The sequence below is a fragment of the Salmo salar genome, unplaced genomic scaffold (genome assembly GCF_905237065.1).
Source record: "Salmo salar unplaced genomic scaffold, Ssal_v3.1, whole genome shotgun sequence".
NCBI classification, from domain to species: Eukaryota; Metazoa; Chordata; class Actinopteri; order Salmoniformes; family Salmonidae; genus Salmo; species Salmo salar.
Window position 1 is genome coordinate 146288 of NW_025549797.1, and position 72089 is coordinate 218376.

Genomic DNA, 72089 nt, shown 5'->3' on the forward strand with positions numbered 1-72089 from the left:
ATAGAACTAAAAATGCATGCATTGTCTAACATAATGTCCTAGGAGTGTCATCTGATGGAGATTGTAAAAGGTTAGTGCATCATTTTAGCTGGTTTTATGGTTTTGGTGACCCTGTCTTTGACTTGACAAAACATTACACACAACTCTTGTAAATGTACTGTCCTAACATACTCTAAATTTATGCTTTCGCCGTAAAACCTTTTTGAAATCGTAAAACGTGGTTAGATTAAGGAGATGTTTATCTTTCAAAGGGTGTAAAATAGTTGTATGTTTGAAAAATTTGAATTTTGACATTTATTTGGATTCAAATTTGCCGCTCTTGAAATGCACCTGCTGTTGATGGAGTGCACCACGGGTGGCACGCTAGCGTCCCACCTAGCCCATAGAGGTTAACAACCCTCCAGACGAGCTTCAATGCCATACAACTCTCCTTCCGTGGTCTCCAACTGCTCCTAAATACAAGTAAAATTAAATGCATGCTCTTCAACCGATCGCTGCCTGCCCGCCTGTCCAGCATCACTTCTCTGGACGGTTCTGACTTAGAATTTGTGGACAACTACAAATACCTAGGTGTCTGGTTAGACTGTAAACTCTCCTTCCAGACTCACATCAATCATCTCCAATCCAAAGTTAAATCTAGAATTGGCTTCCTATTTCGCAACAAAGCATCCTTCACTCATGCTGCCAAACATACCCTACTAAAACTGACGATCCTACCAATCCTCGACTTCGGCGATGTCATTTACAAAATTGCCTCCAATACCCTACTCAACAAGCTGGATGCAGTCTATCACAATGCCATCCGTTTTGTCACCAAAGCCCCATATACTACCCACTACTGCGACCTGTACGCTCTCATTGGCTGGCCTTCGCTTCATAATCGTCACCAAACCCACTGACTCCAGGTGATCTACAAGACCCTGCTAGGTAAAGTCCCCCCTTATCTCCGCTCACTGGTCACCATAGCAGCACCCACCTGTAGCACATGCTCCAGCAGGTACAGTGGGGGGAAAAAAGTATTTAGTCAGCCACCAATTGTGCAAGTTCTCCCACTTAAAAAGATGAGAGAGGCCAGTAATTTTCATCATAGGTACACGTCAACTATGACAGACAAAATGAGAGAAAAAGAATCAAGAAAATCACATTGTAGGATTTTTAATGAATTTATTTGCAAAATATGGTGGAAAATAATTATTTGGTCTATAACAAAAGTTTATCTCAATACTTTGTTATATACCCTTTGTTGGCAATGACACAGGTCAAACGTTTTCTGTAAGTCTTCACAAATAAGTATTTGGTCACCTACAAACAAGCAAGATTTCTGGCTCTCACAGACCTGTAACTTCTTCTTTAAGAGGCTCCTCTGTCCTCCACTCGTTACCTGTATTAATGGCACCTGTTTGAACTTGTTATCAGTATAAAAGACACCTGTCCACAACCTCAAAGAGTCACACTCCAAACTCCACTATGGCCAAGACCAAAGAGCTGTCAAAGGACACCAGAAACAAAATTGTAGACCTGCACCAGGCTGGGAAGACTGAATCTGCAATAGGTAAGCAGCTTGGTTTGAAGAAATAAACTGTGGGAGCAATTATTAGGAAATGGAAGACATACAAGACCACTGATATTCTCCCTCGATCTGGGGCTCCACGCAAGATCTCACCCCGTGGGGTCAAAATGATCACAAGAACAGTGAGCAAAAATCCCAGAACCACACGGGGGGACCTAGTGAATGACCTGCAGAGAGCTGGGACCAAAGTAACAAAGCCTACCATCAGTAACACACTACGCCGCCAGGGACTCAAATCCTGCAGTGCCAGACGTGTCCCCCTGCTTAACCTGTTTAGGATAGGGGGCAGTATTGACACGGCTGGATAAAAAACATACCCGATTTAATCTGGTTACCACTCCTACCCAGTAACTAGAATATGCATATACTTATTACATATGGATAGAAAACACCCTAAATCTTCTAAAACTGTTTGAATGGTGTCTGTGAGTATAACAGAACTCAAATGGCAGGTCAAAACCTGAGAGATTCCTTTACAGGAAGTGGCCTGTCTGACCATTTGTTGAACTTCTTTTCCATCTCTATCATTTACTAAGGATCTCTGCTCTAACGTGACACTTCCCACGTCGTCCATAGGCGCTCAGAGCCCGGGAAAAAACAGAATGTCGTCATTCCAGCCCCAGGCTGAAACACATTATCGCCTTTCTCAAGTGGCCGATCAAGGGACACTGGGCTTATGCGCGTGACCCCGACCGCCCCGCCTTTGGGATTTTTTCCTCTGTTTGCCGAAAAGGAGATTCCCTGTCGGAATATTATCGCTTTTCTACGAGAAAAATGTCGTAAAAATTGATTTTAAACAGCGGTTGACATGCTTCGAAGTACGGTAATGGAATACTTAGAATTTTATTGTCACGAATTGCGCCATGCGCGCGACACTTCTTTACTATTTCGTATAGTGTCTGGAACGCATCGAACAAAACGCCGCTATTCGGATATAACGATGGATTATTTTGGACCAAACCAACATTTGTTATTGAAGTAGCAGTCCTGGGTGTGCATTCTGACGAAGACAACAAAAGGTAATCAAACTTTTATAATAGTAAATATGATTATGGTGAGTGCTAAACTTGCCGGGTGTCTAAATAGCGAGCCCGTGATGCCTGGGCTATGTACTTAGAATATTGCAAAATGTGCTTTCACCAAAAGCTATTTTAAAATCGGACATATCGAGTGCATAGAGGAGGTCTGTATCTATAATTCTTAAAATAATTGTTATGCTTTTTGTGAACGTTTATCGTGAGTAATTTAGTAAAATTTTAGCGAATTCCCCGGAAGTTTGCGGGGGTATGCTAGTTCTGAACGTCACATGCTAATGTAAAAAGCTGGTTTTTGATATAAATATGAACTTGATTGAACAAAACATGCATGTATTGTATAACATAATGTCCTAGGGTTGTCATCTGATGAAGATCATCAAAGGTGAGTGCTGCATTTAGCTGTCTTCTGGGTTTTGGTGACATTATATGCTGGCTTGAAAAATGGGTGTCTGATTATTTCTGGCTTGGTACTCTGCTGACATAATCTAATGTTTTGCTTTCGTTGTAAAGCCTTTTTGAAATCGGACAGTGTGGTTAGATTAACGAGAGTCTTATCTTTAAATGGCTGTAAAATAGTCATATGTTTGAGAAATTGAAGTAATAGGATTTTGAAGGTTTTGAAAATCGCGCCACAGGCTGGCAGTGGCTGTTACGTAGATGGGACGAATTCGTCCCGCCTAGCCTAGAGAGGTTAAGCCAGTACAAGTCCAGGCCCGTCTGAAGTTTGCTAGAGAGCATTTGGATGATCCAGAAGAGGATTGGGAGAATGTCATATGGTCAGATGAAACCAAAATATAACTTTTTGGTAAAAACTCAACTCGTCGTGTTTGGAGGACAAAGAATGCTGAGTTGCATCCAAAGAACACCATACCTACTATGAAGCATGGGGGTGGAAACATCATGCTTTGGGGCTGTTTTTCTGCAAAGGGACCAGGACGACTGATCCGTGTAAAGGAAAGAATGAATGGGGCCATGTATCATGAGATTTTGAGAGAAAACCTCCTTCCATCAGCAAGGGCATTGAAGATGAAACGTGGCTGGGTCTTTCAGCATGACAATGATCCCAAACACACCGCCCGGGCAACGAAGGAGTGGCTTCGTAAGAAGCATTTCAAGGTCCTGGAGTGGCCTAGCCAGTCTCCAGATCTCAACCCCATAGAAAATCTTTGGAGGGAGTTGAAAGTCCGTGTTGCCCAGCGACAGCCCCAAAACATCACTGCTCTAGAGGAGATCTGCATGGAGGAATGGGCCAAAATACCAGCAACAGTGTGTGAAAACCTTGTGAAGACTTACAGAAAACGTTTGACCTGTATCATTGCCAACAAAGGGTATATAACAAAGTATTGAGATAAACTTTTGTTATTGACCAAATACTTATTTTCCACCATAATTTGCAAATAAATTCATTAAAAATCCTACAATGTGATTTTCTGGATTCTTTTTCTCTCATTTTGTCTGTCATAGTTGACGTGTACCTATGATGAAAATTACAGGCCTCTCTCATCTTTTTAAGTGGGAGAACTTGCACAATTGGTGGCTGACTAAATACTTTTTTCCCCCACTGTATATCTCTCTGGTCACCCCTAAAGCCAACTCCTCCTTTGGTCGTCTCTCCTTCCAGTTCTCTGCTGCCAATGACTGGAACGAACTACAAAAATCTCTGAAACTGGAAACACTTATCTCCCTCACTAGCTTTAAGCACCAGCTATCAGAGCAGCTCCCAGATCACTGCACCTGTACATAGCCCATCTATAATTTAGCCCAAACTACTACCTCTTCCCCTACTGTATTTATTTATTTTGCTCCTTTGCACCATATTATTTATATTTTAACTTTGAACTTTCTTCAAATTACAAATCTACCATTCCAGTGTTTTACTTGCTATACTTTATTTACTTTGCCATCATGGCCTTTTTTGCCTTTACCTCCCTTATCTCACATCATTTGCTCACATTGTATATAGTCTTATTTTTTTCTACTGTATCATTGATTGTATGTTGTTTTACTCCATGTGTAACTCTGTGTTTTTGTATGTTGTCGAACTGCTTTGCTTTATCTTGGCCAGGTCGCAATTGTAAATGAGAACTTGTTCTCAACTTCCCTACCTGGTTAAATAAAAGTGAAATAAATAAAATAAAATAAATAAAAATAAATAAAAATGTATGTTGAGCTGAACTAAAGGTTTCACCAGGTATCTCTCCAAGTTTAATGTTCCAAATCTCTGTCGTGAATGACACATCGAGCTAACTAACTATCTGTCTCTATATCCTCAATGATCACTGTAGAACAGCATTGTTGAGTTGGTCATGTATGTATGCATGGGAATCTGACCAGCTTATGCATATTTTCCGGATCCTAGATTGATGTCTCACTGTTGACTCCTGTTTACTCTGTCAATAAAAGACGGACAATATGCAGATAATCCCCTCTGCTATAAACTGTACAAACAGCTCTGAGGGGTAGCCACACACACAGACACACACAGACACAATCTTCATCACTGCAACCAACCTGTCTGCCATTCAACAGAGAAACGTCTTTATTATTTCTCTCCTCCTCCTGGCCTTCCTGCCATGTACGTGGGGTGATTTTTCTCTCTTCAAATACAGGGTACAAAACAAGATTGCACAGTAAATCCAGTAAATCCATGTTTTTCCCATGTGTTCATTTTTGTATAAAGACGTAGATGGTTGGAAAAAGTAATTTATTATCTTTTGTCAGGTTAAGTTCCCTGTCTCTCTCTCTTCTCCCTGCTCTCATTCAGGTATACACAGCATTAGTTTGAACTCCTCCCCTGCTCAACTCAAACCTCCTGGACAGTCCAGTGAAACTATCTTGCCAAGTCTCTGGTTATGCCCTGACAGACTATGGTACAGGTTGGATATGACATCAGCCAGCGAAAACACTGGAGTGGATTGGGATCATCTGGGCTGGTGGATCCATCATTTCTGGAGCCTCTTTTAAGAGCAGATTCACCATCTCCAGAGACAGTAGTAATGTACTGTACTTAGACATCACCAGTCTGCAGGCTGAGGACACAGCTGTGTATTATTGTGCTCGGGGGTCACGGTGATACAAACTAGCAACAGAGCTGTACAAAAACTCACCCACCCCATAAACGGTTGGCGTTATATGTACCCACCAGGAGTGGACAATCTTAGCCTTTACATGAAATACATCCTACTATGATCTGATGACTGTATGAACTAGATGTAGTATCAGTCACTAGTCATAACATAGGACTACTGTAGGATATGAAAAGATATAGGTATAACTCAATACCCTCACTATTGAACATGTGTTAATATCAGTGGTGTACAAGTAAAGATATAGAAAATGACTCAAGTAAAAGCAAAAGGCACCCAGTAAAATACTACTTGAGTAAAAGTCAAAAAGTATTTGGTTTTAAATATACTTAAGTATTAAAAGTAAAAGTAAATGTATAAATCATTTCAAAATCCTTATTAAGCAAACCAGATGGCACAATTTTCCGTTTTTTTTTAATTGACAGATAGCCAGCGGCACACTCCAACACTACAAATGAAGCATGTGTGTTTAGTGAGTCCGTCAGATCAGAGGCAGTAGGGATGACCAGGGATGTTCTCTTGATAAAGGCGTGAATTGGACCATTTTCCTGTCCTACTAAGCATTCAAAATGTAATGAAAACTTTTGGATGTCAGGGAAAATGTATGGAGTAAAAAGTACATTATTTTCTTTAGTGAAGTAAAAGTAAAAGTACTCAAAAATATAAATAGTAAAGTGAAGTACAGATACCCCAAAAAATTACTTAAGTAGTACTTTAAATAATTTTTACTTAAGTACTTTGCACCATTGATTAACATGTTATTCAACAAATACGTATTTTGGGATTGATTCAGTGGTTGTTTCAGAAGTATGCTTCTTTATCATGCTATGACAACATGATGGCAGCTTGTACCAATATTACTTTACTGTCATGAGTAATAATTTGTACATTAATTCTGAAACTGTCCTTACAACACCTGATGTGATGGAAATGTATTCTCCATCAATTTACCTGATAAAATAGATACATGGAAACACAAACAGCAGGATTTCTTCTTTATGATAGAGCATCTCAAGATGCTCTGTCATAAAGCCTCTTGTGATTGGTCCTCCCAGTAAGGAGGAGCTCATGCAAAACATTCTAGTCCTTCATCTTTATTAATGTCTCTGTTGAAGATTGTATCTGCTGAGGACTGTCTCAACTACCTTTAGAGAACTACACAAATCACCATGTTTCCTACCACAGGAATGTTCTTACTGACAGTCTATCTAACAGGTGAGGATACAGTATGTTTAATTATGCTGTCTATCAAATAAACAAGTTGACATCAGATTTTAGTTTCAACTTCAACAACATCTCTGCTTTCTATTTCCACAGGTGTTTATGGTCAGACATTGACTAATTCTGGACCAGTGGTTAAAAAGCCTGGAGAATCCCACCAACTGACCTGTACAGTCTCTGGGTTCACATTCAGTAGCTACTACATGGCTTGGATCAGACAGGGTCCTGGGAAAGGACTGGAGTAGATTGCAGCTATTACTGGAAGTGATGGTGACAGCACTTACTACCCCCACTCAGTTCAGGGTCGGTTGACCATCTCCAGAAAAAATAAGATGAAACAGGTGTTTCTCCAGATGAACAGCTTGAAGACTGAAGACTCAGTATAGAATAACTATCTTCAAAGTAATGACTTGGGACGTCAGGTTTGAGATGAAAGCTTCTTTTAGTAATAATACTTGTTCACGTTACATTTAACAACTTTAGATTCTATAAAACAATAAAAGTAAGTTGCTAGCGAAAGTCAGGATAATTACTTGTCACTTGACATAACTGGCGCGTTCTCTCTCTACCTCCTGTCGCAAGGCATTCTGGAAATTGCAGTCAAAAGCGTAATTCAATACTAACCAATACAACAAAGTATGTACGTAGTTCTCTCAATCTCCAACACACAAATTCTAATACAATTGCATATGTAAATAACTGTAAAGAAAATATCTGTAGATACAGCTCAATGAATTAACTTAAACATTAACTCTGTAACCCATTAACGTTACAACATCCTCCCCCCGATGAACAACTGTGTTCATCTAAATCTCTAGGCAGTATATCAGCTGAATAGGTCTCCTCAACAAAGTCCATGAAGCAGTACGAACTGAACATGACCTAACTAGGCCATCTCGGCCTGGAAACAGTTCCTCAATCTTTCCTAGTTTCCAGGTTTGTCTGGGTGTGTTATCTTCTCCAATGAGTACAACGTCACCCGCTTTCAGTGGGGTGGGCTGTGGCGTGTCACATCGGTGTGCTGACTTTAGATCCAGCAAGTAGTTCCAGAAGCTGGTCACAATTCTCTGCCTGTACTTCCATCTGCATGTAATTTCCTCCTTGTTTAGCATTGGGTGCTGAGTGTCAGCTGGAAATGGCTTTGGAGGCAAAGAGGTTAGTCTTTTACCCACCAGGAAGTGTGTTGGGTTCAGGGGTTGTGGTTCATCCACTTCATTGTGCACGATGGTCAGAGGCCTAGAATTTAGGATAGCTTCAACCTCTGTCAGGACTGTGCACATCTCTTCAAAGTTGAGTGAAGCTCTCCCAAGAACCTTTCGCAGGCATGTTTTCACTGACCTGACGAGTCTTTCCCAGAATCCGCCCCACCAGGCTGCTCGCTCGGCAATGAACCTCCAGGTGATGCCCCCTTCTGAAAAGAATGCCAAGAGTTGGGGCTCTTCGATTGCCTTCCACAGCCCTTTCAAGTCCTGATCAGCTCTCTTGAACGTTTTTGCATTGTCTGAGTAGATTACCTTGCATAATCCTCTCTTTGAGATTAATCTTTTTAGAGCTAACAGGAATGTCTCTGTTGACTGATCTGAGACCAGTTCCAAATGCACTGCTCTGGTTACAGCACAAGTGAACAGTGCAATGTATGACTTCTTCACAGAACCATTTTCTTTCACATAGAGCGGTCCTGCAAAATCCACACCTGTGACTTCGAATGGTGGGGATTCAGTTATTCTGGCTATTGGTAAAGGCGCAGTGACCTGCTGTCCGGCCTTTGCCTTGAATCTCTTGCACACTATACATCTTGCCACTGTGCTCTTGACTAGCTGCCTAGCACGCAAGATCCAGTATCGCTCTCTGATTTGTACTAGAGTGTCTCTTGCTCCAGAATGCATCACCTTCTCATGGTTGCACTGTATCAGCATTTCTGAGTATCTGTACTTGTTGGGCAGATCCCATGGGTGCTGCTCTCTGAATGTGAAGTTGGACTGTTGCAGTCTTCCTCCTACTCTGAGTAGTTCGTGTTCGTCCAAGAACGGTTTCAGTTCTCTGATTTTACAGTCATTGTTTAGCCTTTTTCCTGCCTTCAGTAGTTTGATCTCCTGTCCGAAACTCTGTTGTTGTGTGTCAGTGGAATTTTCTATACCAATGATAATAATTAACAATAAATAAGCCTTGACTAATTCCCAAGGTTTGTAAGACACTGGGTAAAGAATAATTAGGCAAGGACTCAGCTTTCTGCAAAAGGTTCGTACAGTTTATTCAGAGAACGTTCTGAAGTACATTACACAAAGATGTTCATTTTATGCTCACTACCCGCTTACGCACATACCTTCACACAAACAATAGATATCCTACGCACATACATACACACGAACAGTAGGTGAATTGTATCTCTCCCCAGACTTTTCACCATGGTTATTCACTACCCAGTGCTGTCTGTTCCTTTCCCCCAGGATTAGAGAAACCATGAGGGTCACTCCCTTTCTTCTCTAAGTTACTCAAAGTTCCTCAGCTGCCGGGTCAATCACAGTCTACTTGTTGTTATCTTAGGCCCACTAAAACACACACACACACATTTTGTCCCGGGCCTCTACTAGACCTTATGGGCCTTTCGATTAGTACTTTAATTATTCATTATACATGCTACATAACTATGAATTACTAGTCAGTTATGTTTCAGGGATGGATTCTTTATTCATTTACCTTTATTATATAATTCCCTTATCATTGTGTTACCTTAATCCAGTACTTTTCTGCATCGAACAGTTCGTCAGCAGTCAGTTCACCTTGCATCTTTATGTTTGTACAAGCATTGGCTATGAATCTCTTTATCCAGGCGGTGACTCTGAACAATCTTTTCAGTTTGCTGTACCTTTCAAGCTCCAACACAGGTTCAGTGATGTCTGTGCTGTTTGCTGCGAGTTGTACAGTAACCTGGCAACTGAATTTGAGTTCTGTATTTACCTCTTCTGGAACCTTGTTATCATCAGGCTCCTCAGACTGATTGGGTGATGTCAGAATTCTGAGTCCATTCCACCATAGCTCGCTATGTGTCAAGTTTTGAACAGTTTGTCCTCTTGTAGGGAGGTCAGCTGGATTAGTTTCCCCTTCAATATGCGACCATGACTCTGGATTGGTCATGGACTGGATTTCCGTCACTCTGTTCGCGACAAACTGTTTCCATTTCTGAGCTGAGCTGCAAATCCAATGCAGCATGATCATCGAGTCTGTCCACATTTTGATCTGTTTTTCTTACATTTTCAGTGTGGTCATCAGGTTGTTTGCTAGTCTCGCTCCAATCACAGCTCCCATGAGCTCCAGGCGTGGCAGCGTCATTTTCTTGAGTGGGGCTACTCTGGACTTGGATGCGACTAGACTTGTTGTTTCCTGGTCTTGTGATTAACCTTGCAAGTAAGCTACTGCACAGTAAGCCCTTTCACCTGCATCACAGAAGACGTGTAGTTTCAGGTGGCTATTGTGGCTATTCTGTGGACGCATGTCTGTTCTGTACCACCTTGGTATGGTGAGCTGGTGTAACTGGGGTAGTTCTGAACACCACTGTTGCCATTCTCGTGTCAGATCAGGTGGTAATTCTTCGTCCCAGGTGAGTCCCCTCTCCCACATTTCCTGGAACTTGCACTTGATCCCGATGGTGAAGAGGGTCAGGAAACCAAGAGGGTCGAAGATACTTGCAGACAACTGCAGAACACTTCTCTTTGTGTTTTCCCTTTGCTTTAGAATGCTCAGTAGCGGCCTGAGGTCAAACACAAAGTCATCTGTTTCTGGTCACCATACTAAACCTAAAACCTTAAGCACTGCTCCTTGTGTTTCTAGCGTCAACCGGTGGTCAGTTGTCGTACTCTCCTCCCATTTTGTTTTCAATTCAGGAGAGTTGGTCATCCACTTGCAGAGGTCCATGCCTGCAATCGACAGCATTCGCTTTACAGTTGTTGTCACAAAGTAAGCCTCTTCAACATTGCGTGGACATGCAATGAAGTCATCTACATAGAGTGACTCTCTCAGTATCTCTACAACTTCTGGTTGTTCTGTTTCATATTGTTTCAGGTGCTTCCTGATTGTAGCTGCCAGCAAGAATGGACTTGGGGAAGCTCCAAATACCACTCTTTTCATCCTCAGAACACGCAGCTTCTCTTCATTTTCTCCCCTTGGTGGGCCTGTCACGGTGTCTCTGTCTCTCTCTGCTAGGGATATCTGCAGGAAAGCCTTCTTGATGTCTGCCATGAATGCGATCTCATGTAGCCTGAACTTTATCAGAACGCTGAGCAGATCCGGATTCAGGTTCGGTCCTGTGAGTAGACAGTCATTGAGGGATGGACAGCCATCTTCATGGGACGAGGCATCAAACACCACTCTCAGTTTTGTCGTCACCTTATCGTCTCGGTTTTGTCGTCACCTTATCTGCATGGTGAGGTAAGTAGTATTTTACGTTGTCTGCGCTTGAAGCGTTGTCCTTGGGCACGTCCTCTGCCATATCCTGTTGTAAGTAGTCCTCTACTACTTCATTGTATCTGCTGTACAATGTCACATCCTTCTTCAGTCTTTTCTTCAGACCTTCAAACAGTTTCTTGGCGATTCTATAGTTGTCTTGGAGTTCTGGCATTTCTCGTTTCCATGGTGTCATGACGTTGGCCTCTCCCTTTTGCACACAATCCACCCTGTGTGTAAAGGGTAGAAAAAACTCTAAAATTCCAGGAAAGTCTCTGGCCACATGGCCCATAGAGAGACAAAGGAAATTCTTCCAACTCATAGAATTGAAGAATCCAGCTACGAACTGATCCGCTGGTACCATTTTGTGATACTCAGAAGAGACAATATAGCCATATTACCATAAAACTGTTTATATAATAGACTCAGTTTAAGACTTGCCTCATATGGGTGTATGGAATGTATTGATAAGGATAAAGCTTTTGTAAGACATTGAGATGCTATGTACTGATGTAATGTGATAGAATTGTATTTCTGTAACCAAATCTAACTCAGTCATAGGCACGCCCCAGGGACATATACAGGACCAGGCGTCATTTGACCAGCCTGTTCGATGGGCACTATAAAACACTCCCTGATTTACATTTCTCCAGACCAGGCCTACACTCTATGGCCAGAGGTTTGACCATCCAAGTACTCTACTGAAAGTGAACCATACCACGTGCTTAACTTTTAGACTATTGATACCGACAGAATAAGAACAAGTCTTTGATATTAATTATTAGTCTGCAGCTAAGTAAATTATATCATCGAACGCGAAGACCAACGAAACAACCATTCGATGACGACATCAATGAATGTCGCTCTGAAAGATCCATTCTAACCGAGAGAGAGAGAGAGAGAGAACGCGGACAAAACTCCCCAACAGAACTACTCTCCAACAAGAATCAGAACGACACACTGAGCGTAAATATATATATTGATTGCAATTGTTCCCGAATGAGTGAGCCTTCAATTGTCAATTGTTAATGAACTCTGTGTAAACTTCTCAGCTGACCATTTATGACCCATTGTTCAACAGGCCGACCAGCCTGTTTAGCCCACAAGGGCACATTCCGATACCAATCCTTTGTTGACGATAATTACTGTTTGTATGTTTTTCTGTTAATTACTTAGTGTAGTAAATAAATGATTTTAAGACAATTGATGTATGGATGATTTTAGTAAAGACTGGGTTCGTGCAGATACAACAATTTCCGACGTTTTGGAATGAGACTGGACTAGAGGTAAATCCACCATTTAAATTTAGAAGATAATCGACCTATACTATAATAGAATATAATATTATAGTACAGGAAAGTTATATTAGGAAAATTATAGCTTTGTAATCTGAATATTCTCCTTGGTGCCCCGACCTCCTAGTTAATTACAATTAAACGATTAATCAGTTTAATCGCGTGATAATAATTACAGGGAGCTAATTGATAAACATATCTTTCGTTTAATGGTACCCCCAAAGACGCGACATATTGGAGCCCCCGTGCGAGGAATCTAAGATAGAATTGGACTTTGCTGTGAAATTCTATATATCAATTGTGCAAACAGAAGTGTACAAACAGCCTGCTATGTAAACAAAGTGATTGTGCATTTTCCATTGAGAGAAGCTATTTAGAATAGCTCCGGTCTTATGTTGATAGCAGTGAGGATTAAATTCCAGATTTAGTCCGTTAGGCCAAACGGTACTATTTCTGTCGGTAAATATTAACTTCTAGAGTAAGGTTAGAAATTAGAGGTTAGCTGTCAGGGAACCGAGCCGAGTGGTTTGCCTACCGCACTAGGACTGTGGGCAGACCGTATGCGTATTTGTAGTTAAGTACCGTGTCGCTCTGGTCAACATAAACGCTAGCAGAGTATGCTGAATGGGGTTAAGGTGAGACGTCACTAGAAAACCCACCCTTTCCATAAGGGAAAGGATCCTATTTTGGTGCTTGGAAGGATACTCCTGAACCAAGTAGCAATAGCTTAGCATTACGGGTAAGCTAACAGAGAGGGAACATTTTACCCCCACCGTAACACGTTTAAAATTTCTCCACTAGCGCGACGGAAGTCCGACCTTTGTACTTCCGTTTAAATTTCAGCATTCTGCACCCTGGTGGTGAAGAATTGCCAGTACATCTCTAGGGGAAATTCAAACGTGGAGCACGTCTCATTCAATTTAATTTAATTGCCAGATTTACCTTTTCAAGTGGATCTTTCAAATAATATCCAAAATTGATTGGGCGTCTACAATGAGACATGATTAACTTTTTCCAAACTTAACTTAGATGAAGCAATGCTCTCAGGTTAATTCAAAGTTAATTCCCAGATAGCCTATACAGGTTTGATATATCATAAATAGATTAATCAGTAAAATCTGCTTTAGCAAGGCACAGTCAGTAAAACCCCATACGGACGTTCAGCCCCAGGGAGGTGCGTACCCTAGTGGTGAAGGGTCCCAACATTTGAACTACGGTTTACACTTATGATATCCAATCAATGGAGATTGTATGGATTATCGTCTCATTCAATTTATTTAGTTAAATTGTCGAACATAACTTTCTAGGTTCTTCCAATTAAATGAGACAACTTAAACTTTGCATATTAACCTGGATGAAGCAACCTCTCAGGTAATTCAAGTTTAATACCCAGATAGCCTACCCAGGTAGGACTAATCATTGGCATTGATTAATTCAATTTGCTTTTGCAAATTCATTCACGTCCAACTTCCACAGTACTGTACAGTACTGATGGTTCATTAACGTCTATAAATAGATTAAAATCGTCTTTGCAGTTTTCCACATTCCAAAACCAAATTTTGGAAAATTAGGAAAAACAATTTTTCCTTTCAAATGTTCTAATAATGTGCAAGCTATCAGAGGGGGTGGTTCCCACTCGTCCGCTAATTAGTGAACCTCCACCCGTAAATGGATTGATCTCTGACCTCAGCAGCGATAACAACCCTAATTATGCCATTAGTGGAAAAGCAGACAACAATGTTTTCCAAAATCAACCATCGGGCGCAGGCCTCGTAAAGGTTCTCTCCAGTCTAGCTCTGATGTCTTGCCATCCGAGATTGCCATCTGTCCAATACCGCAGTGCACAGCTGAAGCACGAGCAGGTAACGGTAGACATAAAGGGACAGGTGGAGAGAACCGGGAAACCAATCACAAATGCAGAAAAGGGAAAAATTCTGCTAGCTATGGAACTGCGTTCGAAAACTGAACAATTAAATGTAATTGCAAAAACGTACGACGATGAACAAGCACAAGCTCTTCAACAAAATCGTTTTCTACAGGAACAAAATCATATGCTACAGGAACAACTCGATTTAGCCAAAACTAAATACGATGATGTCCACGCCAAACTAGATAAATCTGAAGAGTTATCTACAAACAGGGGCGCTCAACTTGACAACATGCATGCTGTTTTGTTGAATGTTACTCAAAATAACACGGTGCTCCTCAAAGCGCTGCAGACCAAAGACGATCAGTTAATGAACACAATGACAAAGTTGGATGATAAATCAGCAGAACTTATTGAAGTCGCTGACCAAATGAATGATGAGAGAACTCAGGTGATGAGGTTGGAAATATTGATTTCTAAGCAAGCAGAGGAAATCTCATCACTGAATCTCTCGCTCCGTACTCAAGACCTCTATCTGCAAACCATGACAGATAAGTTTGAGAACGAAAGGAGCAGGTGTGACACTCACGTGTCCAAAATCAGTACTCTAAGCGCTCAAGTGGACTCTGCAATGCAGCAGAATTCCACCCTTAGGTACCATCTGGAGGAAATCCAGAATGGTCACGCTCTACAGCGCGACTTCCCATCCAAGCAACCGGAGCCCTGTACTCACAGGAGTGAAGACAATAGGTTTCAGACCTTGCCTCCCTCATGTGTCCCTCAGTCTTCTCCTCTTGGCCCTTCGGCACTTAGTAATATGGCGCCTCTTGGCCAACAACAACAAGGCTTGGCTTCTTCTCTTGGCCTTTCGGCCCCAATCTCTCCACAGGATGAAGACAACCCTCTCCGCCCGCTTGGTGCAGAATACCTTGACAAACTCGTCAAGAATTTCCCCACCTTTGACCCCGTTCCAGGTCAGCCAAACGATGCTGAGACGTTCCTAGCTGACATAGAGGACGCGCTGGGTGGCTACCCGAACGCTACGGGTTCTGACAGGGTTTACCTGTTGAAGCGAACGTCGAATAGACACGTGACAAGGTTCATTCGTCTACAACAGCAACACGTGCTAAATGACTATGCTAAACTTGCCACAGCTTTGAAATTAGAATTCAGTGGTTCTGCGACTCGCAAACACGATAGCTCACTGGCTAACACCGTCAAACAAGCTCGGAACGAACACCCACAAGCTTTCTATCATAGGCTTCGTTCAGCTTACTTTGGCCTACTCACAGAAACAGGAATGGAAGAGCTGTTACCATTCAAACAAATGTTTCTGTCGAACATGTATCCCACCTTCATTACCTACTTGGGCCCTGCAGCCCACGTTGGCTTGCCTATCTTACAACTCAGAGAGCTTGCAAGCACAGCTTTTGAGGCATCAAAAGTTCACAACGCTAAGAGCCCTGACCATTCAGTTTTGAAGTTTAACCTGTTAGGGCTAGGGGGCAGTATTGACACGGCTGGATAAAAAACATACCCGATTTAATCTGGTTACCACTCCTACCCAGTAACTAGAATATGCATATACTTATTACATATGGATAGAAAACACCCTACATTTTCTAAAACTGTTTGAATGGTGTCTGTGAGTATAACAGAACTCAAATGGCAGGTCAAAACCTGAGAGATTCCTTTACAGGAAGGGGCCTGTCTGACCATTTCTGGAACTTCTTTGCCATCTCTATCTTTTACTAAGGATCTCTGCTCTAACGTGACACTTCCTACGTCGTCCATAGGCGCTCAGAGCCCGGGAAAAACCTGAATGTCGTCATCCCAGCCCCAGGCTGAAACACATTATCGCCTTTCTCAAGTGGCCGATCAAGGGACTCTGGGCTTAGGCGCGTGACCTGACAGCCCCCGTCTTTGTGATTTTTTTCCTCTGTTTGCCGAAAAGGAGATTCCCGGTCGGAATATTATCGCTTTTCTACGAGAAAAATGACATAAAAATTGATTTTAAACAGCGGTTGACATGCTTCGAAGTACGGTAATGGAATATTTAGATTTTTTTTGTCACGAATTGCGCCATGCGCGCGACCCTTCTTTACCATTTCGGATAGTGTCTGGAACGCACGAACAAAACGCCGCTATTCGGATATAACGATGGATTATTTTGGACCAAACCAACATTTGTTATTGAAGCAGCAGTAATGGGAGTGCATTCTGACGAAGACAACAAAAGGTAATCAAACTTTTATAATAGTAAATATGATTATGGTGAGTGCTAAACTTGCCGGGTGTCTAAATAGCTAGCCCGTGATGCCTGGGCTATGTACTTAGAATATTGCAAAATGTGCTTTCACCAAAAAGCTATTTTAAAATCGGACATATCGAGTGCATAGAGGAGGTCTGTATCTATAATTCTTAAAATAATTGTTATGCTTTTTGTGAACGTTTCTCGTTAGTAATTTATTAAAATATTAGCGAATTCCCCGGCAGTATGCTAGTTCTGAACGTCACATGCTAATGTAAAAAGCTGGTTTTTGATATAAATATGAACTTGATTGAACAAAACATGCATGTATTGTATAACATAATGTCCTAGGGTTGTCATCTGATGAAGATCATCAAAGGTTAGTGTTGCATTTAGCTGTCTTCTGGGTTTTTGTGACATTATATGCTAGCTTGAAAAATGGGTGTCTGATTATTTCTGGCTTGGTACTCTGCTGACATAATCTAATGTTTTGCTTTCGTTGTAAAGCCTTTTTGAAATCGGACAGTGTGGTTAGATTAACGAGAGTCTTGTCTTTAAATAGCTGTAAAATAGTCATATGTTTGAGAAATTGAAGTAATAGGATTTTTAAGGTTTTGAAAATCGCGCCACAGGCTTCAAGTGGCTGTTACGTAGGTGGGACGAATTCATCCCGCCTAGCCCATAGAGGTTAAAGACAAGACTCTCGTTAATCTAACCACACTGTCCGATTTCAAAAAGGCTTTACAACGAAAGCAAAACATTAGATTATGTCAGCAGAGTACCCAGCCAGAAATAATCAGACACCCATTTTTCAAGCTAGCATATAATGTCACAAAAACCCAGAAGATAGCTAAATGCAGCACTAACCTTTGATGATCTTCATCAGATGACACACCTAGGACATTATGTTATACAATACATGCCTGTTTTGTTCAATGAAGTTCATATTTATATCAAAAAACAGCTTTTTACATAAGCATGTGATGTTCAGAACTAGCATACTCCCCGCAAACTTCCGGCGAATTTACTAACAATTTACTAAATTACTCACGATAAACGTTCACAAAAAGCACAACAATTATTTTAAGAATTATAGATACAGAACTCCTCTATGCACTCGATATGTCCGATTTTAAAATAGCTTTTCGGTGAAAGCACATTTTACATTATTCTCAGTAGATAGCCCGGCATCACAGGGCTAGCTATTTAGACACCCAGCAAGTTTAGCCTTCACCAAACTCCGATTTACTATTAGAAAAGTTTGATTACCTTTCCTGTTCTTCGTCAGAATGCACTCCCAGGACTTCTACTTCAATAACAAATGTTGGTTTGGTCCAAAATAATCCATAGTTATGTTCCAACAGCGGCGTTTTGTTCGTGCGTTCAAGACACTATCCGAAAGGTAAATAAGGGTCACGCGCACGGCGCATTTTGTGACAAAAGATTTCTAAATATTTCATTACCGTACTTCGAAGCATGTCAACCGCTGTTTAAAATCAATTTTTATGCCATTTTTCTCGTAAAAAGCGATAATATTCCGACCGGGAATCTACAATTAGGTAAACAGACGAAAGAAAAACAGCATGGGGTCGACTCGGCACGCGCCTAAGCCCTTTGTCCTCTGATCGGCCACTTGGCAAAGGCGATAATGTGTTTCAGCCAGAGGCTACCTCGATATCGTTCAGCTTTTTCCCGGGCTCTGAGAGCCTATGGGAGCTGTAGGAAGTGTCACGTTACAGCAAAGATCCTCAGTCTTCAATAAACAGAGACAAGAAGAACAAGATCTTGTCAGTGAGGGCACTTCCTGTTCAGAATCTTCTCAGGTTTTTGCCTGCCATATGAGTTCTGTTATACTCACAGACACCATTCAAACAGTTTTAGAAACTTTAGGGTGTTTTCTATCCAAAGCCAATAATTATATGCATATTCTAGTTACTGGGCAGGAGTAGTAACCAGATTAAATTGGGTACGTTTTTTATCCGGCCGTGTAAATACTGCCCCCTAGCCCTAACAGGTTAACTTCTCAACAGCAAGTGAAATAGCATGACGCAAAATATAAAAACAGCAAAAATATCATAATTTCATTTTCTCAAACAATCAACTATTTTACACCATTTTAAAGATAAGACTCTCATTAATCTAACCACATTGTCTGATTTCAAAAAGGGTTTACGGCTAAAGCATAACATTTTATTATGTTAGGACATAAACTTCACAAGAAAATCCACACAGCCATTTTCCAAGCAAGGACATGCATCACAAAAACCAAAAGTACAGCTAAAATATTCACTAACCTTTGATGATCTTCATCAGATGGCACTCATAGGACTTCATGTTATACAATACATGTATGTTTTGCTCGATAAAGTTCATATTTATATCCAAAAACAGCATTTTACGTTGGCGCGTGATGTTCAGATAATGTATACCCACCAAACCCCCCGGTGAATGTGCACATCAATTGACAAAAATAATCATCATAAACGTTGATAAAATTTACAACAGTTATTGAAAGAATTATAGATACACTACCCCTTGACGCAACCGCTTTGTCAGATTTCAAAATAACTTTACGGAGAAAGCACATTGTTCAATATTCTGAGTACATAGCTCAGCCATCGAAGCAAGCTATACGGCTGTTGTTGATGCCAAGTTCTGGCATCAACAAAACTCTGAATTTGTATTACAAATATTATCTTACCTTTGCTAATCTTCGTCAGAATGCACTCCGAGGACTCCTACTTCCACAAGAAATGTTCAGTTTTGTTTGAAATACTCCATATTTATGTCCAAATACCTCCGTTTTGTTGTGCGTTCAGATCACTATCCAAAGGCATAATGCGCGAGCGCAGCACCAGAGACGAAAAGTCAAATAGTTCCATTACCGTTCATAGAAACATGTAAAACGTTGTTTACAATCAATCCTTAGGGTATTTTTAAGATAAAACATCGATAATATTCCAACCGAACAATAGTGTATTCATTCAAGAAGAAAAAGAAGGATGGGCGCACTGTCGGGCTCGCGCATCACCAAGTCCTTTGTCCTCAGGCAGTCCACTCATTGACTGAGCTCCTATTTTCTGCCCAGTAACAGGAGAATGATGGAAAAACTTTCTGAAGGCTGTTGACAGCCAATGGAAGCCTTAGGAAGTGCAACGTGACCCCACAGATACTGTAGTTTTGATAGAACTACAATTCTCAGATTTCCACAATTCCTGGTTGAATTTTTCTCAGGTTTTTGCCTGCCATATGAGTTCTGTTATACTCACAGACATCATTCAAACAGTTTTAGAAACTTCAGAGTGTTTTCTATCCAAATCTACTAATAATACGCAAATATTTGACTCTGAGCCCGAGTATTAGGCAGTTTACTCTGGGCACGCTTTTCATCCGAAAATGAAAATACTGCCCCCTATACCCCAAAAGGCTAAACTGCCTGCTACTCAGGCTCACAAGGTAGGATATGCATATTATTAGTAGATTTGGATAGAAACCACTCTGAAGTTTCTAAAACTGTTTGAATAATGTCTGTGAGTATAACAGTAGTTTTTCAAGTGATTCCCTATCCAGTATACAGTGACTTAGGGTTCATTTTGCACTTCCTAAGGCTTCCACTAGATGGCAACAATCTTTAGAACATTGTTTCATGCATCTACTGTGAATATGGAGCGAACAAGAGGGCCTGGAAGTTGATGAGTGAGAAAATGACATGAGCTTAGAGGCGCACGCTCAGGTGAGAGTTAGCTGTGTTCCTTTTATTTTCTGAAGACATTGGAATTGTCCGGTTGGAATATTGCTGAAGATTTATGTTAAAAACGTCCTAAAGATTGATGCTATACATCAACATATTTCTACGAACGTAAATATAACTTTTTTTGACTTTTCGTCGTAACATTTGTGCACGCTTCCTGCATTTGGAGTAGTGGATTGAACGTGTGAACAAAAGGAGGTATTTGGACATAAATTATGGACTTTATCGAACAAAACAAACATTTATTGTGGACCTGGGATTCCTGGGAGTGCATTCTGATGAAGATCATCAAAGGTAAGTGAATATTTATAATATTATTTCTGAGTTTTGTTGACTCCACAAAATGGCGAGTATGGTTTCGTGTCTGAACGCTGTACTCAGATTATTGTAAAATTTGCTTTCGCCGTAAAGCTTTATTAAAATCTGACACAGCAGTTGCATTAAGGAGAAGTGTATCTATAATTCTTTAAATAACTGTTGAATATTTTATCAAGGTTTATGATGAGTATTTCTGTAAATTTATGTGCTCATTCACCGGAAGTTTTGGGAGGCAAAACATTTCTGAACATTACACGCCAATGTAAAATGGGGTTTTGAAGAATGTCTGAGTATCATGTTCAAACTCTAAATCAGTGTAAATACCACATCTTTAACTGCATTTTGATGTTTTTGTTTTGAAGGTGTTTGTTCTGATGTCAGACTGGATCAGTCACCTTCTCAGGTGTCATGTTACATCTCTTGTTTTTCAATGACTAATTATAACATTCACTAGACAAGGCAGAAACCTGGGAGAGGACTGGAGTGGATTGGGAGAATGAGCACTGGTTCAAACTCTGCTACCTACTCAGACACCCTGACAGGCCAGTTCACCTTGACTGAGGACGTCTCCATAAACACCCAGTTCTTAGAGGCCAAGAGTCTTAGTTCAGAGGACTCTGCTGTTTATTACTGTGCTCGACAGACACACTGATTGAAGCTGGTGAAGCAGCTGTACAAAAAAAACTAACAATATGGCTAACTGGTGTACTACTTCCTCTCTTTATGTAACACTAGAATAATACTAAGAATAATTACTGTAAATAATAAAACAATATCACAAAGCACTACACTATAAAAGAGTCCAGCCTCTAACATTCTAACTACACAATCAGAGGATCTCTTGCCCTGTCTGGTTGATCGTTCTTGTTGTCACATGAACAAGTATTTAACAAAGTATTCAGAACATATGAATCTGTTTCCCATCTCTGAGTTCTCTATTTAATCTCTGTGTGATCTTCCCTTCCTGTGAGGAGGAGTCAATGCAAAACTCTGACCTCTTCCATCACTACTTATCTCACTGTTGAGTGGAAGAGAGGGGCTGAAGCTCTGAATACTAGACTGAGTGATAGACACTGACAATAGTCAAAAATGTTTAACAAAGATTACATAGTAGGGCTACTGCTAATGGTTATAGGACTGTCAGGTAAACACTTTGTTTTTACTTTCAACAGATGGTTGTGTGTACTTAAAAGCTCTTCTTCAAGTTTGAAATACTCTCTTTTTATCAACAGGTTTTCAGGGTCAGAGGCTGATTGAGTCTGGACCAGTAGTTAAAAAGCCTGAAGAACCACACAAACTGACGTGCATAGCCTCTGGTTTAGACATGAATAACTACCGGATGGCTTGGATCAGACAGGCTCCTGGGAAAGGACTGGAGTGGGTTGCAGCTATTACCCATGACAGCAGAAGCACCTACTACCCCCAGTCTGTTCAGGGTCGGTTCACCATCTCCAGAGACAATAGCATGAAACAGGTGTATCTCCAGATGAACAGTCTGAAGACTGAAGACTCTGCTGTTTATTATTGTGCCAGAGACACAGTGACACAGGAGGCTAAAGAGCTGTACATAAACTGATCAAGCACTTCTCTCACTGGAAGAGTCTAATGGGATGTAAGACAGACAATAAACTGAGGATCCAGCACAAGTGTATTCACAGCATACCATTCCTCATCAAGCTCAATGAAGCTTAAACCACTCTGACCATGTTAGTCAGTAAATATAATCTTGATTACAGCTTATTTACATTCACCTGTATATCAGTCTAATCCAATTAAGAGTTTGAGTTACTGGTAGGTAGTAATGTAGCCATTGAACATAATGAAATATCAAAGAGGAATTTTGATAGCAGACTTTGACTGATATATGAAAAGAGTAATAGGCTGTTGTCAGGCAGTGGGTGTAGCTGGTGCATGGAAGTCAGGCGCAGGAGAGCAGAGATGAGTGGACAAAGCACTTTGCTGAAGCATTTAATAGAACAGAACGCAACTGCATCACAAAAACAAATGCCCAAAGAACAAGTGATGCAGCATCTTGTACAATAACCAAGTACAAGCGTGCCAACCTGAACAATAAACAATACCCCACACAGACATGGAGGGAACAGAGGGCTAAATACACATAGTAATTATGAGGAGATGTAAACCAGGTGTGCAGGAAAACAAGACAAAACAAATGGAAAATGAAAGGTGGATCGGCGATGGCTAGAAGACCGGTGACATCGACCGCCGAACGCCGCCCGAACAAGGAGAGGAACCGACTTCGGCGGAAGTCGTGACAACTGTATATACTGTATCTTTGGTGGACACCAAAAGTTAGATTATCTCCATCTGTGCATCAATGATAATGATGAGAATAACATACTGTAAACCACGAGCAGAACAGAACCATTCATAATGCTGCACAATGCATTCCATAACAGATAACTGTATTATTACACTGTAATTACACTGTATTATTAAACTGTAATATATTCTACTCAACATGTCACCGTGGTACTAGAAATTTACTAACTGTACTTCTGCATTAATCCTAAATCTCAGACTTTGATGCAAATCAATTCCCCCCTTTGTACAGTATATATAGAAGGGTCTGTCTCTCCTTCACCTAGTTGGAGTAAATAAGTACTGTTCCCATCAGTTCAGCTTCCACATAAACCATGTTCCCTGCATCTCTGCTGCTGCTGCTGGCAGCTGCCTCCTGTTTATTTTTTCATTAAATAGATAGTACTATAACATAATCAAGCTTTATCCATTTTTCATGTAGCTGATGTTAGACCATTTTCAAATATCTCAATCCCCCCACAGGTGAGCATGGTATTGTTGACCCAGAACTCAGTAGCCAAGCTCTATGGTTGTAAAGCCCAGAGAGTCTTGGAGCATCACCTGTAAGGTATCTGGGAATTCTATCAGTGATGATAGCTATACCACAGACTGGATTAGACATCCTGTAGATAAAGCTATGGAATGGTTCAGATGGAAACTGCAAGGATTCTTTGAAAAGCAGGTTCAGCATCTCCAAAGATGGATCCAAAAACATAGTGACTTTAGAAGGGAAGATAACTCAAACTGAAGACACAGCTGTGTATTACTGTATCAGATATAATGACACACAGTGGTGTGAAGCAAAGCATGACCTGTACAAAAACAACAAAGATGTCTGTCGCATGAAACCATCGTTCCCTAAGGATTACCCAGTTCACATTGTCACAGTCAAAATAGACACTTCCTGGGAATGAGATAAACTGTGTGAAAAGCTTTATACATAATTAGAACCATATATCTGCAATCATATTTTAACCATGAGTAACAGACATGTGCATGTAAGTACAAAATTGTTTCATGTTTATAAGCAGGTTATAAGCAGATTTTTTAATTAAGCGATACAAAGTTTTTTCTTTGTTAAATTAGTGATAAAGATTGTGAACATCCAAACCATTCACAATTAAAGGTTCAACCATTCACAATGATGCTGACTAAATAACAACTATTAAAGTTTAAACCATTCATAATGATTCTTACTAAACAAAGGCTATTTTTTACCTTTATTTAACTAGGCAAGTCAGTTAAGAACAAATTCTTATTTTCAATGACGGCCTAGTGGGTTAACTGCCTTGTTTAAGGGTAGAACAACACATTTTTACCTTGTCAGCTCGGGGATTTGATCTTCCAACCTTTCGGTTACTAGTCCAACGCTCTAACCACTAGGCTACCTGCCAACCCATTTTAAAGGTTCAACCATGAATAATGATGCTGACTAAATAACAAATATTAAAGTTTAAACCATTCATAATGATGCTGACTAAATAACAACTATTAAATGTTAAACCATTCATAATGATGCTGACTAAATAACAACTATTAAATGTTAAACCATTCATAATGACGCTGACTAAATAACAACTATTAAATGTTAAACCATTCATAATGACGCTGACTAAATAACAACTATTAAATGTTAAACCATTCATAATGATGGTGATTAAATAACAACTATTAAATGTTAAACCATTCATAATGATGCTGACTAAATAACAACTATTAAAGGTTAAACCATTAATAATGATGCTGACTAAATAACAACTATTAAAGGTTAAACCATTCATAATGATGCTGACTAAATAACAACTATTAAATGTTAAACCATTCATAATGACGCTGACTAAATAGCAACTATTAAAGGTTAAACCATTCATAATGATGCTGACTAAATAACAACTATTAAAGGTTAAACCATTCATAATGATGGTGAATAAATAACATCTATTAAATGTTAAACCATTCATAATGATGCTGACTAAATAACAACTATTAAAGGTTAAACCATTCATAATGATGCTGACTAAATAACAACTATTAAATGTTAAACCATTCATAATGATGCTGACTAAATAACAACTATTAAATGTTAAACCTTTCATAATGATGCTGACTAAATAACAACTATTAATGAAGGTTAAACCATACATACTAATGTTGACTAAATAACAATTATTTTGAGTTAGGTGAAAATTAAAACATCATTATAAGAAAGGCTTACTATAAGAAAGGTTCATACATGTTTATAGCAGTTATAAAGAATTGTACCAGCAAGATTTAGGTAAAATGTTCTAATTCGAAATAATAAATACATTTTCTATAATATATAATACATAACAGTTAACTGAAGATAAACAATATTGTAAAATATTCAAAGAAATAATAGATATGTGTATGATCACCTATCCACAACCATCTGAATGTGTTGCCGTCCTCATAGAGCAGGTGTGTGGTACTGGTGGGAAGTTTTTGTTATGGTGTTTATCACTGTGACTATATGGGGGTCACAGTGATATTACGTCGTACAAAAAACCCTTTGCTCCTGTATGGACACATCAACACTGATCAGGTCAAATAAACACCTCCCAGGACAATGGTACCAATGTAACCCTAATGAATCCTCACCATAAACATGATTTTGGCCATAGCCATGATATTGGGTTTTATACTGCAACATAAATCCATACATTTGCAAACAACTGTTACAAACTGACAATGGATACACCTTTAGTCAGAAACAATAATACAAAACAATGAAGATTAATCCACCAACTCATAGAGAATATAATTCTATAAGAATATGTAGTTTCTTATACCTCACTGAGAGCAGAGTCATATGGAATCCCTATGGAGATGTGAAGGTGGTGTTTTTGTGCTGGGGTATATCACTGTGATATGGGCTGGGGGGCACAGTGAAATGAGGCTGTACAGAAACCTCAGAGACTAAACCTGCATTATATCTGCATAAGGATTGGGACAATGGGGAGAAACCATACAGTATTCTTCAAATGACAGTCTGATATTGATATAACCCCATTGTACATTATTTTACATTTTAAAAAGTATGTTTTGATGGAGTGATGTCATGACATGGACATGAGCATCAGTTTTTAAAAGGTATACAAAAGTGAAATCACAACATCTGTCCTCAATAAATCAGCTGTATGATTATATTATGATATGGCATTATATTTTCATCTGTTGGATTCAGAATCACAACTTTAAAGCTGCCTATTGAGGTGCAGGGTTTTTGTACAGGTAGTGAATGGAGACATAGCACTGTGACGCTTTTGACTACTGGGGTAAAGGGACACAAGTCACCGTCTCAACAGGTAAGCAAACTTAAATGTATTATATCCATCAAATGTTTAATTTTCCCATTCTATGTTGAGTGTAGAAAGAACATATTTTGGGCTTTTGCATTTTTCAGATGCAAAGTGTCATTGAATAGACCTGTTCATAGTCCGCCATAGAAATGGTTTACCTCAATTTGCTTATTTCCTTGAAAGTCAAATAGTTCCTCAATTTCTAGATTCTGCTGTTGTAGAATAATGCAGAAGTCTGTTTCCTAAAGTCTTATAAATAGAAAACCATTTGTTCGTTGTGGAAATACATTGTTGATCAAGTGTGACTATGTGACAATGTGGTATCTATTTAGATTTGTTTTTACAAACCAATTTACATTGAAGTTGAAGTTATCATGATTAGTTGAAACAGATTGTTGTAAAGAGGGTCGTTTTTGTATTGCTTGGCATATGCCCTTGTCACACTGTGTATGGATACTTTGACTATTGGGGGAAAGGGACAATGATCACAGTATCATCAGGTAAGCCATTGTATATATCAATTTTTTCATGCAATCAAATTGTTGTAGTTTGTAGATAAATAATTGTTTTATGGAGAAAAGTAGACATTATTACTTGGATAATGTTGTTAGTGTAGCACACCTAGGTAAGGCAGTATATCGTTTGTTCATCTGTCCACATAAGTCTTTCACTTTTTGTGATTGATGTTTAATTAGTTGATTATGTAGGCTTTGTTTTAGGTCTAAAATGACCATGTAAAAACAAAAATGTAGGCTATTCATATGGGAGTCAAACACATAAACCGATTATAGGGTATAATTATAAGAGTTAATCTTAGCCTGTATTGAATTGAGTATTAATTGGCATCACCTTAATCCATAAAAATAATTACATTCAAATGTTTTATTAGTGGAACAGTATGTTTTATTTTACAGTTCTGTTTTCACTGGTAAATGTGTCTACAATTGAATGTGTTCATGTGTATTTAATTGTGCCGTCATGTATTATACCTTTTCTAAAATGTTTATTGTATTCTACTGAGCCAGTTACTTTATGTTCATATTCGTATATTTTATTATTTCTTATTGTTGTTGCATTGTTGAGAAGGAACCTGAAAGTAACTATTTGTATCCTGTACATACAACTAATAAAACTAGAAACGTAGTGGTAATTATAACCAACTACATGGAATTAAATGGTGCCTTATAGTGCCAGATTAAATTAAAAAGTAGTTATTAGGTTATAACTGTGTAATGACCATTTTTACCATGGTAATTCCAAGTAGATACCTGGTCATTTCTGTACATTCAAATAAAGTGTTACCTTTCTTTCTTTCTTTATTTATTTCCTTCTTGCAGCAACCACAGCCCCCCCTACTCTACTCACTCTTATGAACTGTGGAACCCCTTCTAACAATGTCTACAGCATCGGTTGTCTCGCTACCGGCTTTTCACCTTCCTCACTCACCTTCAAATGGACAGACGCCAGCAGGAGTACGCTGACGGACTTCGTCCAATACCCGGCAGTCCAGAGCGGGGGAACCTACACAGGAGTCAGTCAGCTCCGTGTGGCTAAGGATGTCTGGGATACTGCAACGTCTTTCCATTGTTCTGTGGAACATCCTGGAGGTGGAAAGACAGCAGTCATCAATAAACCAGGTATGATGTGGTCATTATATTGTATTTTTCTATGAAGTTGGTTCTATTTTTCTAAAGACTGCATTTTAATGTTTGTGATGTAAACTATTTCTGTTTAGAAAACCTGACTATAAAATTATGCTTGGTGTTTACCCTGGATGTCTTATTTCAATAAGCGATTAAACTAACATGCAGACATTTTCCTCCCCCTACTCAGTCTCAAAGCCTCCAACAGTGTCTTTGCTGTCGGGGCCTATTGGCACAACCCAGTACCTGATGTGTATGATTGAAGATTTCGCCCCCAACAAAGTCACTGTCACCTGGAAGAAGAATGAAACGGAGGTGGAGGGCCCGACCCCTACTGTAGGCCAACAGCCGTCAGGCCTCTTCTCAGCCAGCAGTCTGCTGAAGGTCATCAACACTGACTGGAACAACAAGGTCAAGTACAGCTGTGTGGTGCAGCACCAGGGACAAACCACCATCAAGACGATCTCCAAAACAGGTCTGTACATAGGAGAAGACTGTACTACAATTGATGTCATGCTCACATACAGGATCTCTATTATTTAGTGTAGTTCCTCATCAGTAACATTAACATGTCCTGCTTTCACACGGCTTCTTTCCCCTTTCAGAACCGCTGACGGTGACTCTGAACCCACCGAGTGTGAAAAAGGTGTTCATGGACAACCAAGCAGTACTGGACTGTGTCATCACTGCTACAGACCAAGACACAGTGTCTGGTACCAATATCACCTGGCAGGTCAACGAACAGGCCAAGACTGATGACGTCGACCTGAAACCTATTGAATCAAAGGGCAACCTGAACAGCAGGGTCAGCACTCTGACCATAAACCAGATGGAGTGGACCAATGTGAACAAAGTCCAGTGTTCTGCCATGAAGAGTGGTGAAGACACACCGGTCGTTCAGGAACTCAGCTTCACCAAAGGAAGTAGGTCATTGAGACATCTCAATGTGGTTGTGATAAGTGGTCACGTACTCCAGGTTCTGGAGAGGGAGGCACAGAATGTGCAGACTTTTGCTCCAGCCCAGCGCTTACACACCTGAGTCATCAAATCAACTAATCATTAACTTATCATCACCTTTGCTTAGTTGAATCAGGTGTGTTAGTGCTGGACTAGAACAGAAACCAGCACACCCCTGTGTTGCTCCAGATCCAGGGATAAGGACCACTTGGTTGGATTTTAAACTGATATTCACATACTGGTTTTCATATGTGCCTAAACCACAGGAGGTTGCTTGTGGGAGGACGGCTCATAATAATGGCTGGAACGTAGTAAATGGAATGGCATCAAACACATGGAAACCATGTTTAATGTATTTGTCACCGTTCCACTTATTAATCTCCAGCCATTACCACGAGCCCATCCTCCCCAATTAACGCGCGACCAACCTCCTGGGGTTACACGAACAAGAGTAATGTTTCTCCTTAAAATCAATCCTCTTTCAGGTCAAGCCCCTTCAGTGTCCGTTCACCTTGTCCCAAAGGAAGACCCCCTGGAGGGGGAAGTGACTCTGTTGTGCCTGGTGCTCAGTCCGTCTCTCTGTGACGTCTACATCATGTGGAAGGTGGGGAAGGTGGGGAAGGTGGGCGAAGACAATTATCAGGAGGGTGTCACCAGCCCTCCTCAGAAAACCCAGAAAGGCAGCTACCTTGTCACCAGCGTCTTCACCACCACCAAGAATGTTTGGGACACGGAAGTGCTTTTCACATGCGCCCGTCAGGCACGACAGCTTGGACAACAACACCGCATCTAAGGAGGACAGTGTGTCGAAGTCCAAGGGTAACTCATGTCAAGATATGTGATTTTAATCTGTGTGCGTTGTGTTGTTCTTTCTCCTTATTAACTCCTCTGTGGGTCAGAATAGCCAATGGCTAGGACTGTCCCCTGTTGTCCTCTTTGATGTCATTCATTGTTGTCCTTGTTGAGTTAAAGTTAACATGTTAGTGTTGTCATTGTTTTGTTGACTGTAACATATTGTCTAATGTGATATTGTCCAGTCTACTGTTTTGTAAGTTGTCAGTCCTACTGCACAGCCTTGTGTTGCCATTGTTGTACTTTGTCATTATTCAATGTGTCTTCCTAATGTGGAGGCTGGCTAATAAACAATACTGCATTTAACATCACATCGTTTCGAGTTCGTATATCAATTACTTCAAGTCTTAGAAAATATACTGGTCTACTGTACATATAAAAACAGAATGAAGACAATTGTTTGGCATGAAAAGACACAACAGTACTGAATAGCCTACATAGTAGTACTATGCTTCCAATCAGGTGGTCATGGACGTACTATTTAGTGTATAAGTGTAGTTTGACATAATGTGAGTGGGTGTGCATGTTAATATTAGGACAAGATATGAGCCTGCACAGGTCAGTTTCATGTGTTCTTTGTGTGTTGATGTGTGTGTCTGTGTGTGTCTGTCTGTGTGTGTCCATATCATTTGAACTCATGTAGCTGTATTTGTTAGAAAATGATAAAGAATAATACAGGTGTAGAATACAAAGACACACATGAACACATACACACGTAAACACGCAGACACACATGAACACGCACACACACACAGACACAAGTATATGTCCATTCCTCACCACCTGTCTCTCTCCCTGTTCTCAGAGAACATCCCACTGACTGAGCCTGAGGCGAGCTTCGCTCTGAGCTGCACGGACAACGATGAGGATGAGTTCAGCAGCCTGTGGTCCACCACCTCCTCCTTCATCATCCTCTTTCTTCTCTCTCTCACCTACAGCACAGTGCTCAGCCTGGTCAAGGTACTGACACCACTTATTTCATGTGATTGTAGACTTCTGATGAAGGCCATTGGCAGCTGAAACGTCACGATTTCAAATAAAAATATAAGGTATCAAGTGTTTAATTGAACACGAACATTTCGCTACACCCGCAATAGCATCTGCTAAATATGTGTATGTGACCAATAACATTAGATTTGATTTGATTGTGAGTGAGAGTTGCTCCTTTACCTTCCAAATATGATTATATACACGGAGGAGAGATGAGAAACTCTTTGTGGGCCAAAGGTAACCTACATTGCTCTACTTTGCTGTCTGCTTATTGTATTAACCTGTATCTGTCTCTGCCTCTTTTCAGATGAAGCAGTGAAGAACACATGATGGACTGCAGAGATAGATGAGTCTAGACTAGAAAGATAATGGTCTGGGATGATTATGGTGTTCAGTAGTGTTCTTTAGTAATAATGGTATGGATATATCCAAAATATTATTGATTATGATTGATTAGTATTGTTGTTGTCAATATTATACAAGCATTGTGGTGATGTTATTTTTAATTCATTCATTTCTATTGTACAGTATCTTTAAATATAAGTGTATCCTGTAATGTCTGTGTCCTTTTTCACTTTAATAAAGTAATTTTGTTTTTACTGAGACATCCACTGGATGCTAATGCTGGGAGAAGGACACATCCTTTGTCCAAAAACATTACTGATTGGAGTGTTTCTGCTTGGCAGAGTTATCTATGGAGCCAATTTACAGCTGTACTTCCTCCCAGGACAGATTAAAACAACGTTAGGCTATATCTGTAATACTCAACTAAGACTTCAACATTCTGTTATCAGTTGATCTGAGGTGGTTTCTTGGTTCTCTAACTTGTCTAATAATAGTGTCATGCAAAAGCAGCTTCCTCTCTCTCTATCCCCTTGATACCACACCTGTGGCACTGAAACTGTCCAGCAACTGCCAGGAACACAAATACACTTCCTTGAAAGAAGAGAAAGACTGCATGTATGAAAGCAACGCACACACGCACGCATGCACACATATACAGTATATAAATACATATGAACAAAAGTATTTTAGTTATTTGATTTTCCTATGTACGTCATATGGTTGTGTAAAGTCGGGCGTGCCACTTTGTATTTCTTTAATGGAGTACTACACACACGCAATATATTTTTCCACTATTTCCAATAGATTGGAATTATCTCCTGTGATAAAAGTCATACATTTGTAACGCCCTGGCCATAGAGAGGGGTTTTTGGTTCTCTATTTTGGTTAGGCCAGGGTGTTACATGGGTGGGCGTTCTATGTTTATTTTTCTATGTTGGTTTGTTTCTTTGGTTTGGCCATGTGTGGCTCTCAATCAGGAACAGCTGTAGATCGTTGTTGCTGATTGGGAGTCATACATAGGCAGCCTGTTTTTCCTTTGGGGTTTGTGGGTAGATATTTTCTGTTTAGTGTTTTGCACCTGACAGAACTGTTTGGCTGTCGGTTTCTTGTTTTTTGTGTTTATAGTGTTCTATCTTCAATAAATTCATGATGAGCACTAACCACGCTGCACCTTGGTTCACTCTCTCCAAAGACAGCCGTCACAACATTTTCGTTCAAACGTAGGTTTCTTATCTAAGATGTTGATTATTTGGTAACTTAGATCAGTGGTTCCCTATCGATGTGCCGCCGCACACTGGTGTGAGTTGAGGACCTCTCAGGTATACTTCGAAACTTTTCCTGATCTTGATTTTAAAAATAATTATGTAACACAAAAATGAATGCACATGTAATTTAGACTTGGCAGCACTAGTGGCTGTCAGATGATACATTAAATGGCACATGGTTACCTCTGTATTGTTGTTGCAAGTCCAGTGCCCTCAGGCTGTTAAATTTGTATCATCATTTTACTTTATCTGTGAAAACCATTTAAACTCAGGAAAGTATGATTAGATTTAGCCAGAGTCAATTATTTCTATATGGCTCTGGGCTTAGCTATACCACAGCCTCTCCCATAGAAACAAATGGAGCATGGCTTTGTGTCTGTGGTTGCGCCTTTACATTGCAGAAAACCGCTTGTCTCTTTTTACAGTAGCTAAAAATGTTTATTTCTGGAGCAGATTTGTGGGACCTTTTTCACCCTAAAATCCTCAGCCTTTTAGGGTGACACGATTTGTCATGCCAAATAGGGAGTACAGGAGGGGACTGATCACACACCCCTGAGGGGCCCACATGTTGAGGATCAGCATGGCGGATGTGTTGTTACCTACACTTACCACCTGGGGGCAGCCCTTCAGGAAGTGTAGGATCCAGTTGCAGAGGGAGGTGTTTAGTCCCAGGGTCCTTAGCTTAGTGATGAGCTTTGAGGGCACTATGGTATTCAACGCTGAGCTGTAGTCAATGAATATCATTCTCACTATGGGGGTACCACAGGGTTCAATTCTTGGGCCAACTCTTTTCTCTGTATACATCAATGATGTCGCTCTTGCTGCTGGTGAGTCTCTAATCCACCTCTATGCAGACGACACCATTCTGTATACTTCTGGCCCTTCTTTGGACACTGTGTTAACTTAATAGGGCTAGGGGGCAGTATTTGCATGGCTGGATAAAAAATTTAACCGATTTAATCTGGTTACTAATCCTACCCAGTAACTAGAATATGCATATACTTATTATATATGGATAGAAAACACTAAAGTTTCTAAAACTGTTTGAATGGTGTCTGTGAGTATAACAGAACTCATTTGGCAGGCAAAACCCTGAGACATTTTCTGACAGGAAGTGGATACCTGATGTGTTGTATTACCTTTAAACCTATGCCATTGAAAAACACAGGGGCTGAGGAATATTTTGGCACTTCCTATTGCTTCCACTAGATGTCACCAGCCTTTACAAAGTGTTTTGAGTCTTCTGGAGGGAGATCTGACCGAACAAGAGCCATGGAACGATGATGGCCCATTAGACACCTGGCGCGCGAGTTCATGTTGGGTACCCTCGTTCCAATACGTTATAAAAGAGAATGCATTCGTCCACCTTGAATATTATTCATGTTCTGGTTAAAAAAGGCCCTAATGATTTATGCTATACAACGTTTGACATGTTTGAACGAACGGAAATATATTTTTTCCCCTCGTTCATGAAGTGAAGTCCGGCGGGCTTAGATCATGTGCTAACAAGACGGAGATTTTTGGACATAAATGATGAGCTTTTTTGAACAAAACTACATTCGTTATGGACCTGTGATACCTGGAAGTGACATCTGATGAAGAGAATCAAAGGTAATGGATTATTTACATAGTATTTTCGATTTTAGATCTCCCCAACATGACGGCTTGTCTGTATCGCAACGCGTATTTTTCTGGGCGCAGTGCTCAGATTATTGCAAAGTGTGATTTCCCAGTAAGGTTATTTTTAAATCTGGCAAGTTGATTGCGTTCAAGAGATGTAAATCTATAATTCTTTAAATGACAATATAATATTTTACCAATGTTTTCTAATTTTAATTATTTAATTTGTGTTGCTGACTTGACTGCCGGTTATTGGAGGGAAACGATTTCCTCAACATCAATGCCATAGTAAAACGCTGTTTTTGGATATAAATATGAACTTGATAGAACTAAAAATGCATGCCTTGTCTAACATAATGTCCTAGGAGTGTCATCTGATGGAGATTGTAAAAGGTTAGTGCATCATTTTAGCTGGTTTTATGGTTTTGGTGACCCTGTCTTTGACTTGACAAAACATTACACACAACTCTTGTAAATGTACTGTCCTAACATACTCTAAATTTATGCTTTCGCCGTAAAACCTTTTTGAAATCGTAAAACGTGGTTAGATTAAGGAGATGTTTATCTTTCAAAGGGTGTAAAATAGTTGTATGTTTGAAAAATTTGAATTTTGACATTTATTTGGATTCAAATTTGCCGCTCTTGAAATGCACCTGCTGTTGATGGAGTGCACCACGGGTGGGACGCTTGCGTCCCACCTAGCCCATAGAGGTTAACAACCCTCCAGACGAGCTTCAATGCCATACAACTCTCCTTCCGTGGCCTCCAACTGCTCCTAAATACAAGTAAAACTAAATGCATGCTCTTCAACCGACATCACCTGCACCTGCCCGGGTGTCCAGCATCACTACTCTGGACGGTTCTGACTTAGAATATGTGGACAACTACACATACCTAGGTGTCTTGTTAGACTGTAAACTCTCTTTCCAGACTCACATCAAACATCTCCAATCCAAAGTTAAATCTAGAATTGGCTTCCTATTTCGCAACAAAGCATCCTTCACTCATACTGCCAAAAATACCCTCGTAAAACTGACCATCCTCCACTTCGGCGATGTCATTTACAAAATAGCCTCCAATACCCTACTCAACAAGCTGGATGCAGTCTATCACAGTGCCATCCGTTTTGTCACCAAAGCCCCATATACTACCCACCACTGCGACCTGTACGCTCTCGTTGGCTGGCCTTCGCTTCATAATCGTCGCCAAACACACTGGCTCCAGGTCATCTACAAGACCCTGCTAGGTAAAGTCCCCCTTTATCTCTGCTCACTGGTCACCATAGCAGCACCCACCTGTAGCATGTGATCCAGCAGATATATCTCTCTGGTCACCCCCAAAGCCAATTCCTCCTTTGGCCGTCTCTCCTTCCAGTTCTCTGCTGCCAATGACTGGAATGAACTAAAAAATCTCTGAAACTGGAAACACTTATCTCCCTCACTAGCTTTAAGCACCAGCTGTCAGAGCAGCTCACAGATCACTGCACCTGTACATAGCCCATCTATAATTTAGCCCAAACAACTACCTCTTCCCCTACTGTATTTATCTATTTTATTTGTTTTGCTCCTTTGCACCCCATTATTTATATTTCTACTTTGCACTTTCTTCTACTACAAATCTAGCATTCCAGTGTTTTACTTGCTGTATTGTATTTACTCTGCCACCATGGCCTTTTTTTGCCTTTACCTCCCTATTCTCACCTCATTTGCTCACATTGTATATAGTCTTATTTTTCTACTGTATTATTGATTGTATGTTGTTTTACTCCATGTGTAACTCTGTGTTGTTGTATGTTGTCGAACTGCTTTGCTTTATCTTGGCCAGGTCGCAATTGTAAATGAGAACTTGTTCTCAACTTGCCTACCTGGTTAAATAAAGGTGAAATAAATAAAACATCCAGTGCCTTGCAGAAGTGTTCATCCCCATTGGTGTTTTTCATTTTTTGTTGCATTTCAACCTGTCATTTAAATAGATTTTTATTTGGATTTCATGTAATGGACATACAGAAAATAGTCAAAATTGGTGAAGTGAAATTATTATTAAAAGGTATTTTGTGGTGCTTGCATATGTATTCGCCCTCTTTGCTTTGAAGCCCCTAAATAAGGTCTGGTGCAACCAGTTACCTTCAGATGTCACATAATTAGTTAAATAAAGTCCACATGTGTGCAATCTAAGTGTCACATGATCTGTCACATGACCTCAGTAAATATACACCTGTTCTGAAAATTCCCAGAGTCTGCAACACCACTAAGCAAGGAGCACCACCAAGCAAGCGGCACCATGAAGACCAAGGAGCTCTCCAAACAGGTCAGGGACAAAGTTGTGGAGAAGTACAGATCAGGATTGGGTTATGAAAACATATCCGAAACTTTGAACATCCCACAGAGCACCATTAAAGCCATCATAAAGAATATGGCACCACAACTAATCTGCCAAGAGAGGGCCGTCCACCAAAACTCATGGACCAGGCAGGGAGGGCATTAATCGGAGAGGCAACAAAGAGACCAAAGATAACCCTGAAGGAGCTGCAAAGCTCCACAGCGGAGATTGGAGTATCTGTCCATAGGACCACTTTAAGCCGTACACTTGGTGTTCGCCAAAAGGCATGTGGGAGACTCTCCAAACATATGGAAGAAGGTACTCTTGTCACGTCCTGACCAGTAAAGGGGTCTTTTGTCATTGTAGTATGGTCAGGGCGTGGCATGGGGTGTTTGTTTTGTGTGTTTTGGGTTTTTTTGTTCTAGGGGATTTTGGTTCTAGTTTTCTATTTCTATGTTTCATTTTTCCATGTTTGGCTGAGTATGGTTTCCAATCAGAGGCAGGGGTTTTTCGTTGTCTCTGATTGGAAGCCATACTTAGGCAGCCTGTTTTCCTTTGGGTTTTGTGGTTGGTGGTTTTCCGTTGTGTCTACGTACCTGACGGAACTGTTGGTTGTCGTTTTTGTTATTTTGTTAAAAGTGTTCTCATTAAAATAAAGAAGATGAGCACTATACCCGCTGCGCCTTGGTCTGTCCTTTACGACGCTTTTGACAACTCTGGTCAGATGAGACTAAAATGTAGCTTTTTGGCCATCAAGGAAAACGCTATTTTGCAGCATCATGCTGTGGGGATGTTCTTTATCGGCAGGGACTGGGAAACTAGTCAGAATTGAAGGAATGATGGATGGCGCTAAATACAAGAATATTCTTGAGGGAAACCTGTTTCAGTTTTCCAGAGATTTGAGACTGGGACGGAGATTCACCTTCCAACAGGACAATGACCCTAAGCATACTGCTAAAGCAACACTCGAGTGGTTTAACGAGAAACATTTAAATGTCTTGGAATGACCTAGACAAAGCCCAGACCTCAATCCAATGGAGAATCTGTGGTGTTACTTAAAGATTGCTGTACACCAGCGGAACCCATCGAACTTGAATGAGCTGGAGCAGTTTTGCCTTGTAGAATGGCCAAAAATCCCAGTGGCTAGATGTGCCAAGCTTATAGAGACATACCCAAGAGACTTGCAGCTGTAACTGCTGCAAAAGGTGGCTCTACAAAGTATTGACTTAGGGGGAGGGTGAATAGTTATGCATGCTCAAATTTTTTATTATTATTTCTTGTTTGTTTCACAATAAAATATATTTTGCATCTTCAAAGTGGTAGGCATGTTGTGTAAATCAAATGATACAAACCCCCCAAAAAGGCAACAAAATAGGAAAAATGGCAAGGGGAGTGAATACTTTCGCAAGCCACTGTCGGTATTCCTTTTGTCCAGGTTGGAAAGGGCAGTGTGGAGTGCAATAGAGATTGCATCATCTGTGGATCTGATGGTGCGATATGCAAATGGAGTGGGTCTAGGGTTTCAGGGATAATGGTGTTGAAGTGGTCCAGGACCAACCTTTCAAAATATTTCATGGGTCGGTAGTTATTTATGCAGGTTACCTTAGTCCCTGTGCCCATGAACACTATGGTGGTCTGCTTGAAACATGTTGGTATTACAGACTCAGACAGGGAGAGAGACACTTGCCAGTTGGTCAGCGCATTCTCGGAGTACACGTCCTGGTAATCCGTCTGATGCTCTCATGATATTTTCAATGTTACTTGCCTCGAAGCAAGCATAGAAGTTATTTAGCTCGTCTAGTGGGCTCGTGAAACTGTTCAGCTCTCGGTTGTGCTTCCTTTTGCAGTCTGTAATAGTTTGCAAGCCCTGCCACATCCGACGAGCGTCGGAGTTGGTGTAGTACGACTCGACCTTAGTCCTGTATTGGCGCTTTGCCTGTTTGATGGTTCGTCGGAGGGCATAGCAGGATTTCTTAAAAGCTTCTGGGTTAGAGTCCCGCTCCTTGAAAGCGGCAGCTCTGCCCTTTAGCTCGGTGCGAATGTTGTCTGTAATCCATGACTTCTGGTTGGGGTATGTATCTACATTCACTGTGGGGACAATGTCCTCGATGCACTTATTGATAAAGCCAGTGACTGATGTGGTGTACTCCTCAATGCCATCGGAAGAATCTGCTTCATCTGACTACTTTTTTATAGACCGAGTTACTGGTGCTTCCTGCTTTAATTTTTGCTTGTAAGCAGGAATTATGAGGATAGAGTTATGGTCAGATTTGCCAAATGGAGGGCAAGGGAGAGCTTTGTACGCGTCTCTGTGTGTGGAGTAAAGGTGGTCTAGAATTTTTTTCCCTCTGGTTTCACATTTAACATGCTGATAGAAATTTGGTAAAACTGATTTAAGTTTCCTTGCATTAACATCACCGGCCACAAGGAACGCCACCTCTGGGTGAACGTTTTCCTGTTTGCTTTTGGCGAAATACAGCTCATTGAGTGCGGTTTAAGTGCCAACTTTGCTCTGTGGTGCTATGTAGACAGCTACGAAAAATACAAATGAAAACTCTCTAGGTAGATTGTGTAGTCTACAGCTTTTCATAAGATACTCTACCTCAGGTGAGCAAAACTTTGAGACTTCCTTAGATATCGTGCACCAGCATTGTTCACATAAATGCATAGCCCCCCGCCCCGTGTCTTACCAGAGGCTGCTCCTCTGTCTTGCCGATAGAGTGTATAACCCGCCAGCTGTATGTTCTTAATGTCGCCGTTCAGTCACAACTCGGTGAAACATAAGATATTACAGTTTTTAATGTCCCGTTGGTAGGATATACTTGCTTTCAGTTCATCCCATTTATTTTCCAGCGATTGAACGTCAGCTAGCAGAATGGAAGCCAAGGGCAGATTAGCCACTCGCCGCCTGATCTCTCAAGGCACCAGGATCTTTTGCCTCGAAACCTCAGTTTCCTTCTCCAGCGAATCACGGGGATCGGTGCCTGGTCGGGTGTCTGCAGTATATCCCTCGTGGCCGACTCATTGAAGAAGAACTCCTCGTTCAATTTGATGTGAGTAATCCCAGTTCTGATGTCCAGAAGCTCTTTTCGGTCATGAGACAGTAGCAGCAACATTATGTACAAAAAAAGTTATGAACAACGTAATAAATAAATAGAAAATAGCATGATTGGTTGAGAGCCAATAAGGCAGCAGCCCTACCTTCCGGCGCCATCACTATCATACAATGGGATTCAATGCATTCTAGCGTCTGTTGCTAGGGCTGTTGCTAGAACTTGCAAAATTCTGACCGGATTACATAATGAATGAAAGCGTCCGTTGCTATGCTGGTTGCTTGGCTCTATTTGATCTTGTAGCAGTCGCGAAGGAAGGAGGATGCGGGCAGTTCTAGTTCACCACATAAATGTTTGCTCAGTTCGAACAAAATTATTACATCAGAATTGCTCTCCAAGGATGGTGTTTTTGACGGTGACAACTTGATGACTACCAACTGCTTCAGAGGACCGAAAAGACTGGAAAGCGAACACTCTTTCTTTACCATATATTTGTCTTGATATAAGCCAATATTGTTAACAGAAATGCAATGGTTCATTGAATCAGTCTAAAACTTTGCACATACACTGCTGCCATCTAGTGGACAAAATCTAAATTGCACATGGGCTGGAATAATACATTATGGCCTTTCTCTTGCATTTCAAAGATGATGGTGCAAAAAAAACATGAGAACAGTTGTTTTTTTCTTTGTATTATCTTTTACCAGATCTATTCTGTTATATTCTCCTACATTCCTTTCACATTTCCACAAAGTTCAAAGTGTTTCCTTTCAAATGGTACCAAGAATATGCATATCCTTGCTTCAGGCCCTGAGCTATAGGCAGTTAGATTTAGGCGAAAATTGAAAGAAAGTGGCGTATCCTTAAAGCTTTTGTGTGCTGGGCGCTGTCCTCAGATAATCGCATAGTGTGCTTTCACCGTAAATCTTTTTGAAATCTGACACAGCGGCTGGATTAACTTCTATGTCATAATTCAAATTTCTCAAACATACAACTATTTTACACCCTTTGAAAGATAAACATCTCCTTAATCGAACTACGTTGTCCGATTTCAAAAAGGCTTTACGGCGAAAGCATAAAGTTAGATTATGTTAGGACAGTACATTGACAAAACATTACATACAGCCATTTTCAATGCAAAGACAGGCGTCACCAAAAGCAGAAAACCAGCTAAAATTATGCACTAACCTTTGACAATCTTCATCAGATGACACTCCTAGGACGTTATGTTAGACAATACATGCATGTTTTGTTCTATCAAGTTCATATTTATATCCAAAAACAGCATTTTGCGATGGCGGTGATGTTCAGAAAATATTTTCCCTCTTATACCGCCAGTGAATCAGCGCTACAATTTACAAAATTACTATTCGAAAACATTGGTAAAATATAATATTGTCATTCAAAGAATTATAGATTAACATCTCATCAATGCAACCGCATTGCCAGATTTCAAAATAACTTTACTGGGAAATCACACTTTGCAATAAACGAGGTACTATGCTCAGAAAAATAAGCTAGGCGATAGATACCAGCGCCATCTTGGAACCATCTACAATCATAAATTGTATTAGAAATATTCACCTACCTTTGATAAACTTCATCAGAAGGCACTTACAGGAATCCCTGATCCACAACAAATCTGGTTTTGCTCGATATTAGCTCCTTGTCGTTTCCACGTTCTGTAGGCTACTCCAAATGTACGAAGCGCACGGAACATGTCGCCACGAAAAGTACAAAAAAAACATATTTACGTTCGTTCAAACATGTCAAAAGTTGTATAGCATAAATCTTTAGAGCACTTTTCAATCAGAACTTCAATAATATTCAAGGCAGACGATTGCATTGTCTTATAAAACGTTTCAGAACGAAAGAGTCCCCACATGCATGCGTGTCATAGTAGTAATGTCCTTCCCCTTATGACAAACTTTCCAGGCTTCTCGTTAGGTCAGTTTTTACCGGAGAAGACTCAAACCACTTTGTAAAGACTGGTGACATCTAGTGGAAGCCTTAGGAAGTGCTAAATGAATCCTAACTCACTGTGTGTTTCATAGGCAAAGGCTTGAAAGTGATTCCACAGATCAGATTTCCACTTCCTGTTAGGATTTGTCTCAGGGTTTTGATTGCCATATGAATTCTGTTATACTTACAGACACCATTCAAACAGTTTTAGAAACTTCAGAGTGTTTTCTATCCAAAAAGAATAATAATATGCATATCCTAGCTTCTGAGTTTGTGTAGGAGGCAGTTTAATATGGGCACATATTTTTTCAAGATTCTCAATACTGCCCCCCTAGCCCCAACAGGTTTTAACAAGAAATCAAGCTTTAACCTCTCTAGGGTCGGCGGGACGAAATCGTCCCACCTACTCAACAGCCAGTTGAATCCCGTGGCGCGTTATTCAAATACCTTAGAAATGCTATTACTTCAATTTCTCAAACATATGACTATTTTACACCATTTTAAAGACAAGACTCTCGTTAATCTAACCACACTGTCCGATTTCAAAAAGGCTTTACAACGAAAGCAAAACATTCGATTATGTCAGCAGAGTACCCAGCCAGAAATAATCAGACACCCATTTTTCAAGCTAGCATATAATGTCACATAAACCCAAACCACAGCTAAATGCAGCACTAACCTTTGATGATCTTCATCAGATGACAACCCTAGGACATTATGTTATACAATACATGGATGTTTTGTTCAATCAAGTTCATATTTATATCAAAAAACAGCTTTTTACATTAGCATGTGACGTTCAGAACTAGCATACCCCCCGCAAACTTCCGGTGAATTTACTAAATTACTCACGATAAACGTTCACAAAAAACATAACAATTATTTTAAGAATTATAGATAGAGAACTCCTCTATGCACTCGCTATTTTCGGTGAAAGCACATTTTGCAATATTCTCAGTAGATAGCCCAGCATCACAGGGCTAGCTATTTAGACACCCACCAAGTTTAGCACTCACCAAAATCAGATTTACTATAAGAAAAATGTTATTACCTTTGCTGTCTTCGTCAGAATGCACTCCCAGGACTTCTACTTCAATAACAAATGTTGGTTTGGTTCAAAATAATCCATAGTTATGTTCAAATATCCTCTGTTTTGTTCATGCGTTCAAGACACTATCCGAATGGTAAAGAAGGGTGACGCGCACGACGCATTTTGTGACAAAACATTTCTAAATATTCCATTACCGTACTTCGAAGCATGTCAACCGCTGTTTAAAATCAATTTTTATGCCATTTTTCTCGTAAAAAGCGATAATATTCCGACCGGGAATCTGTGTTTAGGTTCAAAGACGATACAAAATAAAAACATCGACTCGTGCACGCGCCTCAGCCCATTGTCCTCTGATAGAGCACTTGCCAAAAGCGCTAATGTGTTTTAGCCTGGGGCTGGAATTATATCATTCAGCTTTTTCCCGCCTTCTGAGAGCCTATGGGAGCCGTAGAAAGTGTCACGTTACAGCAAAGATCCCCAGTCTTCAATAAACAGAGTCAAGAAGCTCAAGGAATGGTCAGACAGGCCACTTCCTGTAAGGAATCTTCTCAGGTTTTTGCCTGCCATATGAGTTCTGTTATACTCACAGACACCATTCAAACAGTTTTAGAAACTTTAGGGTGTTTTCTATCCAAAGCCAATAATTATATGCATATTCTAGTTACTGGGCAGGAGTAGTAACCAGATTAAATCGGGTACGTTTTTTATCCGGCCGTGCAAATACAGCCCCCTATCCCCAACAGGTTAACTGATGTATGGCACTTAAATTTTCCTGAATGTTGAATATTACTATTTCTGTAAATTGAATTTCGCGCTCTGCAATTTCACCGGAAGTTGTCGAGATTGGACGCTAGCGTCCCACTGATCCGCATGAAGTGAAAACACTAACAGCTTACAGACGGTAGGCAATTAAGGTCACAGTTATGAAAACTTAGGACACTAAAAAGGCCTGTCTACTGACTCTGAAAAACACCAAAACAAATATCCCCAGGGTCCCTGCTCTTCTGCGTGAATGTGCCTTATGCATGCTGCAAGGAGGCATGTGGACTACAAATGTGGCCAGGGTAATAAATTGCAATGTCTGTACTGTGAGATGCCTAAGACAGTGCTACAGGGAGACAGGACGTTTCTTTTTTGCTGAGTTTATGTCTGTCTTATTGAGGTGTCCAGTATTGCAGTATTTTCACGGCCGGATGAAAAAACGTACCCAATTTAAACTGGTTACTACTCTTGCCCAGAAAGGAGAATATGCATATTATTAGTAGATTTGGATAGAAAACACTCTAAAGTTTCTAAAACTGTTTGAATGGTGTCTGTGAGTATAACAGAACTCATATGGCAGGCAAAAACCTGAGAAAATTACAAGCAGGAAGTGGCCTGTCTGAGAATTTGTAGTTCTTCTTTTGATTCTCTATCGAAACTACAGTATCTGTGGGGTTACGTTGCACTTCCTAAGGCTTCCATTGGCTTTCTAAAGCCTTCAGAACGTGGATTGAGGCGTCTCCTGTCTCTGGGCAGAGTATGGTAGCTCAGTTTCTGAGTGGCATGCCTGGTGACTAAGAGATTGGATATGCGCGTTCACGTGAGCACGCTGTTTTTTCTCTTCCTTTTTGAATGAAAACACTATTGTCCGGTTGGAATGTTATCGCTATTTTACGAGAAAAATAGCATAAAAATGGATTTTAAACAGCGTTTGACATGCTTCTAAGTACGGTAATGGAACATTTTGAATTTTTTTGTCTCGAAATGAACTCGCGCATTACCCTTTGGATAGTGACCTGAACGCATAAACAAAGCAGAGATATTTACACATAACTATGTATTATTTGGAACAAAAACAACATTTGTTGTGGAAGTAGCAGTCCTGGGAGTGCATTCTGATGAAGAACAGCAAAGGTAATCCAATTTTTCTAATACTAATTCTGAGTTTAGGTTGCCCCGAACTTGGCGGGTGTCAAATTAGCTAGCCGTGATGGCTGAGCTATGTACTCAGAATATTACAAAATGTGCTTTCGCCGAAAAGCTATTTTAAAATCTGACACCGTGATTGCATAAAGGAGTTCTGTATCTATAATTCTTAAAATAATTGTTATGTATTTTGTCAACATTTATCATGAGTAATTTAGTAAATTCACCGGAAGTTTTCGGTGGGAATACAATTTCTGAACATCACACGCCAATGTAAAAAGCTGTCTTTTGATATAAATATGAACTTTATTGAACAAAGCATGCATGTATTGTATAACATAATGTCCTAGGAGTGTCATCTGATGAAGATCATCAAAGGTTAGTGCTGCATTTAGCTGTGTTTTGGTTTTTGTGACATATATGCTTGTTTGAAAAATGGCTGTGTGGTTATTTGTGTCTATGTACTCTAACATAATCTAATGTTTTGCTTTCGTTGTAAAGCCTTTTTGAAATCAGACAATATGGTTAGATTAACGAGAGTCTTATCTTTCAAATGATGTAAAATAGTCGTATGTTTGAAATATTGAAATTATAGCATTTCTGAGGTTTTTGTATTTCGCGCCACATACTTCCACTGGCTGTTGAATAGACCCATAGAAGTTAACACAGTGTCCAAAGAAGGGCCAGAAGTATACAGAATGGTGTCGTCTGCGTAGAGGTGGAATAGAGACTCACCAGCAGCAAGAGCAACATCATTGATGTATACAGAGAAATGAGTTGGCCCAAGAGTTGAACCCTGTGGCACCCCCATAGAGACTACCAGACGCCCGGACAACAGTAGATCCGATTTGACACATTGAGCTCTATCAGAGAAGTAGTTGGTGAACCAGGCGAAGCACTCATTTGAGAAACCAAGGCTATTGAGTCTGCCGATGAGGATGTGGTGATTGACAGAGTTGAAAGCTTTGGCCAGGTCAATGCATACGGCAGCACAGTACTGTTTCTTATCGATGGCGGTTACGATATTGTTTAGGACCTTGAGCGTGGCTGAGGTGCTCCCATGACCAGCTCTGAAACCAGATTGCATAGCGGAGAAGGTGCGGTGGGATTCGAAATGGTCGGTAATCTGTTTGTTGACTTTGCTTTCAAAGACCTTAGAAAGGCAGGGTATGATAGATATAGGTCTTTGGCAGTTTGAGTCAAGAGTGTCCTATCCTTTGAATAGGGGGATGACAGCAGCTGCTTTCCAATCTTTGGGAATCTCAGACGACACGAAAGAGAGGTTGAACAGGCTAGTAATAGGGGTTGCAACAGCCGTAGAAAAATACTTATTGAAATTCTCAATTTTAGTGGATTTATCGGTGGTGACAGAGTTTCCTATCCTCAGTGCAGTGGGCAGCTGGGAGGAGGTGTTCTTATTCTCCATGGACTTTACAATGTCCCAGAACTTTTTGGAGTTTGTGTTGCAGCAAGCAAATTTCTGCTTGAAAAAGCTAGCCTTGGCTTTTCTAACTGTCTGTGTATATTGGTTTCTAACTTCCCTGAAAAGTTGCATATCACGGGGGCTGTTCGATGCTAATGCAGAACACCACAGGATGTTTTTGTGTTAAGGGCAGTCAGGTCTGGAGAGAACCAAGGGATATATCTGTTCCTGGTTCTAAATTTCTTGAATGGGGCATGCTTATTTAAGATGGTGAGGAAGGCATTTAAAAAAATAACCAGGCATCTTCTACTGACGGGATGAGGTCAATATCCTTCCAGGATACCCGGGCCAGGTCGATTAGAAAGGCTTGCTCGCTGAAATGTTTCAGGGAGCGTTTGACAGTGATGAGTGGAGATCGTTTGAACGCTAATCAAGATGCTATATCAGGGAAATGGCTTTATCAGAGTGCAGGTGCATCCTGGGTAGAAGTCATGCTTGGATAGCTTTGAACTGCCGTGCCCAACACTCATTTTGATAGACACACCTGATAAAAACACATTCTTAAACTTTCTCCCCTACAAATAATTACAATCAAGACATAGTTATGTATTTAGGTGGAGGTGCCCAGGACAGATATGAGAAACCACATAGAGCAATTTATTTAAATTAAGGACTCATTGTTCAATTCAATTCTTGAAAAGTGTATTATATCTATTACAAACACAAACCATGAATATGGTCTGTCAATAACATTGTGTGTGATGAGTAGCAGTGAATGACTGAAAATATTAAATAATAAAATTAATACAACTGTTGACAACGGCTTATAATATAAATGAAATAGTGATTCAATTGTCTCATTCTTTGAACCATCTCCCCATTTATTCAAACCAAATGCAAATCGTGTTCATGTGGTTCCAACATTGTATGGTTACCAGCCACCAGCTAGCTTATGCAAAAGACAGGTTCTCCTCAGCTGAAACAAGGTAGTGAGAAATAGATCATGAAAGTGGATAGGAACAGTCCCTGCGGTCCCTGGGCTAATTAACTGCTATAACTGTCTATCTGAATCATCAGAGATGCTAAACTGGGACCCTGAAACACACCAATTAGAGTTCACCAAGCATGGTGCCACACAGCTGTGAGGGTCACAGAGGGGAAACAAGAAGGGTGGGGTGTGTGAGAGAAACAGGCAACACTGTGAAAAGGAGAGCAGGGCCGGTGTGGAACAGAGTGGATTATCAAACATAAACCCTTAGAGTATGGAATGGATGCGTTAATAGTTACTTTTCATATAGTTTGACCAAAATTATGGAAAATATGCTGTTTCTGTGTGACTTAAAGCATAATAATTATAACAAAAGTAACTATAAATATTCAATACTCCAAGTATGTACAATTAAATCGTTTATTTATATTGATATGTTCAGTCAATTTGGTCAGAATCTGTGACGATTTGGCTACTTGTGTCACGTTCTGACCAGTAAGGGGTTATTTGTTATTGTAGTTTGGTCAGGACGTGGCAGGGGGGTATTTGGTTTATGTGGTTTGGGGTGTGTGTTTATGTAGAGTGGTGTTTGATTTATGTATTTTTCGGCATTGTTCTATGTTAGTGTATTTCTATGTTCGTGTCTCCAGTCTGGTACCTCCACTACCAGCCCCACGCATCAGCCTTCCAGTGCGTCAGCCCAGTCCCGAGCTTCCGACGACAGTACCTCGTCCGGAGTGTCCGGCAACAGTGCCTCGTCCAGAACCTCCGGCAACAGTGCCTCCTCCAGAGTGTCCGGCAACAGTGCCTCGTCCAGAGCTTCCGGCGACAGTGCCCCGTAGAGAGACGGCCCACTGTCCGGAACCAAGAGAGACGGCCTACTGTCCGGAACCAAGAGAGACGCCCCATTATTTATATTTCTACTTTGCACTTTCTTCCACTACAAATCTACCATTCCAGTGTTTTACTTGCTATATTGTATTTACTTTGCCACCATGGCCTTTTTTGCCTTTACCTCCCTTATCTCACCTCATTTGCCCACATTGTATATAGACTTATTTTTCTACTGTATTATCGACTGTATGTTTGTTTTACTCCATGTGTAACTCTGTTGTTGTATGTGTCAAACTGCTTTGCGTTATCTTGGCCAGGTCGCAATTGCAAATGAGAACTTGTTCTCAACTTGCCTACCTGGTTAAATAAAGGTGAAATACATTTTTTTTTTATTAACCAAAAAAAGAACCAATATATCATTGTGAAAGTGCAGTAACACATTTAAAAAACAACTCACAACAGTGATGTATTGCAGATGTGGGAAAAATGTCAAATTATGAATTTAAACAGTAATTGAGTGTCTTTTAGCCATGTATTAATTTAGTGACAGTTGCTGATCATTTAAACAACGGGAATACATTTTAGTGTACAGTACTTCAGGATGTGAATTGTTCATTATTATTATTATTTTGTTTTATATGTTGTTTAAAAAAAATACATTTGTAATGTTTTTCTGACTTTATTGAACAGCTAGAGAGAGAGGATGACAGAGATGAAAGGTTGTGTCAAAGGGCAGTAGGCCTGGATTCAAAACTTTTCCTAAAACGTATGAGACAAAATACCGCATATCTTACAGGGACTACGTGTATGAATGTGTTTGTGATATTGTTTTGGGAAGTATAAAATGTAATATGATTTAATATGAATAATTTCATGACTCTTCTTAATACATGAAACATAATCATTTTATAGGCATGTGACATGCTACCACCCAACCATCGTTGTCATGCAGATTCTGTCTCCCAAGTCTGTGTACTTATGTGATGTTTTCAACCATAGGTTAATTGGATTCCATCATGAAAAGATGACTGGCAAACTACACCTCCTCCTGGTCTTGCAGGGCCTCTGTAGTATGTACGCAATAATCTAACAATTTATTAGAACAAAGTATTTTATGTAATGAGATAATTGTAATATCCGTTGAGTTAACATATTTGTGATCTATTGTCTTCATTCTCTTTTCTCTATAAGGGGTGTAAGGTCAGAGTCTGGAGGACATACCCTCCAGTCCAGTCCTGAAAAATCCTGGGGATTATCCCAGCCTCTCCTGTAAGGGATCAGGCTTTACATTTAGTAGCTACCATATGGACTGGATAAGACAACCAGCAGAAAAAGCTCTAGAATGAATTGGCGCTATATGGAGTGATGCTAGTGGAACTGTATATGCAAAAAATATTGAAGGACGGATAGAAGTCACCAGAGATAATTCTAACAGTATGGTGTATCTGAAGCTGTCTGGTCTGAGAGCAGATGACTCTGCTGTGTATTACTGTGCAAGAAAGACAGTGCTGTGAGTGAGTGAGTTGAGGATCTGTACAGAAAACCACAGAGAATCTAACTGGCAGCAGAGTCAAAAGAGGGCAGTAGAGCATCAGTACAGTGTAGTCAACAGAGGGCAGTAGAGCATCAGTACAGCAGAGTCAACAGAGGGAAGTAGAGCATCAGTACAACAGAGAGTCAACAGAGGGCAGTAGAGCATCTGTACAGCAGAGTCAACAGAGGGCGGTAGAGCATCAGTACAGCAGAGTCAACAGAGGGCGGTAGAGCATCAGTACAACAGAGAGTCAACAGAGGGCAGTAGAGCATCTGTACAGCAGAGTCAACAGAGGGTGGTAGAGCATCAGTACAGCAGACTACAAACTGCACACATTCCCCTGAGAACCAAAGTAACCAGTAAACCATCAAATTAACTACTATTAACATGAGCATTGTCCTCTAGGCAAGAGTAGAAAGTTAGAAGTTAGAAACATTTATGAAACTGTCATAATACATACTGATACATTAATTGACAGAACAAAATGCAGAAGCACATTGTGGACCACTCAGAGTTTTGAGACATTGTAGGCAATAATATGAAAACATAGTACAGTATGCAATTTGGTATCAGCTATAATACATTATACATTATAAAACGGGATGTTTGGATCCTGGATGGTGATTGGACAAGCAGCGTTCCAAGTTGTGCTGTACTGGCCATGTCATCAACTGACAGATTTCCATAGAGATCCTGGTAAATTACTAATTCCTAAATCTATGTAGATTGTTATAACATACAATGTGGTTAGAGATTTGACAAGCGTCACCAACAAATGGGCTATCGCTTTCGGGCCAAACAACGTCATTTACCTGTGACTGTATTCAGTACATAGCACACCCTCTTGCGCCTAATTGCTTAATTACATCATCTATACACATGTATGCAGAAACAAAACAAAGGACAGGCTATGTGAGGTGTTAAATTTCATTAATAAGCTGTGTTCATTCAAGTATAAATGGACTCTTTTTCTATTAATTATTTTGGTTAACTGCCCCATTGGAAACAGGTCCTGTGAATAGTATTGTACTGTTTTTGTCACCCATGCCCAATATGTATGGACTTTTCAATACTTTTCAATTATTTCCTTGACAAATGGATGTCTATACAGTACATGCCATTTAAATGTTCCTTTCCTGAAGATGGCTCACCTCTCACAGTTCTGGGTGACTTTAACCTCCCCACGTCTACCTTTGACTCATTCCTCTCTGCCTCCTTCTTTCCACTCCTCTCCTCTTTTGACCTCACCCTCTCACCTTCCCCCCCTACTCACAAGGCAGGCAATACGCTTGACCTCATCTTTACTAGATGCTGTTCTTCCACTAATCTCATTGCAACTCCCCTCCAAATCTCCGACCACTACCTTGTATCCTTTTCCCTCTTGCTCTCATCCAACACTTCTCACTCTGCCCCTACTCGGATGGTATTGCGCCGTCCCAACCTTCGCTCTCTCTCTCCCGCTACTCTCTCCTCTTCCATCCTATCAACTCTTCCCTCTGCTCAAACCTTCTCCAACCTATCTCCTGATTCTGCCTCCTCAACCCTCCTCTCCTCCCTTTCTGCATCCTTTGATTTTCTCTGTCCCCTATCCTCCAGGCCGGCTCGGTCCTCCCCTCCTGCTCCGTGGCTCGACGACTCACTACGAGCTCACAGAACAGGGCTCCGGGCAGCCGAGCGGAAATGGAGGAAAACTCGCCTCCCTGCAGACCTGGCATCCTTTCACTCCCTCCTCTCTACATTCTCCTCTTCTGTCTCTGCTGCTAAAGCCACTTTCTACCACTCTAAATTCCAAGCATCTGCCTCTAACCCTAGGAAGCTCTTTGCTTCCTTCTCCTCCCTCCTGAATCCTCCTCCCCCTCCCTCCCCCCTCCCTCTCTGCGGATGACTTCGTCAACCATTTTGAAAAGAAGGTTGACGATATCCGATCCTCGTTTGCTAAGTCAAACGACACCGCTGGTCCTGCTCACACTGCCCTACCTTGTGCTTTGACCTCTTTCTCCCCTCTCTCTCCAGATGAAATCTCGCGTCTTGTGACGGCCGGCCACCCAACAACCTGCCCACTTGACCCTATCCCCTCCTCTCTTCTCCAGACCATTTCCGTAGACCTTCTCACCTCGCTCATCAACTCATCCTTGACCGCTGGCTACGTCCCTTCCGTCTTCAAGAGAGCGAGAGTTGCACCCCTTCTGAAAAAACCTACACTCGATCCCTCCGATGTCAACAACTACAGACCAGTATCCCTTCTTTCTTTTCTCTCCAAAACTCTTGAACGTGCCGTCCTTGGCCAGCTCTCCTGCTATCTCTCTCAGAATGACCTTCTTGATCCTAATCAGTCAGGTTTCAAGACTGGGCATTCAACTGAGACTGCTCTTCTCTGTGTCACGGAGGCTCTCCGCACTGCTAAAGCTAACTCTCTCTCCTCTGCTCTCATCCTTCTAGACCTATCTGCTGCCTTTGATACTGTGAACCATCAGATCCTCCTCTCCACCCTCTCCGGGTTGGGCATCTCCGGCGCGGCCCACGCTTGGATTGCGTCCTACCTGACAGGTCGCTCCTACCAGGTGGCGTGGCGAGAATCTGTCTCCGCACCATGCGCTCTCACCACTGGTGTCCCCCAGGGCTCTGTTCTAGGCCCTCTCCTATTCTCGCTATACACCAAGTCACTTGGCTCTGTCATATCCTCACATGGTCTCTCCTATCATTGCTATGCAGACGACACACAATTAATCTTCTCCTTTCCCCCCTCTGATAACCAGGCGGCGAATCGCATCTCTGCATGTCTGTCAGACATATCAGTGTGGATGACGGATCACCACCTCAAGCTGAACCTCGGCAAGACGGAGCTGCTCTTCCTCCCGGGGAAGGACTGCCCGTTCCATGATCTCGCCATCACGGTTGACAACTCCCTTGTGTCCTCCTCCCAGAGTGCTAAGAACCTTGGCGTGATCCTGGACAACACCCTGTCGTTCTCCACTAACATCAAGGCGGTGACCCGATCCTGTAGGTTCATGCTCTACAACATTCGCAGAGTACGACCCTGCCTCACACAGGAAGCGGCGCAGGTCCTAATCCAGGCACTTGTCATCTCCCGTCTGGATTACTGCAACTCGCTGTTGGCTGGGCTCCCTGCCTGTGCCATTAAACCCCTACAACTCATCCAGAACGCCGCAGCCCGTCTGGTGTTCAACCTTCCCAAGTTCTCTCACGTCACCCCGCTCCTCCGCTCTCTCCACTGGCTTCCAGTTGAAGCTCGCATCCGCTACAAGACCATGGTGATTGCCTACGGAGCTGTGAAGGGAACGGCACCTCCATACCTTCAGGCTCTGATCAGGCCCTACACCCAAACAAGGGCACTGCGTTCATCCACCTCTGGCCTGCTGGCCCCCCTACCTCTGAGGAAGCACAGTTCCCGCTCAGCCCAGTCAAAACTGTTCGCTGCTCTGGCACCCCAATGGTGGAACAAGCTCCCTCGCGACGCCAGGACAGCGGAGTCAATCACCACCTTCCGGAGACACCTGAAACCCCACCTCTTTAAGGAATACCTAGGATAGGATAAAGTAATCCTTCTAAAAGATTTAGATGCACTATTGTAAAGTGGTTGTTCCACTGGATATCATAAGGTGAATGCACCAATTTGTAAGTCGCTCTGGATAAGAGCGTCTGCTAAATGACTTAAATGTAAATGTAAATGTAAATGAATCCACAATTATATTAATAAATGAAGATTGTCAATATCTAGAAAATCATCATGTTCCCCACAGTTCCTCCTGTCCTTGAGTCAGTTATGTGTGGTGAGTAGGCCCTGGAGTTTTTTTGACTAAGTGACTTGACCAGGGACAACTGTTCCTGGTCAGGTCATGTGATAAAGGACAACTCCTGGCACTACTGATGAGCCATAAATTGACCTCTGACCTCATTCATCAGCCCCTCCTCCATGACATCATGATGTCATATATACTTATGTTCTGCTGCTGTCTTGTTGTCTTGTCTTGTGTGGAGCAGCTGAGTTCATATTTCCACCCTCAGTATGACAGGAAAACTCTACCTTCTGCTGCTCTCTCTCTGTCTGACCTGTGAGTTCTGCTTGATTTTACTCCTTATCAACTGTTCTTAGTGGAATGACTGAACATGGAAAAAGGTTTCAGCTTTTCTTAAATGTGCTGCTTCCTTCCTATTCTCTCACACATTATTCCTATTTCTTTCTCTCTCTCCATCAGGTTGTGATGGTCAGAGTCTGGAGTCCATTCCCTCCAGCCCAGTCCAGAAAAAGCCTGGAGAAACTCTCAGTCTGTCCTGTAAGATATTGGGATATACCGTTACCAGCCACCACACACACTGGATACGACAGCCAGCAGGAAAATCCCTGGAGTGGATGGGTTATTCTGGATTACGCCTAGGTTACCATGCTAGAAGGTTTGAAGGACGTATGGAAACCACTAAAGATACTAGCAACAGCATGTTGACTTTTTTATTACTGTGCACGAGAGACACAGTGGTGTGAGTGAGTGGAGGATCTGTACAAAAACCCCTCAGAGAATCTAACTGGCAATCCACAGTGAGCATCAGTACAGCAGAGTAACATCCAATGAAAGTCTCAACCACAACATGCCCGAGAGCCTAAACAACCAGCATATTATCAACACAATGTAGGCTAGAGGGATGAGCTATCAGAGGATAGGCTCATTGTAATGGCTGGAATGGAGTTTAAATGGAACGGTGTCAAACACATTAATCAAACATCGGTTTTACGGTCTCTGCACTGGCTGCCTGTGAGTTTTAGCATGAATTTTAAGATTTTTCTATTGGTTTTTAAAAGACCAGTGCCATAATATCTGAGGGACCAACTGGGTACATAATTTAAAAGCATGTCTGAAATGTATTGGGGTGCACAATCGTGGATTGATTTAACCGCTCTCGGGTATGTGGGACGAAATCATCCCACCTAGTCAACAGCCAGTGGAATCGAGTGGCGCGAAATAAAAAAAAACTTAAAAATGCTATAACTTCAATTTCTCAAACATATGACTATTTTACACCATTTGAAAGATAAGACTCTCGTTAATCCAACCACATTATCCGATTTCAAAAAGGCTTTACAGCGAAAGCAAAACTTTAGATTATGTCAGGAGAGTACCCAGCCAAAAATAATCACACAGCCATTTTCAAAGCAAGCATATATGTCACAAAAACCAAAACCACAGCTAAATGCAGCACTAACCTTTGATGATCTTCATCAGATGACACTCCTAGGACATTATGTTAAACAATATATGCATGTTTTGTTCAATCAAGTTCATATTTATATCAAAAAACAGCTTTTTACATTAGCATATGAGTAGAACTAGCATACCCACCCAAAACTTCCGGTGAATTTACTAAATTACTCATCATAAACATTGACAAAATACACAACAATTATTTTAAGAATTATAGATACAGAACTCCTTTATGCACTCGCGGTGTCAGATTTTAAAATAGCTTTTCGGCGAAAGCACATTTTGCAATATTCTGAGTACATAGCTCAGCCATCAAGGCTAGCTAATTTGACACCCCCCAAGTTTGGGGCAACCTAAACTCAGAATTACTATTAGAAAAATTGGATTACCTTTGCTGTTCTTTGTCAGAATGCACTCCCAGGACTTCTACTTCAACAACAAATGTTGTTTTGGTTCCAAATAATCCATAGTTATATCCAAATACCTCAGTTTTGTTCGTGTGTTCAGGTCACTATCCAAAGTGTAACATGCGAGCACATTTCGTGACAAAAAATTTCAAAATGTTCCTTTACCGTAATTAGAAGCATGTCAAACGCTGTTTATAATCAATTTTTATGCTATTTTTCTTGTGAAATAGCGATAATATTCCAACTGGACAACGTTGTATTCATTCAAAGAGGGAAAGAAAAAATGGCGAGGTCTCGTGAACGCGCAGCTCCAGTCTCTCTGTCACCAGGCAGTTCACTGACAAACTCTGCTGCTGTTATCTGCCCAGAGACAGGAGACGCGTCAATCCAGTTTCTGAAGGCTTTAGAGAGCCAATGGAAGCCTTAGAAAGTGTCACGTAACAGCACAGATACTGTAATTTCGATAGAGATGCAACAGAAGGACTACAAATTCGCAGACAGGCCACTTCCTGCTTGTAATTTTCTCAGGTTTTTGCCTGCCATATGAGTTCTGTTATACTCACAGACACCATTCAAACAGTTTTAGAAACTTTAGAGTGTTTTCTATCCAAATCTACTAATAATATGCATATTCTCGTTTCTGGGCAAGAGTAGTAACCAGTTTAAATCGTGTACGTTTTTTATCGGGCCGTGAAAATACTGCCCCCCTATCCCAGACAGGTTAATAACTATTCATGTTCAAAATTGTGTACTCTCCTCAAACAATAGGATGGTAATCTTTCACTGTAATAGCTACTGTAAATTGGACAGTGCAGTTAGATTAACAGGAATTTAAGCTTTCTGCCAATATCAGATTTGTCTATGTCCAGGGAAATGTTCTTGTTACTTACAACCTCATACTAATTGCATTAGCCTACGTTAGCTCAACCATCCCATGGAAGAGACACAGATCCCGAAGAAGTTTTTAACAGGTCAACATTCACAAGGCCGTAGGGGCAGACAGAATACCAGGACGTGTACTGCGAGCATGCGCTGACATTTTTAACCTCTCCCTGTCCGATTCTGAAATACCAACATGTTTTAAGCCGACCTCCATAGTCCCTGTGCCCAAGAACACTAAGGTAACCTGCCTAAATGACTACCCCAACCTGTAGCACTCACGTATGTAGCCATGAAGTGCTTTGAAAGGCTGGTCATGGCTCACATCAACACCCTAGACCCACTCAATTTGCATACCACCCTAACAGATCCACAGATGATGCAATCTCTATTGCACTCCACACTGCCCTTTTCCACCTGGACAAAAGGAACACCTACGTGAGAATGCTATTCATTGACTACAGCTCAGCGTTCAACACCATAGTGCCCTCAAAACTCATCGATAAGCTAAGGACCCTGGGACTAAACACCTCCCTCTGCAACTGGATCCTGGACTTCTTGACGGGCTGCCCCCAGGTAGTAAGGGTAGGTAACAACACATCCGCCATACTGATCCTCAACACAGGTGTGCGTGCTTAGTCCCCTCCTTTACTACCTATTCACTTATGACTGCACGGCCAGGCATGACTCCAACACCATCATTAAGTTTGCCGATGACACAACAGTGGTTGGCCTGATCACCGACAACGATGAGACAGCCGATAGGGAGGAGGTCAGAGACCTGGCCGTGTGGTGCCAGGACAACAACCTCTCCCTGAAAGTGATCAAGACAAAGGAGATGATTGTGGATTACAGGAAAAAGAGAACTGAGCACGCCCCCATTCTCATCGACAGGGCTGTAGTAGAGCAGGTTGAGAGATTCAAGTTCCTTGGCATCGACATCACCAACTAACTAACATGGTCCAAGCACACCAAGACAGTCGTGAAGAGGGCACAACAAAACCTATTCCCCCCAGGAGACTGAAAAGATTTGGCATGGGTCCTCAGATCCTTAAAAGGTTATACAGCTGCAGCATTAAGAGCATCCTGACTGGTTGCATCACTTCCTTGGTATGGCAACTGCTCGACCTCTGACCGCAAGGCACTGCAGAGGGTAATGCGTATGGCCCAGTACATCACTGAGGCCAAGCTTCCTGTTATCCAGGACCTCTATACCAGGCAGTGTCAGAGGAAGGCCCTAAAAATTGTCAAAGACTCCAGCCACCCTAGTCATAGACTGTTCTCTCTGCTACCGCACGACAAGCGGTACAGGAGCGCCAAGTCTAGGTCCATGAGGCTTCTCAATAGCTTCTACCCCCAAGCCATAAGACTCCTGAACATCTAATCAAATTGCTACCCAGAATATTTTCATTGCCCCACCCCTCTTTTCCACCGCTGCTACTCTCTGTTATTATCATCTATGCATAGTCACTTTAATAACTCTACCCACATGTACATATTACCTCAACTAACTGGTGACCCCGCACATTGACTCTGTACCGGTGCCCCCCTGTATAAAGTCTCGCTATTGTTATTTTGCTGCTGCTCTTTATTACTTGTTACTTTTATTTCTTATTCTTATTTTTTTTTTTAATAACTGCATTGTTGGTTAGGGGCTCGTAAGTAAGCATTTCACTGTAAGGTATATGTATTCGGCACGTGTTACTATTAAAATTGGATTTGATTTTGATTTGATTTGAGTATTAGGAACATTATCATATCGTAAATAAAAACTTCAGATGCAGAAAAAGAATGCTGGGTAATATGCAAAAAAAATGTTTTTGAAAGTATACTTGAAATATATTTTGTGGACATGTTAAGTATACTTTCAAAAAAGTACATTTAAGTATATATTCTTGACATATGAAAAAGTACACTCTCGGGAAGCATGTTCTATGGCTGTGCATATGCCCTTATCATTGTCAACTTTCCCTGCACTCTTCTGAATAGGAATTCCGGAAGTTCTTCCGTACTTATTATTGGCACTGAAACTATACTTACTCTGTACTTTATCACTAACAAACAGAGTTTAAGAAAAAAAATTAAACAATGCTTCACAAAAAAGCAAATCCAAGTGTATTTGAATGAATATACTAAATTACAGTGAGTGTTTGACTGTAGTGATAGTGAATGAAAAACTATGAATTTAAAGTACACTTTTAATAAGTGTGTTAGAGTGTAATGATTGTATATTTATAGTATAATTGAGATATACAGTACCAGTCAAAAGTTTGGACACACCTACTCATTCAAGGGTTTTTCTTTATTTGTACTATTTTACACATTGTAGAATAATAGTGAAGACATCAAAACTATGAAATAACACATACGGAATCAAGTAATAGCCAAAAAGTGTTAGACCAATTTAAAATATATTTTAGATTTTAGATTCTTCAAAGTAGCCACCCTTTGCCTTGATGACAGCTTTGCACACTATTGGCATTCTCTCAACCAGCTTAATGTGGTAGTCACCTGGAATGCATTTCAATGAACAAGTGTTTATTTCCTTCTTAATGGGTTTGAGCCAATCAGTTGTGTTGTGACAAGGTAGGGGTGGTATACAGAAGATAGCCCTATTTGGTAAAAGACCAAGTCCATATTATGGCAAGAACAGCTCAAATAAGCAGAGAGAAACGACAGTCCATCATTATTTTAAGACATGAAGGTCAGTCTATACAGACAATTTCAAGAACTCTGAAAGTTTCTTCAAGTACAGTCGCAAAAACCATCAAGCGGTATGATGAAACTGGCTCTCATGAGGATCGCCACAGGAAAGGAAGATCCAGAGTTACCTCTGCTGCAGAGGATAAGTTCATTAGAGTAAACTGCACCTCAGATTTCAGCCCAAATAAATGCTTCACAGAGTAACAGTAACATCAACATCAACTGTTCAGAGGACGCTGTGTGAATCATTTCTGAAAAGAAACCACTACTGAAGGACACCAATAAGAGACTTGCTTGTGCCAAGAAACATGAGCAATGGAAATTAGACCAGTGGAAATCTGTCCTTTGGTCTGATGACTCCAAATTTGAGATTTTTGTTCCAACTGCTAGACGCTGTCATGACGCTGGCCTGAGGGGGAGGTTTATGACCCCCATAAATACCTTTCCCCTTTTTCCTCTCTCTACTCTACCGATGTGACTATTGAAAATCCCTTGGTTAACATAGAGATTCTGGGGACATCAAAATGTGGGAAACGGAACCATATTTCGGTAATCCAACCAGTTGAAAATATGTGTTGGTACTTAATGAATATGATGTCAGTTTGGTTGGTGTCTGAGACATTACTACTAATTACAGGATGACATGAACTGTATCTTGGAAAGTCGACACGTTCTAGCTTTCAGATTCACATGGAATTTTTGTGCAATTTAAATGTTTAAATATGAAACTATTGTGAAAATATGAAATGTAATTTTAGCTTCTTAATGAGAGAACGGTTTGTCATAGAGTAAACTCTGCCAACTCAGTGGCCCCGCCCATGTGAACAGACAGTTGTTGTAAACTATAAAACACGTCTCTCTCTCCCAACCCTATATAAGCCCCCTTTACGGAAATGTAACTTTCTGTTCCAAGGACGTGAGGACTTGCGGTCCCCACGTTGAAAGGACAAAGATCATTTACAGAACTAAGCCAACCTCAGCGTGAGCTCTGGTTGAACGGCAAGAATCTAACTAAATTAGCATCGAATTTCAATGTGAAGATGACGATCAATACGCCGAAAGGATGAATTTCGACTATACCAGCCAGAATATAGCATGAGCTTAAAGTATGGCCACTTGATATGAACTTTGAACTCTTATTCACTTTGAACTCTTATTCACTAAAGAAGTGATAACTCTTAGCTGTTGCGTTAGCAACCATTGCTGTGAAAGTGGGCTAGGAGAGGACGGACAGAGTATCCATTCTACCACGCTCCAGTTCACCACTAGACATTCTTCAGAGGACAAGAGATCCGGCTGGGCAATCCAGCCTTACATCTACGATCATCTATCGAAGCGAAACACCAGAGTAAATATTTCCTTGCATTTTCCTTTTTCAAATGAGCGGTTGTTTAGAATGCATAGGATTCTGTATTTACGATAGCTGGCTCACGAGATCCCATAGAGACCAAAAACCCTTTGTTCCCAGTCTTCCCTCGCTTTCATTCAAACCCAACCCCCCTCTTTTCTTTGTGTAACCAGCCGCTATATCAGCTCTGTTCACCAGGTCCATCAATGTATGATTCATTCTGTGTATATCCTCTCCAGTGTCCCGTCCCGTATGCGGGATCAAAATCCAGCGAAAACTCCTAGCGACATTAGCATAACGAAATTTAATATATATTTTTTTCAAATATAGGACTGTCTCATATCGTTTTATAGATACACCTCTCCTGAATCGACCCACGTCGTCCGATTTCAAAAAGGTTTTACAGGAAAAGCAAATCATTAGATTATGTTAGAGGAGTCCATCGTAAAAGCAGCAACATAGCCATTTTCCGACCAACCACATGCATCACAAATAACCAAAAAACAGCTAAATGCAGCACTAACCTTTTACAAACTTCATCAGATGACACACCTAGGACATCATGTTACACAATGCATGCATTCTTTTGTTCAATAAAGTTCATATTTATATATGAAAACAGCATTTTACATCGGCGTCTGACGTTGACTAACTATTTTCCCGTCAAATGCATCCCGGGAAACAGTGCTACAATTTACTGAATTACTATTCGAAAACATTTTTAAAATGTAATATTGTCATTCTAAGATTTATAGATGAATATCTCTTGAAAGCACCTGTCATACCAGATTTAAAAATAACTTTACTGGGTAATCACACTTAGCGATAAAAGGGGATGCGATACTCAGAAAATGAGCTAGTAAACCGAGCTCGGCGCCATCATGGAACAATCGCATATCACATCTAATCTTGTATAATATTGTCAATAATCGCTTACCTTTAGTTGTCTTCATCAGAAAGCACTTCCAGGAATCCCAGGTCCACAACAGATGTATTTTCGGTCGAAAAAGTCCATCCTTTATGTTCCATTAGCTTGCTGTTGTTAGCGCGTCTGAATGCTGTATCCAAATGCTCTGCCGGGCACGGGACAGCCGTTTCGAAATAAAGCATTTTTTCCCATTTAGGGTCGTTCAAACATGTCAAACGTTGTATAACATAAATCTTCAGGGCCTGTTTCAACAAGAGAGCCAATAAGATTCGAGGGGGATGATTGTATTGTGTTTCAAAACGTTTCGAAAGGTGGGGGTAGACAGGGCCGCTGGCGTCATAATGGTGATGGCCCTCCCCCTGTGACCAATTTCCAACGCGTCTCATTCACTGAGTTTCGACAGTAGAAGGCTCAAAACACTTTGTAAAGACTGGGGACATCTTGTGGAAGCAATAGGAAGTGCTCAATGAACGATAGCTCACAGTGTGAATAATAGGCAACGACGTGAATTTGAGTCCACAATTCAGAATTCCACTTCCTGTTTCAATCGGTCTCGGGGTTTTGACTGCCATATGAGTTCTGTTATACTCACAGACACCATTCAAACAGTTTTAGAAACTTTAGGGTGTTTTCTATCCACAGGTATTAATTATATGCATATCCTAGCTTCTGAGTTTGATTAGTAGGCCGTTGAAAATGGGCACGAATTTTTTCCAAAATGCGCTGTGGCGCCCCCTATCCTAGGGTAACGTCAAGAGGATATATAATTATGTGTGATTAGTTAGGTACTTAGTAAATAATTAATAAATCCAAATGTTTTATTGCTGATTCAACTTGTTAAACAGGGGTTCGTGAAGATAACCAAGTATTTACAACTTTCAGATGAGACTGAATGAGGTGAGGATTTAAATATTGACTGCTATTGAGGTAAAAGATTCCCAGGTCTTTAAGAGTTTATTCGAAAGATAACAGCTCTATAAACATTATTTCGTGGTGCCCCGACTTTCTAGTTAATTACATTTACATGATTAGCTTAATCAGGTAATATTAATTACAGATAAATTATTTTATAGAATAGCATGTCATATCACTTAATAGCCAAAGACACAACAATGCAGAGTAGGTGAACGGATGATCTCCGCACGTGTGGTTCCCATTGTGAAGCATGGAGGAGGAGGTGTGATAGTATGGGGTTGCTTTGCAGGTGACCCTGTCAGTGATTTATTTAGAATTCAAGGCACACTTAACCAGCATGGCTACCACAATATTACAAAGCGATACTCCATCCCATCTGGTTTGCGCTTAGTCAGAGTATCATTTGTTTTTCAACAGGACAAGGACCCAACACACCTCCAGGCTGTGTAAGGGCTATTTGACCAAGAAGGAGAGTGATGAAGTGCTGCATCAGATGACCTGGCCTCCACAATCACCTGATCTCAACCCAATTGAGATGGTTTGGGATGAGTTGGACCGCAGAGTGAAGTAAAAGCAGCCAACAAGTGCTCATTATATGTGGGAACTCCTTCAAGACTGTTGGAAAAGCATTCCAGGTGAAGCTGGTTAAGAGAATTCCAAGAGTGTGCAAAGCTGTCATCAAGGCAAAGGGGGGCTTTGTTGGTTACTACATGATTCCATATGTGATATTTCATTGTTGTTGATGTCTTCACTATTATTATACAATCTAGAAAATAGTACAAATAAAGAAAAACCCTTGAATGAGTAGGTGTGTCCCAAACTTTTGACTGGTACTGTACAAGAAAAGTACATCTCGTATTTGAAGTATATTATTAGAATATCCAGTATATTTAAGTATACTTTAGTATACTTGTAATATATTAAAATATTTTTTAAAAACTCTCGCTTCGGTAGGTATAATGGAATACCGTCACTACTAAAATGTATTAAAATGTTATTCACAAATATATATTGTGGGATTGATTCAGTGTTTTTTCAGAACAATGCCACTGGGCACAGATGTCAGTTCAATGTCTAGTTTTGATTTACATTTGGATGAATTGTCAATTCGTCATGAAATCAACAACAACTGTCACCATGTCATTGGATTTAGGTTAAAAGTTGTGTGAAAAAAAGACAAAAAGTCCCTTACGTTGGTGACTTTTTTGCGATTTCAATCACTTTTCCACATTGATTCAACATCATCACATAGATTGGAGGTTTAAATGACGTGGAAACAACATTGATTCAACCTGTTTTTGCCAAGTGCGATGCCCATTATCATACTATAATAACATGATAATAGCTTGTAGCAATATTGATCTACTGTCGTGAGGAATAATTAGTAAAGTAATTCTCACACTGTCTTTACAACTTTTCCTCAGGGTTTGTGTTGTAAATGGGAAATGTATTATACATCAATTTACCTGATAAAATAGATACAATAAATAGAACAGCAGGATTGTATCATAGCAGAACATCTCAATATGGACTACCAGGTGATATGTGGATATATATCAAAGCCTCTTGTGATTGGTCCTCCTAGTGAGGAGAAGCTCATTCAAAACTCTCCAGTCCTCCATCTTTATTAATGTATCTGTTGAAGGTTGTATCTGCTGAGGACTGTCTCAACTACCTTTAGAGAGCTACACAGATCACCATGTTTCCTACCACAGGAATATTCTTATTGACAGTTTATCTAACAGGTGAGGATACAGTATGTTTAATTATGCTGTCTATCAAATAAACAAGTTGACATCAGATTTTAGTTTCAACTTCAACAACATCTCTGCTTTCTATTTCCACAGGTGTTTATGGTCAGACACTGACTGAGTCTGGACCAGTGGTTAAAAAAGCCTGGAGAATCCCACAAACTGACCTGTACAGCCTCTGGCTTCACATTCACTAGCTATTATATGGGCTGGATCAGACAAGCTAAAGGGAAAGAGTTTGAGTGGATTGGTCATATTCATGGTGGTACCACTTACTACTCCCAGTCATTTCAGGGTAGATTCACCATTTCCAGAGATGACTCCAGCAGTAAGCTGTACCTACAGATGAACAGCCTGAAGAGTGAGGACACAGCAGTGTATTACTGTGCCCGGTACACACAGTAAGAGAGAGTGGTGGGAGAGCTGTATAAAAACCACTTCCCCATGGAGCACAGACAATCAAATTTATTTCTGATGAATGGTTTAATAGCACAAGCTCAGCCACACTCAGCCACAAAAAAAACACACAAAGTGTTGATAATGTATACGATTAATAATAATAATGATTAGGTGGGTGCTTATATTTGTCCTATTTCACACATCTTCAAGTGTGTGAAATACACATGTGAATTGTAAATGTATTTTTTTTGCATATCCCACTCCCCCCAGACACCCTCAGAGAGTGGAGTCATAGTCAGGACTACCAATAGTAAGCAGGCACTGATGTCATTTGTGTCCCGTAGAGAATGTTTAACCATTCTAAGGGGTTATTACATATCTACAATATCTCCTATTAGTGTAGTGTCAAAACATATAAATGAACAGATCATTTTGAACAGATGCAGCCAAATAGGATAGTCACAAATTCTGACCAAATTTACTGAATATATCAAAATAAACGGACTATTTAATAATACGTGCATACTTAGAATAAACATATTTACAGCTACTTTTTTCATAGTTATTAAGCTTTAAGTCACACAGAATCAACCTATTTTCCATCATGTTGGTCAAACTGTATGAGAAGTAACTAGTAATGCATCCATTCCATAGTCTAAGGGTTTATGTTTGATAATCCATTCTGTTCCACACCGGCCCTGCTCTCCTTTTCACAGTAGTGTCTGTTTCTCTCACACACCCCACCCCTCTTTCTTCCCCTCTGTGACCCTCACAGCTGTGTGGCATCATGCTTGGTGAACTCCAGTCTGTCACCTGTGTGTTTCAGGGTCCCAGTTTAGCATCTCTGATGATTCAGATAGACAGTTAAAGAAGTTAGGTCGCCCAGGGACTGCAGTGTCCCTATAGACTTTCATGATCTAATTCTCACTGTCTTGTTTCACCTGAGGAGAAACTGTATTTTGCATAAGCCAGCTGGTGGCTGGTAACCATGCAATGTTTCAACCACATGAACACAATTTGCATTTGGTTTGAATAAATGGTGAGATGGATGAAAGAATCAGACAATTGAATCAATGTTTATTTATGTTATAGACCATTATCAACTGTTTTATTAATTGTATTATTTAAAATTTTTAGTCATTCACTGCTACTCATCACACACAATGTTATTGACAGACCATATTCATGGTTTGTGTTGGTATTAAGTATAACACTTTTCAAGAATTGCATTGAACAACGAGTCCTTAACTAAAATAACACATTTGGGCACCTCCACCTAAATACTTTACTATGTCTTCATTATAATTGTTTATAGGGAAGAGAGTTTAAGAATGTTTTTAAAAGGAATGTCTATCAAAATGAGTTTTGGGTGCAATAGTTCAAAGCTACTCAAGCATGACTTCCACCCAGGATGCACCTTCACTCAAGCCATTTCCCAGATAAAATATCTTGATTAACCTTTAAAAAGGAACAAGGTACAGTATCATTGGAAAAGTGCAGTAACATATAAAAAACAAAAACAGTGATGCACTGCAGATGCGAGAGAAAATTACAAATGATAATTTTAAAAGTAATTGAGTGAAGTTTAGCCATCTATTGTTTTGTTGATAGTGGCATTTTAGGGTACAGTACTTCAGGATGTGCATTTTTTCATTATTATTGTTATTTTGTTTTTTGTGTTGTTTAAAAAAATACATGTGTAAGGTATTTTCTGAATTTATTGAACAGACAGAGAGAGAGGATGACAGTGATGAAAGATTGTGTCAAAGGGCAATAGGCCAGATTCAAAACTTTTCAGAAAAGATGAGGCAAACTACACCTCCTCCTGGTCTTGCTGGGCCTCTATAGTATGTACTCAATAATCTAGCAATATATTGGAACAAAGTATTTTACGTAAAGAGATAATTATAATATCCATTGAGTTAACATATTAGTGATCTATTGTCTTCCTTCTCTTTTCTCTATTAGGGGTGTAAGGTCAGAGTCTGGAGGACATACCCTCCAGTCCAGTCCTGAAAAATCCTGGGGATTATCTCAGCCTCTCCTGTAAGGGATCTGGCTTTACCTTTAGTAGCTACAACATGGCCTGGATACATCAACCTGCAGGAAGAGCACTTGAATATATAGGCATTACATGGAGTGATGCTAGTGGAAATGCATATGCAAAAAGTGTTGGATGGACAGAAGTCACCAGAGAGAATTGAAACAGCATGGTGTATCTGAAGCTGTCAGGTCTGAGAGCAGAGGACTCTGCTGTGTATAACTCTGCAATAGAGACAGTGGTGTGAGTGAGTGGAGGATCTATACAAAAACCCCCTCAGAGAATCTAACTGGCAGTAGAGTCAACAGAGGGCAGTAGAGCATCAGTACAGCAGAAAAACATCTACTGAAGCATAATATTCTCCTGAGAACCAAAACGACATAACTGCTTGTACATCAACACAAGGTTCACATTTCCCTTAGGAGAGAGATAGAAAGTAAATAGGAATCGGATACAGGCCTTCATAGCTGTGTTCATTCCTGTATAACAAGGTGACTGTCCTTGATAGATTGATCCCTAATCTGACATATACAGTTAATTAACCCCAAAGGTGAAGGATTTCTATAAATATTTAGAAAATCATTCTTCAAGATTCCCTACCGTTTTACCAACCTCCGTGACATGAGCAGGAAAAACTCTAGGCCCTGATTATGACATGGGGACAGAGTTTGTCCGTGTCACTTGACATTTCATGTTATCAACGAAACCCCTGGCCCTACCAATGAGTCACAGTTTGACCCCTGACCTCAGAGTTATTAGCCCCTCCCCATGAGATCATTATGTAAATTCAGATCCCTCAGTGTTCATATATACTTATATTCTGCTGCTGACTTGTTGTCTTGTTGTCTTGTGTGGAGCAGCTGAGTTCATATCTCCACCCTCAGTATGACTGACAAACTCTCCCTTCTACTGCTCTCTCTCTGTCTGCCCTGTGAGTTCTGCTTGGTTTTAATTGTTATCGATGGTGGTTACGCTTACTGTTGGGCCATGCCTTGAAATGTATTGGTCTATTCTTTCATTTCATCATCATCACCCCCCCCCTCTCTCTTTCTCTCCATCAGGTCTAAATGGTCAGAGTATGGAGTCCATTCCTTCCAGTCCAGTCATGAAAAAGCCTGGAGACACTCTCAATCTCTCCTGTAAAGGATCTGGGTATACTTTTTGGAAACCATGCCGTGCACTGGGTACGACAACCAAAAGGAAAAGGACTGGAGTGGATAGGACGTGTGAGGACAGATACTGGTGAAGCAACGTATGCCAACAGCATTAGTGGACGCCTTGAAATAACTAAGGACAATGCCCAAAGCATGTCATTCCTGAAAATGTCTGGTCTGAGAGCAGAGGACTCTGCTGTGTATTACTGTGCACGACAGACACAGTGGTGTGAGTGAAGTGGAGGATCTGTACAAAAACCCCTCAGAGAATCGAACTGGCAGCAGAGTCAACAGAGGGCAGAAGAGCATCATAACAACAGAGTAACATCTACTGAAGTATAATATTCTCCTGAGAGTCAAAACAACAGAACTACCTGTACATCAACACAAGGCACATACACTACATGACCAAAAGTATGTGGTGCTATAACAGCCTCCACTCTTCAGGGAAGGCTTTCCACTAGATGTTGGAACGTTGTTGCGGGGAACATGCTTCCATTCAGCTACAAGAGCATTAGTGTGGTTGGGCCCTGATGTTGGTCGAGTAGGCCTGGCTCGCAGTTGGCTTTCCAATTCATCCCAAAGGTGGGGCTGAGGTCAGGGCTCTGTGCAGGCCAATCAATTTCTTCCACGCTGATCTCGACAAACCATTTCTGTATAGACCTCGCTTTGTGCATGGGGGGCATTGTCATGCTAAAACAGGAAAGGGCCTTCCCCAAACTGTTGTCACAAAGTTGGAAGCACAGAATCATCTACAATGTAATTGTATGCTGTAGAGTTATGATTTCCCTTCACTGGAACTAAGGGACCTAGCCCGAACCATGAACAACAGCACCAGACTATTATTCTTCCTCCACCAAACTTTACAGTTGGCACTATGCATTCGGGCAGGTAGCATTCTCCTGGCCTCCGCCAAGACCAGATTTGTCCATCGGACTGCCAGATGGTGAAGCGTGATTCATCATTCCAGAGAACATGTTTCCACTGCTCCAGAGTTCAATGGCGACGAGCTTTAAACCACTCCAGCCGGCGCTTGGCATTGCACATGGTGATCTTAAGCTCCAGACGAACAGTTCTTGCGCTGACATTGCTTCCAGAGGCAGTTTGTAACTTGGTAGTGAATGTTGTAACCGAGGAAAGACGATTTTTATGCGCTAAGCATTTCTGCAATCGGTGGTCCCATTCTCTGAGCTTGTGTGGCCTATCCCTTTACGGCTGAGCCGTTGTTACTCCCTAGATGTTTCCACTTAACAGTACAATAACAGCACTTACAGTTGACCCGTGGGCAGCTCTAGCAGGGCAGAAATTTGAGGAACTGACTTGTTGGAAAGGAGGCATCCTATGACAGTGCCACGTTGAAAGTCACTGATCTCTTCATTAAGGCCATTCTACTACCATTGTTTGTCTATGGAGATTGCATGTTCGTGCACTCAATTTTATACACCTGTGTCACGCCTGCTCCCGCTCCACCTCCCTGGCGCTCGAGGGCGCCACGCTACCCGTCATCATACGCACCTGTTACCATCATTACACGCAGCTACGCTCATTGGACTCACCTGGACTCCCTCACTTTGTTGATTTCCCCCTGCATATATGTCTGCTCCTCTGTGTTGTTCCCTGTAGTAGCATTGTTTGTCGTGCCGTGTTCATGTCCAGACGCTGTCCCTGTTCCGTTGGATGTCCGTCTGTATTAAATGGATTCACTCCCTGTACCTGCTTCTCATCTCTTGAGTTGGGCCTTACAGAATGCTACTACCATTACAAGAAGCATCTGGGGAGTTTTTTAGGGTTATGTTTTGTTGGTGACGTCGGACCTGGGGGCCGCCCGCCGATAGAACCGGGGATGCCTAAGCTGGCTCGTCGGGCTGTCACGCCCTAGCTGACTCGAGAGGTTTCCTTGTCCCGGTTGGCTCGGCAGGTTCCCATCCCACGTCATGCTTCAGCCGGCTCGTCGGGCTCCTATGCCTCATCTGGCCCATGAGTTTTCTTGTTTTGATGGTGACGTCAAACTTGGATTCCGCTTCCGATGGAATCGGGAGTGCCCTAAGCTGGCTCGTCGGGCTGTCACGCCTCAGCCGGCTCTTCCAGCCCAGCCAGGTGGCGGCCCTAGTGGGGTGGGGGGGGCACTGTCACGCCTGCTCCTGCTCCCCAGCCCTGGCGCTCGAGGGCGCCAGGCTACCCGTCATCATTCGCACCTGTTACCAACATTGCTCGCAGCTGCGTCTCATTGGACTCACCTGGACTCCCTCACTTTGTTGATTTCCCCCTGCATATATGTCTGCTCCTCTGTGTTCTTCCCTGTAGTAGCATTGTTTCTCGTGTCGTGTTATTGTCCAGACGCTGTCCCTGTTCCGTTGCATGTCCGTCTATATTAAATGGTTCACTCCCTGTACCTGCTTCTCATCTGCGTTGGGCCTTACAACCTGTCAGCAATAGGTGGTGCTGAAATATCTGATGTGGTGTATTTCCCTGAGGAGAGGGATATAAAGTAGAGGAATCACATACAGGCCTACATAGCTGTGTTCATTCCTGTTAAACAAGGTGACTATCCTTGATAGATTGATCCCCTAATCTGACATTTACAATAAATTAACCCCAATATCTATGGTCCCGTGTGGCTCAGTTGGTACAGCATGGTGTTTGCACGCAAGGGTTGTGGGTTTGATTCCCACGGGGGACCAGTACGGGGAAAAAAAATGTGTGAAATGTATCTACTCACTACTGCAAGTCGCTCTGGATAAGAGTGTCTGCTAAATGACTGAAATGTAAATCTATAAATATTTCAAAAATCATCCTCCAAGATTCCTTACAGTTTTAAACTTACATGATCTGAGCAGGAAAAACTTCAGGCCCTGGTTATGGCATGGGGTATAATTTGTCCTGGTCAGGTGACATATCATGTCATCAAGAAAAACTCAGCCCTACCAATGAGTCATAGCTTGATCCCTAACCTCATTCATCAGCCCCTCCCCCATGACATCATGATGTAAATCCAGACCCCTCAGAGTTCATATATACTTATGTTCTGCTGCTGTCTTGTTGTCTTGTGTGGAGCAGCTGAGTTCATATCTCCACCCTCAGTATGATGGGAAAACTACCTTCTGCTGCTCTCTCTCTGTCTGTCCTGTGAGTTCTGCTTGATTTTACTCCTTATCAACCGGAATGACTGAACATTGACTTTGTTTATTGTAAACTCTCCCCTCTTGCTTTCCCTTCTAATTTATGCTTGCCCATCTCTTCTCTTTCTCTCTCTCCTGTTCCCTCTTTTCTTTCTCTCTCTATCAGGTTTAAATGGTCAGAGTCTGGAGTCCATTCCTTCCAGTCCAGTCCAGAAACAGCCTGGAGAAACACTCAGTCTCTCCTGCAAGGGATCTGGATTTACATTTAGTAACTATTATTGATAACATAACCATCAGGAAAACCACTGGAATGGATGGGGTATGCAGAGGCAAGTACATTTGCAAAAAGTGTTGAAGGACGAGTAGAAATGAGGAAAATTCCAACATCTTCATGACTCTGAAGCTGTCTGGTCTGAGAGCAGAGGAATCTGCTGTGTATTACTGTGCAAGAGAGACACAGTGGTGTGAATGAGTGGAGGATCTGTGTAAAACCCCCCTCAGAGAATCTAACTGGCAGCAGAGTCAACAGAGGGAGGTATAGCATCCGTACAGCAGAAAAACATCTACTGAAGCATAATATTCTCCTGAGAGCCAAAACTACATAACTGTTTGTACATCAACACAAGGTTCACATTTCCCTGAGGAGAGAGATAGAAAGTAAATTGGAATCAGATGCTGTGTTCATTCATGATCACACTTGGACTGTACATCGATAGATTGATCCCCTAATCTGACATTTACAGTTAATTAACCCTAATCATGAAGGATATCTACAAATATTTTGAGAATCATCCTCCAAGATTCCCTACAGTTTTACCAAACACATTGACCAGTTCAGGAAAGACTCTAGGCCCTGGTTATGGCATGGGGACAGAGTTTGTCCGTGTCACCAGGCATGTCATGTTATCAACGAAAACTCCTGGCCCTACCAATGAGTCACAGTTTGACCCCTGGCCTCAGAGTCAACAGCCCCTCCCCCATGACATCATGATGTAAATCCAGATCTCTCAGAGTTCATATATACTCATGTTCTGCTGCTGACTTGTCTTGTTGTCTTGTGTGGAGCAGCTGAGTTCATATCTCCACCCTCAGTATGACTTGGGAGAATGGCTAGAAGGTACACTGTCCTTCTCTCAGCACATATCCAAGATGCAGGCTAAGGTTAAATCTAGACTTGGTTTCCTCTATCGTAAATCGCTCCTCTTTTACCTCAGCTGCCTAACTAACCCTGATTCAGATGACCATCCTATCCATGCTAGATTACGGAGACGTGAATTTATAGATCGGCATGTAAGGAGTGCTCTTGAGCGGCTAGATGTGCTTTACCATTCGTCCATCAGATTTGCCACCAATGCTCCCCTATAAGACACATCACTGCACTATTTACTCCTCTGTAAACTGGTAATCTCTGTATACCTTTCGCAAGACCCACTGGTTGATGCTTATTTATGAAACCCTCTTAGGCCTCACTCCCCCCTATCAGAGATACCTACTGTACTGCAGCCCTCATCCTCCACATACAACACCCGTTCTATCAGTCACATTCTGTTAAAGGTCCCCCAAAGCCACACATCCCTGGGTCCAGTGCTTACTTTTATACGGATCCTGCGGTAACAGGATCCGGCACCTCTCAGATCAAGTTGCCTCCTGGTTATTTCTCCCGGCTCCCAGAAAAACCATAATGTAAAGTGCTGCAATTCTTCTGTGCAATCATCGTAATACTTCCACACTGATTTCAGACCTGCTCTCTTATTTGTACATACAGGCTATGGGGCGTGTCGGCAAGGTAAGTAACTGAACTTGAAACAGGACTTGGTAGTGGTTAGCTAGTGAAGAGGTCCCTACATAATCACGTCACGTAGTCTAGGCTAGTCGGCTCCCTAGTGAATTTGAAACTGAGGGAAAGCCAAATCAGAAATGAATAAGAAAAGACAATCAACTTTGATGAAGTTTTTCAAGTCCCAAAATCCTGAAAAATATGGTGAATCGAGACCCGAAACGAGACAG

General features: G+C 41.1%; 2 gene segments (V, D, J or C); both read left to right on the forward strand.

Annotated features, from left to right (window-relative positions):
- Window positions 1-21883: 21883 nt before the first annotated feature.
- Window positions 21884-22924, forward strand: LOC123723717 (Ig heavy chain V region 914-like). The segment is given in 2 exon segments: window positions 21884-21980; window positions 22069-22924. Coding segments are annotated over 2 exon segments (399 nt in total).
- Window positions 22925-26676: 3752 nt separating this feature from the next.
- Window positions 26677-31547, forward strand: LOC106597540 (Ig mu chain C region membrane-bound form-like). The segment is given in 7 exon segments: window positions 26677-26978; window positions 27816-28115; window positions 28312-28596; window positions 28727-29044; window positions 29564-29897; window positions 30736-30890; window positions 31228-31547. Coding segments are annotated over 7 exon segments (1423 nt in total).
- Window positions 31548-72089: the final 40542 nt, after the last annotated feature.